Raw genomic sequence first — 72,089 nt, 5'->3', positions numbered from 1 at the left:
ATGAAGTTGAGTCAGGGACATTTAGGAGGCTATCACGGATATCTTGAAGGGTCGATTTCCTGTGACATATGGTTAAAGTATACTGTCATGAATCTTGTTTGAGATTGAAGCTTAACTAGCCTTTCGAAGTTATTTATAACCAGGGGATGCAGTACCTCACATCTTATTAGCAGTCACGATGAAAGTTCCCAAAAACGATCTTTCAATGGAAGAACTCCCGCCAGAGCTTCAAACCTCATTGTATGTGTCGAATGCATGCATCCTAAGCAATTCGCAAACAACGATACTGAATTCGCTCCAGTTTGATATCATAAGAGTTTGCAGCGGAACGAAAGCAAACGCATCCATATTCCATCACTAAAAGTATCGTTGTCTGACACAATTTTATTGGATCTTCCGGATGAGCACCCCACCAAGATCCTTTTATTGTTCGAAGAAAACTTACTCCTTGTTGGCATTTTGTTATCAGATACCTAATGTGTCCTCCCCACGTGCATTTTGAATCAAACCACACCCCGAGGTATTTGAAAGTCAAAACCTGCTGGATCATTATTCCATCATATGAAGCTGAAGCTGCGCGGGATCATGCTTTCTAGAAAAGACGACCAGCTTTGTTTTCTACGCACAGAATTCGAATGATGAACAGCCCAATCGGACAAGTTATCTAAGGTATCTTGCAATGGTTTCTGCAGATCAACAGCTTTGTGTCCAGTAACTGAAACCATGCATTTCTCTGACAAAAGGTTGTGCAAATAATTATTTATAATCGCTTGAAGTCGATGTCCAAAAGACTCCCTAATAATACTACGCGTAGAATCTGTACAAACTTTCCTCGCAAAATCAAATATCCATCGGTTCGAGTATTCCTCACTCTCATTTTTTTTCCAATAGCTACGTTTCTTGGCCCGAAGTATGCTCTTGTACTTGGTTTCTAAAGTCAAGAATTTTTTTAAATTCTTCGTTTTAAAAACGTCTTGAAAGCATTTTGTTGCGCGTGTTTAGCGTGTTTTTGTTGAGCACTCTTTGTCCCACCAAGGGTTTGGAGGCATTCTGTTAGACGATGGACCAAGAAATCGTTTAGTCCAGAATCGAACAAACGAGGAAGTCATATTCTTCAAGTGGGGGGAGCTCTTCCATTGAGTTCAAGATACTTGAGATACTACTTTGGTATTTAATTTAGTCAACATTTTTTGTTAAATCATATGGAATATTAACTGAATTAGCAGTGTCTTTTTTACTGGTAATTAAGATGATTGGTAAATGATCGCTACCGTGTAAATCAGGAAATACTTTCCAGGTGCAATCTAGACTATGCAATAAAACTTTAAATGAATCAAGTTTTGGCATGATGCTTCGACAATTCCACTGCAGGACAGTGATTGAATCGTTTGCGACGGATGATAAATTATCCATCAAATGAAACAAAACCTAAGAGAACAGGTCATTGAGCTGATAACTGTTTCAAAAAAGTTCTAGCTATTGGAAGGAATGCCGTTATGATGGTCTTTAGAAGTTCAGAAATATTGATGTTGCGACACTTATGAAAAAAAGAGCGAATGGTACTTCTAAACCACGCTCTGGAATTTCCCATGAACTTTACCTAATACACTTCAATCGAAGTGATGTAAACAATTTGAAAACTTTAGAAAAAGTACGTTTCATTTCCCACATTAAAATTCATTGGGAACATTATAAACGGCATAATCGTATTGCAAACTTAACGCAATGTCGTCGTTGCCAAGGCTTCGGCCATGGAACCAAAAATTGTCATATGGATATACGGTGTTTGAATTGTGGTAAATCGCATTCGAAAGACGTTTGTCCAATGAATGAAACCACTGATAAATTTTCATGTTCAAATTGCAATGGAAATCATAAATCCAATTATTTGAAATGTCCTGTCAGGGAAAAAATTTTAAACGCTCGTTCGCTTAGACAACAAGTCAAATCAACGACCTTAAATTTACAGAACATACCTGAAAATTCTTCTAAGGCACCTGCCAATTCGTCTTCTAACGAAAACAATTTATTGACAGGTAGATCGACCTCGTCATCATCTTCTTCTAATGTCAGTTATGCTGGTATATTAGGTAGAAATCTATCTCCTATTTCTTCTAATGTAAATAATCAAAACACAGGACCGCCTTGCAGTTCTTCTTCTAACGAAAACAATTTATTAATAGGTAGACCGGCCAAATCATCTTCTTCTAATGGCAGTCTACCTACAAATATTCCTTCAATGCCATTCGCTTCTTTAAATGAAGTCGATTTAGGCGATATAACTGAAAATAAAATGATCTACCTACAAGATCAACTTTTTCAAATGATCATCCAAATGAATTCGACTTCATCACTTTTTGAAGCATTTCAAATCGGATGGAAATTTGCAAATAATATTATAATGAATTTAAAATTTAACAGTGATGTTAAATAATTATTTGAATATTTTAAATTGGAATGCTCGATCTTTGAAATCGAGTGAAGATGAATTTTATAATTTTCTCAAAGTTCACAAAATTCATATTGCCATTGTGACAGAAACTTTTCTTAAACCAAATGTAAAATTGAAAAGTAATCCACATTATGTGGTTCATCGATTTGACAGGTTTACTGGAATTGGTGGTGGAGTTGCCATTTTTGTCCAACGGCAAATTAAACATCGAATTTTACCTTCTTTCAATACTAAAGTTATTGAAAGCTTGGGAATCGAAGTTGAAACCATTCATGGAATTTATTTCATCGCTGGAGCATATTTGCCATTCCAATGCACCGGCGAACAATTAAATTTCTTTAAAGGCGATTTGCAAAAACTTACAAGATATCGATCGAAATTTTTCGTAATAGGGGACTTAAATGCTAAGCATGTCCAGTGGAATTGTAGGCAAAATAACAGTAATGGTAAAATACTTCATAATCAACTCTCAGCTGGTTACTTTACAGTTCTTCATCCCAGTAATCCTACTTGTTTCTCTTCTGTGAAAAACCCGTCTACAATTGATCTGGTTCTAACAGATCAAAGTCACATTTGTAGTGAACCGATTACTCATGCTGATTTTGACTCAGATCATCTTCCTGTAACATTCAGACTTTCCAACGAAGCTATAATTAATCCAATTAGTTCTATTTTCAACTATCATAGAGCTAATTGGTTGGATTACAGATCTCACATTGAAAATCATGTGGATCATGAAACTATTTTAGAAAATTCTGCGGACATCGACACAGCAATTAATAATTTGAATCATTATATTATCGAAGCTAGAAATCTTTCAGTTCCCAAAGCTCAAACTAAATTAAATTCTCCTATCATCGATGACAATCTTCAACTGCTCATTCGGTTGAAGAATGTTCGTCGACGACAATATCAACGTTCTCGTGATCCTGCTATGAAAAACATAGTTAAGGATTTACAAAAAGAAATTAAACATAGATTTACTCTTTTGCGAAATGAAAATTTCGCTAAAGAAGTTGAACAAATTAAACCATATTCTAAACCTTTCTGGAAACTTTCTAAGGTTCTTAAGAAACCTCAGAAACCAATTCCTGCTCTCAAGGAAGGAAATAAAATACTTCTTACAAATGGTGAAAAAGCTCAAAAGCTAGCTCAGCAGTGAGCAGCGAGAGTGTCCACAATTTTAATTTAAACGTTGTGAGTCCTATTGAAAATGAAGTCTCACTGAAGTATGATCATATTTCAACCCAAGTGTTATCACACGATGACATTATTGAGACGAATTTTGATGAAATTAAATCAATTATTAGGAAACTCAAAAACATGAAGGCTCCTGGTAATGATGGAATTTTTAATATTCTTATTAAAAATCTTCCCGATGTTGCCTTGAGACTCCTGGTTAAAATTTTCAACAAGTGTTTTTCATTAGCTTACTTCCCAAAAAGATGGAAAAACGCTAAAGTAATTCCTATCCTAAAACCTGATAAAAACCCAGCAGAAACATCAAGTTATCGCCCAATTAGCTTACTTTCTTCTATCAGTAAACTTTTTGAAAAAATTATCTTGTTAAGAATGATGACTCATATAAATGAGAATTCAATTTTTTTACCAGAGCAGTTTGGATTTCGTCATGAACATTCAACTACTCATCAACTTGTCAGAGTAACGAACATGATAAAATCAAATAAATCTTCTGGGTTATCCACTGGAGTTGCTCTTCTAGACATAGAAAAAGCATTCGACAGTGTTTGGCACAAAGGTTTAATAGCAAAAATGTCTGATTTCCAGTTTCCTATTTATTTGATCAAAATGATTCAAAATTATTTAACTGATCGTACTCTTCAGGTTAGCTATCAGAATTGTAAATCTGAATTGCTACCCGTACGAGCCAGTGTTCCGCAGGGTTCGAGTGTAGCTCCAATCTTGTATAATATTTTCACTTCTGATCTTCCAAATCTATCCGTTGGTTGTCAGAAATCGTTATTCTGTGACGACACAAGTCTGTTAGCCACGGGTAGAAATCTAAGAGTGATCTGCAGTCGCCTACAAAGAAGTTTAAATATTTTCAGTGATTATCTGTCAAAATGGAAAATTAAACCAAATGCAGCAAAAACGCAATTAATTATCTTTCCTCACAAGCCAAGAGCTTCTTTTCTTAAACCAAACAATAATCACATTCTCAAATTGAATGGCTTGGAATTGACATGGTCTGATCAAGCTAAATACTTAGGTTTAACGTATGACAAAAAACTCACTTTCAAGGATCACATTGAAGGAATCCAGGCAAAGTGTAATAAATATATTAAATGTTTATATCCTCTTATAAACAGAAATTCTAAGCTCTGTCTAAAAAACAAATTGTTAATTTATAAACAAATTTTCAGACCAGCCATGCTTTATGCGGTACCAATTTGGTCAAGCTGTTGTTCCACCAGGAAGAAAACGCTTCAAAGGATTCAGAATAAAATTCTGAAAATGATTCTGAAGCGTCCTCCCTGGTTTAGTACAAATGAGTTACACAGACTCACAAATATAGAACCATTAGATGTAATGTCACATAATATTATAAGCAAATTCCGACAAAAATCGATGCAATCTTCAATTGAATCGATTCGCTCTCTGTATTAGTTAGTAAGTTAGTATATAAGTTCCTTTTCCCCATTACACAATACAAGTAGGTTTAGAATTTTCCCTACACAAAAATCTCAGAATTGCGGAAGCAAATAATGTCCTCATGGTAATAACCAAATCATATATATATATATAACAGGGCTGAAAAGTCACCACTTGTGGCTGAACACCCAATTTAAATCTTAATAATTTAATTTTAACTCATATTCCAATATAAAAAAAAAAAAAAAAAAAAAAAAAATTGATGTTGCGACAATCCATTCTACAAGTTCTGAAAACTTCAGTAATCCTGTTGATGAATGTGAAACGGAGCCCACTGGATTATTGTCTTTTCTTGTACTAGTTCCTGGATTGGTTTTTTGAATTTGACAAACCAGGAGGCACAGTTTTTGCTTTTTAATTTGGATCTCGTTGTCACCCTTTTTCTAGGGGGAGAGGAGCTTCCATTTTCCTCCTGCGAAGATTGAGGGGCACTTCGTTCGTGGTTCGTCTCGTCATCCATTGCCGCATCGGTGGTATTGTTGTTGATTTCGTTGCTAGTTGCTGTAGATGCGCTTTGTTGTACATTGTTTGCAGTTGCTGGTTGGTTGGATGGTAAGCTGTTAACTGCAGCTGGTGTACTGTGTTCTATAGGGGATACGTTGGATGGTTTCGTTGAAGAGGATGCTTCACTGTTGTTGGTGACTGTCACAGGTGTACTGGGGTTGCTTGGGGTTGATGTGAAGGAAGCACCGTTGTCCTTTGGTATAGTTGTCTCCTTGTCCGGTTTATCACATGGCTTACCGTAGTGAACAGCTTTTTGGCAATATTGACATGTGGCCATCTGATTGTCACAGGTAACAAGTGATTTGCACGGTATTCTAGTATCCAGACTGAATGTCACATAAGAAGGTATAGGCCTCCTCAAGCGTAACAAACGTACGCCATTTAGAATACCGGGGAAAAAATTCTTCCACTTTTCTTTTTCGATAGAGAGAATCTCTTCGTATTGGGACATGGTTTTGCGAATATTAGGATCGATGACGCTTGAGGGAAGATCATGCACACGCACTTCAATAGCACTATCTTCCATATATACTGGAATGTTGTACTTGATGTTTTCATACTCCACATAGTGCACATTATTATTGTCTTTAGCGAATTGAATTGCATCCAACTCTTTATAGAACTGGATATAAACAACATTATTGGTCTTATTGCATTGAAGTAAATGCACACGTTTAATGTCAAGATGCATTTGCTCCTTAAGCAAACCTTCAAGTTCTCGTATCGAAGGTCGAATTTTGCACTGTCTGAAGTCAACAATAATTGTATTCTTTCGTACCGACGGTAGCTTTTGTTCGTTTGGTTCACTCATTTTCGAGGTCTATTGTTCACTACACAATACTGTATTTGGTTTCTTCTGTTCCCAACGTAAGCGGTTTTGTTTGTCGACTGACTTGGATGAGATGTAAACCCGAACTGACAAAAAATGTTGTCATAGTGAAGCTTGAAAGAGATTTCACGATTCAGAATCACGCCGAGACACATAATAAGATCTGTTCGCATTGAAGAGCGTCCTGAAATTCAAATTCAAACTTAATTGGATTTTTCTTCGGAGAAAATGAAACAGCAATGAAACGACATTTATGAAGATCGAGAACAGCAACGGACCAAGGGTAGTTCCTTGCGGAACAGGTTTTAGTAGCGATTCATGAAAAATAAAAAAATAATAATCAATAAATTATTAAAACTAGAGCTGGTAAGGTATGCAAACTCTTGAACACAAATCCGACCCATTCCGGATGAAAAATTGTGTGTGACGACAAAGCGAAGTCAGTTGTCGTATGTTATATCGTTGAATCACCCAAGGAATGGTACTGTACAGTATGAATCGAATGCGAAGTTAATCGAGTTTTACTAAAGAAATGTAATACCAAGGCTTTGCTTCGGTTGCAAAACCAGAATTCATGCATTCAAGGGTTAATACATTCTATTCTACATATTTCAAAAACTATTAGTTGTGAAATTTGGAATAATAAACTATTATCCTGGAAGACGGCAATTTGCGGTCAAAATGAAAATTCCAAACTGAGATTATTACTTGCTTAGGCCCTAAAATTCAATTCAATATTCAGTGCTTGGTTACCTTTCCCCGATCCCAATTTTGCCTTTGATAGTCACCTTCACGATAGTTTACAGACAAACATTGAAGAAGGTCGCATTTGGTACGCGTTAATGTGATCATCCGCCGTCTGATCAATGTGGGCAATGATGTAGGTTAGCTCCACTTTTTACATAGCGTTATTCATCGAAAGCCATCGGTAGAATTGTGAACGTTGCGTACTTAAGCAAATAGTGCTCGATCAGCGTGTTCATCACCTCGCCCGTCGTTACGAAATTCGCATCATTCAAACCAAAGTAGGCGTGAAATCCATGACCATGGTTAAGGAAAGTGTCCGCATTTCACACTTCTTTGGTCTGTTATTGCTGTTGCTGTAGTAGTAGGCTTCGAAGCCAAAAACAACGAACTACCCCTCCAACAGGGAGGTTGGCTTACTACGATCGATCGAACGATGTAATCTCATTTGACATACAAACTGGAATGCAGCTCATTACGTCATTTGAAATATGGGTTGTGGTGGTGTAAATGCTTCCAGCGTGAAATATTGAGCTTTCTTACCCTCACTCAGCAGCTAGGATAGAAAACTACCAGAAAGTAATGATATTTGTTCCTTAAGTTGTTGTACCACTTTTGACCAAAGGCACGGTTGAAAGGCACAATGGCTGTCGATTTTATTGAATGATTTATAGGCTCTAATCAAGAAGCTCAAGTATTTGAATAATTTTACGCTTCCTCCATGTTGACATGTTGAATATAATAGATAGATTTCATGTCGGAATCGTTAACATAACTTCTAAAACCAGTACTTCAGTGAAATAGGAAAAACATTTGCTATAGTATTCTGACAGAAGACATCGCTTCTAGCACGAAACAAGCTTCTAGCTACAGCGATGAAAAGCCTTCCTTTTACGCTACTTTCCTGCCGTAAGCACTGAAAAGTGCACTTTCATTTTCTCTCCGTATGGTCAACCCTCGATTGCGCTATTATTCTCACTCACTCTCACGTTGCCGCTCTGCCAATGTAATTGAATTTAAAAAAGCAGGAAGAAATTGCGCACGAAATAGAAACCAGGCCGGCTCAATCGAAATGGTGCTCGGAAAAGCAAAAGGAAAATAAGCTTGAGTTGCGTCCGCGTTACCTGCACCACCACTGCTAGGCTGTGTTGCATTATAGCAAAATCTCAACAAACCATGGCCTGTCAGAAACAACTTTCAATTTCATTGAGTGCACAAGGGAAGTAAGTAGACTGTGAACAGACTGACAGGCTGGTAGATGGGTTGGCAAAAGGAGAAAATGAGATAGCAAACGGTAAGAGCAGGAAAAAACAACAACAACCAAGCCAGCGATCAGTTCGTAGAAAACTTGGGCACACGCGATGGAGAAGGAAAAGAAAAACTCGTTTAGCGAATGCTTATTTATCTATGGGCTGGAACGACCCGCTAGGTGTAACCAGGTAGCTACCAGAAATAAGTTCAATTGCATCAACTCTAATCTTTATCTGTTTCTTTTTGCGGTCTAACCATAGCCTAGCCTGTTGACAAATGAAGGAAAATATCGCTTACCGCATTGTGACGCCATTAGGATAGGTTATGTTTGAAAGGGCGTTAAATTGTGTAACTTTGAGTTAGTATTATCGGATCCCTTAATTCTAGCTTTGTATTGAATCCAGGAAGTTTATTTTGATTTTTTGGTATGGTAAATGTAAACCGATTCATTGAGAGTAAGAATCAATTACGGCTATTGCTAAGACAAGTAGAAATAATAAAATTATTTAGGAAAAGCGTAACCTTAATTATTCCTGCTCTTTCACTATCTCACAAATTAAAACCATTAGAGTTAGATACCTACAAACTCTTTCCAATGCATTGGATCTAAAAATAAGATGCAGTGCATTTGATTTCGGTAGTAACAGTTCGGCTGAAAAGTTCGTATCGTTTAATAGAAACACACATTTTTTTGCCATTACCTCTTCATTGCTTCTAAATTTTTTACCAGCGAGCATTCTCTTGAGGTCTGAGGACAGGAAAAAGTCACTGGGGGCCAAATCTGGAGAATACGGTGGATGAGGGAGCAATTCGAAGCCCAATTCGTTCAATTTCAGCATGGTTTTTCGTTGTTGTTTTTGATCGATTGTGAGCTCACGCGGCACTCATTTTGCACAAAGCTTTCTCATATCAAAATATTCGTGAATAATATGTCCAACACGTTCCTTTGATATCTTTAGGGTGTCAACTATCTCGATCAACTTCACTTTACGGTCATTGAAAATCATTTTGTGGATTTTCTTCACGTTTTCATCGGTAACAGCGTCTTTTGGACGTCCACTGCGTTCATCGTCTTCGGTGCTCATATGACCAGTACGAAATTTTGCAAACCACTTACGAATTGTTGCTTCGCCCGGTGCAGAGTCTGGATAACACTCATCAAGCCATTTTTTGGTATCGGCGGCACTTTTTTTCATCAAAAAGTAGTGTTTCATCAACACACGAAATTCCTTTTTTTCCATTTTTTTCACAATAACAAAAGTAGCTTCACTCAAAATGCAATATCTCACAAACTAATAATCAGACAGCTGTCAAATTTATACACGTATCTTTTGAAGGTTGGTACTAACTGAAAATGGTATGGATTTATTTCTAGTGGCGCCCTCTCATAGAAACGATACTAACTTTTCAGCCGATCTGTTATTAGGGGAGTGTGTTCGGTTACCGGCATCCTTTTATTTTAAGCTCATAACTTCTGACTTAGTGCACATTATGCCGACATCTATACATCAATGGAGAGCTAAAATCCCTAGCTATCAACTGATTAAGAAACTAAGTTGATTTATTTGATTGAAAAAAGAATCAATGTAGTAAAGCGATAAATTTTGGACATTTCAAAAAAGGTGTTCGGTTACCCCAAGAAACTTCACTAAAAATGGAAAAATATAAGTAAAGGTTGCAGTTATTCAAAGGAAAAAAAAGAATTATCTGATGATGACTTCGCCTTGGCTCTCTTGGTGGTTGATTTGGATGATGGCGCCTTTGGTGTTGATTTGGCCGGTCTTCCACGTTTTTTCTTACCCGGAGCATGAGCTGTATGCCTGCTGTATGAGCAGCTAGATGGTTGTCCAAAACTTTGGCTTGCAATGTCTCGCCAGCAGCACTGGCAATTTTTCACGATTTGTCTAACAAAAAGGGGTGCCGGTAACCTTGTAGTGCCGACAACCGAAATCGGTAGACATTTTGAAAATGATAAAAAAAATTTTGGTTGCGAAAATTTTGATAGCATCCGGTATTAAATCACGAGAAAGATCGATTTCACCTCACAAATATTCAATCCAATCATCTTTCCAATTGATGCTCTTCGATTTATGGGACTATAAAAAAATCAGTCAGAAAAAACTTTTGTGTTAATTTTTATGCAATTAATATTTGTTTTGAACGTAGCAAAAAGTACAAGCGTCTGTTTGCTTCGGTATTCGGCGCAAAAAGAACGTGTTGCTATTACACACACACGACATTTGTCGGAATGACGCTATCTACTTTCTCTCAAAAGTTACGGTGGGGTGCCGGCATCCGAACATCTTCCCCTACTTCTTAGAATTTCAAAAAAAATAATTAACAAATACCTGAGCTTGTCGTGACCTTTCTTACATGAAACTTCTTTATCATTTCATAAAGACAATCGAAGTTTCAATTTAATAATTGACCCTTTTGAGGGTTGATTCTGACTCCTACTGCGTCCATTAGTTCATCCAATAGCAAAATTTTAATAAAAATGATGTGCTGATAAAAACAAACTCAAAATAGGTAACGAAATCAACAACAAAATGTATAAAAATTTCAGCTTATTTTATAATTTATAGCAGTTTATCGGTTGGTTCAAATAATGTTCTTAAGTAGATTTAATAATAAATGACGATATACCTAATATTATATATACAAAATAAGAGGAATATGTTTTATTAAACTCAAATCGTTGTGACTATATTAGTATTATATTAGGATAAGAATTCTATGTAAAAGTGATGTTACGGTGTAGAAAAACTTGTCTCAAGAAATAAACGTATTTATGGGGGGAAAAAATACCTGAGCTCTTTGAATTCCATCTCTTATTACCTCGTGAACCTACAACTTCTACATTGAACAAAATTTTGAACAGTTACCAGATTCTGAAGTATAACGATTTGAAGAAAGTGCATGGCAAAATTCAATTATGTTCCTCAATTTTTCGATTGTGTTCTTCATAAGTTCACAATAGTAAAATGGAGGCGAAAAGGATTCGCTGACTGGGCGACTACTTAGTGTAGTCTTACCTCACAGATCGCAGGGCCTTTGTTTGTCTAAGGTACATCCTTTCTAGTTCGTTAAACATTGCACCCGGTGTTCCCTAAGTAAGTCATCTTGGACCCCTTCTTTTTGTGCTATTCGTGAATGACCTATGCAGAGAATTATAGTCATTTAAAGTATTGTATGCAGATAGTCTCAAAGTTTGCCCCATCATTACTTATCTTGTGGTTTGCTGTGATTTAGAAATGTACATTGAAGGAATTATAAAAAAACACAGTATAGGAATTTTCCCATGATTACAGTTCTCAATCGTATTTTCATACTCCAAGATGGATGTTCCAGTTAAACGTGTTCATCCAACGCTACTCCAGGGACTTTGATTATGTATATTACATAAAGACATCTCTCGTTGCTTTAGTACGCAGTTGTTTGAAATATAGAATAATAATCTGGGGACCCTACAATATCGTCAACACCGATTGGATCGAACAAATAAAAAAATGTTTCATCCGGTCTGTGCTACGACGATTTCCTTGGCAAAATCGTCTTTAATTACGAAGCTACGAAATTTGCTGAGCTGTGTGTCTTAGTGTCGAAAAGATCGTACTACTAGTCATGCAATGATTCTGTGCGCTATGAATCGGCTGCGAAGTCTATTGAAACATTAAGGCCAAATCCCATAAAAGGAATGTAATGCCAAGACTTTGCTTCTGTTTTAGACTTGCATTCAAAAAACTTCGACAGCCCCATAATTTTGGAATGACGCAGACTTTCATCGAAGGTTCAATGCATGATCGTTACAATGATGTGTAACACATACCTATTTGATTTTACAATAAACAATGACACATCTGAAGTAAAAATATTTATAATTAAAAATATTTAAGTTTTATCGAAGATAAAAAAATGCAAAATCTGCCTTTTCAAAAATTTCATCTACATATTTGGGCATACCTGTGCAAGGTTTCATAAAAATCGGAGTATGTAAGGTCTGATGATTTGTTTGGAGAGACGGTCACGTTTTGTTAAATTAAATTTTTTACGAGAAACACACCGATTTAAAAATCTTCAATTCTCGCAACAGGGCCCAATCATTCGTACATGAGGTTCGTGATAAATTAGAAGCATCAGCTGGCGATGCAGAGACTGTGCAAGATAACTCCCAAATGATGAAAAATGAATTTTAATATCAATTTGTCTTCAAATATCGTCCGTACCCTGTATTAATGTGAGAATTTCAGATAAAAGAGTAAAAAATAACATAACAAATCTGCAGTAGTTATTTTTTTTTTAACTTTTTTCTTTGAGCTTTTTTGCCTCGATTACACTGTTCTGGTTGCTATGATTAAGTTACCAAGGAACCTCCGCATTTAAGGTCTGAGGACAGAGGGTCGCGTGTTGAGTTTTAAATCGACCACGTGGCTTGCTCAATTCCATTTGCGCATCGTATTTCTCTTGCACTCTCTCATATATGACCAATCTGTAGCGGGTTACCAGCATACATTTTATTATTTTGATGAGAAGTTTTATCACATAAATCTATCGTATGGGTTGGACATTACATGGATTCCTAAAAACAATGAAAAAATATTCAACTTTCACAAAGATTGAATGAAACAAAAAATGTGTTTATATACAATGAAACGTCTGTGTGTTTGGCAGCCTTGTCGAGCCAATTTTATTTCTTTCTCCGTTTTTATATCCTATTAGGAAACCAAAGCGAAAAAAATGGCGGATGCATTGAAACTGACTTTGTTTCACAGAAAAATACAAGACTTTATTTATATTGCGATAACATATATGTTTTTATGTACTAATCTCATCTAAACTAAATTATCTAGACTTTGTCACGGTAGATTTATGACACAAGCCATCAAAGCCGAGATATTCGATGAACAAGTAGAGGTATGCATTTCCGAGCGTTTCAATTTTCAGCAGTTCTTCAGTCAAAAAAAAATACAACACGACCGCTAAACTCAATGAATTATTCTGAAAATTTCACAGAATATTCTCAACTAAATTTCGAAGACATTGTCACGTGGGTTTTTATATATTCTGCACCGTTTCCAAGAAAATTTAATTTGAAACGGGAAAATAGCAAAAAAACCTACCACTTTACGGTACTGTCCTCAGCCCTTAAACATAAACAAACAAATTGAAAAAGTTTGAAAATTACTCGAGTAGTTCAGGATAAATAAAAGATGCTCTGGGATTCAATAAGTAATTGAGTCAGAATGCTTTAATATTTGAGTGTTTAATAAGTTTTAATGAATTCCTCATATTATTTCACTCACGAATCGACTGCAAAGTCTGTTTAATCACTGCTTCACTGATTTTGTTTTGCTTTAGGTTGATGAATCATGAGTACATCGGTCGCACAATTTCGGTGCACGTATTTTGACCAAACAACTCGGCTTCATCATCTTGGTCGATTGCTTAGAGATTTGGAATAAGCAATGACCTGTTTATTTGTAAACCATTACCATTTTGCCAAGTAATTTGAAGTTGCGGACTCGTACAAGCATTAAGATGAACTCGAAAGTTCAAGCAAAATTTTGCAAGCCACTATCACATCCGGAAGATGCAACAGTGGTTGGATTCCATCGACAACCTAAATACGAACTATAAATACGAATTACCGGAAAGTATTTGACACCATGAATACATAAAGGAATCAAGTTGACATACGAAACTTTTGCAATGAGCATCATAGTTTTAACACATCGTTACTTCGTGATTTGCATCCTTTCGTAATCCCAACAGAAGCGACCCAAATTCAAGTGATTGCACACGAGAGATCGATCTGAAATTCGAACGGTCAATTCCAACCTATACACACATGCTAACGGTGGCCTTTTGCGGTCATCTTTTCTTTCTAGGTTCTTCTTGATTGATAGTAACTTTGTCCGTCGTCTGATTGTCGTGTTGTGGCGATATATATTTTTAAATTAGCCTCGAATTTAGAGACGTTTATTTATTTGCTGCTTTCATCAATTGAAACTAATTTAACCGTTATAAAATAATGTTCGCCCGCTTGCGAGAGGGCTGCGATGAAAGTACACTATTTGTACAGGGTGGGAGAAAAGATTCAACACTGCCGATGACCAGATGTGCGTTATCTTGCGGGAACATTTCTTTGAAACACAACTTTAGTATTAGACTATTTTAATTTTTCGGTAACATTATTTAGTACCTAATTGTTTTTTTTTTGTTTAAAATCTTTTAACCAATCGTTTAGAGTTTAAAAAAGATTCAAGAGGAGCCTCTTAAAGACATGTACGAGATATGCTTACAAATAATGGCAATTTTTCAACGTTAAAACCACTGCATTGCCGACAGCATGGGGCAAACATGAGAAGTAACTGGATTGGATCACACGAAATATTCCCAAATGTAAAATCATAAAAGCATATTAAAACAGTTGTGTGAAATTAGGCTTCAACACTGGGAAGAAGGGTGCGGTGATTTGTTTTCGCTCTGATATGTTAAGTCGATGGGGAACAATTCGGTAAAAAATATTCATTACGGCCTAAGTGCCAACGACAGATTCTCTATGTTTATTTTTTTTCGATTATTACAGAATAGTCCTGTATTTTTCCAGAGAGAGGAAAATTTGCTAAGCGTACTGTAACAATCGAAACGCAGGAAAACAAAGAGAATCTGTCATTTGGACTTAGGTCGTAATGATAATTCTATACATAAATTATAATAATATAAATTTAAAATAGAATGCGACTCTGGAAAGTAAATGAAAAGATTAACGAGAGTAAAGAGAGTGAAGAGAGATCGAGCAATCAACAACGAGTACGAGTCTAAAGCAACCACATAAAGTTGTCACCAAAATTCGGACCCTTTTTTGAGAACCCCGAACCAATTCACGTTTAAGGTTTATCGCCAAAATACAACAATTTTGAAAATCTACTTTTGAGGTGTGATATAGGGGTAGATGGGGTGAAACGTACCCCCTAAGGAGCTATATCTTAACTATAGAGAATAACACGGAAGAGTTTAATCTTCCGTAATCATTTTTTCTCAAAATTACGTACAAATACTCACTAAATGCATTGAAAAATACATGAAATATCTTATTTTCCAAAACCCTTAAAAATTGTCTATTGAAATATATGCGGGGCATGACACCCGATCGTGGAAAACATGAAAAATATACATTTTAAATTACGCGAAGTGGCGATTAACTGAACGCATATTTTTTTGCATAAATATCTGTTTATTAATCTTATTTTTGTGTATTTTTCAACATTTTACAGTACAAGTGTTTTGACCCTTTGGCCTTTCATCTTTGTTGTTCATACGATTCGTTATTAATAATAGGCATTTTAGTTACTTTTGTTTTACATACTAATGTTTAATCATAATATTTATTTTAATTATTAATAAAATATCTACCTACTTATAACTATCCCTAACCTAATACGTACAAATTTTGAATTATTTGTATTTCAGAGATTGAGCACCTCTCTTCAAATTTCGTGCAGTATTGTTCGAATTTTTGTTCTAGTATATCCAGTGAGGCCATCTCATGTACTTCACTAGTCCTTGTCCAATAGGGTAGATTTAGAATCATCTTTAAGATCTTACTTTGAATGCGCTGAAGCCTAAGTTTGTGTGTTCGTGCACAGCCGCGCCAAACAGGGACTGCGTATTCAATTGCGGGGTAGATGATTTGTTTATAGACAGCCATCTGATTCTTCAGGCACAGTTTAGATGTTCTACAAATCAGCGGATACAGAGACCTAATGAGTATGCTGCATTTTTGAACGATTTTGTCAACATGTGACCTGAATATCAGATGTCTGTCAAAGGTGAGTCCTAGATAGATAACTTCATCGGACTATTGAATGACCTCATCACCGAATCGTATTCGGCATTCGTCTGATGGAACAAGTTTTGGAGATCTTGAATGTGGAAACAAGATGACCTGAGTTTTTGCTGCATTGTTCACAGTTTTCCAGCTTGTAAAATATTCAGTTAAAGCGTCCAGACCTGTCTGTAGTTTATTCTTCAGAGCATTAATGACACGACCTTTGTAAAGAATGGCAGTATCATCAGCAAATTGTGACAGAACACTACCACCCGGAAGAGTTGGGATGTCTGATGTAAAAATTTTGTATAGAATGGGACCTAGGATACTTCCCTGGGGTACACCAGCAGGAATAGTAAATCTTTCTGAAAGTGCATTATTCAGAGAAACCTGGAATGCTCTATCTGCAAGATAATTTTCGATTATTTTAATAAGATACATGGGAAAATTATACCTATGCAGTTTAAACACCAGGCCATCGTGCCACACATTATCGAATGCCTTTTCAATATCCAATATTGCCATGGCAGTCGTTTTGGACACTGATTTGTTTTGCTGGATGACGTTGTTAACCCTTGTGAGTTGGTGGATGGTGGATCTTCCTTTCCGGAACCCAAACTGTTCTTCCAGTAATATATCCTGTTCATCTGCGAAAGCAAGAATTCGCCTTTGTATTGACTTTTCAAACAGCTTGGATAGGGCAGAGAGTAAGCTGATAGGCCGATAGCTCTTGGAAAAGGAAGGATCTTTCCCCGGTTTCAAAACTGGGATAACTTTAGCTAACTTCCACTTTGAAGGGAAGTAACCAAGCTCCCAGCACCTGTTAAAAATTTTAGCTAAGAAGACAAATGAACGAATACTCAAATGTTTCAGCTCAATGTTGAATGTGTTGTCGAAACCGGGGGCCTTCAAATTTTTGGATTTTTTCAAAATAGCCATCAGCTCATTCGCAGTGACTCTACTTTCCTCAGGAACTAGGCTGTTTGATTGGTCAACCTCAGCTACACTATCAGCAACGGCCCTTTCATGTGGACTAACAATGTTGAGTCCTAAATTGTGGGAACACACAAACTGCTGGCCTAGCGCATTTGCCTTCTCTACTGGTGTGATTAAAGGTATTCCTTCAGCTGCGTTCTGGGGTGACATCAGAGGAGGAATAGGCTTCGGTTTTTTCTTAAGCACCTTCGTTAAGGACCAGAAGGGCATTGAATGTGGGAGAATTTCTCGAAGCTTATGCTGGAAGTTCCTGTTGCGAAGCTCAGATATCCTTTCCTGGATTATCCTAGTTAAGTTGATATAAGAAGTCTTCCTATCTAGGATGCCGGTTCGTTGATACTGCCTCCGGTAGATATTTCAAAGTCGGATTAGTTTCTTGGTGACACTGTCGATTTGAAGAGAGGAACTCGGCATATGTTGTACTGAAACCGACCTATCACGAGCGACTGTGATTGAATGCTGGAAGGAAGATAGGGCCGCATCGATTTCCTACGGGGAATCAAGTGGCAGATCGATATTAATATGTTGGTCGGCGATTTGTTGAAATTGGACCCAATCGGTGCGATAATAGTTCCTCCGAGGTTGAATAGGCACTGTTTCTGGTGAAGATCCCAACGTCAATATTACTGGAAAGTGGTCGGAAGATAGCTCGTTGAAGACAACCAGAGAGCTGTCTATGGCGATGTTGCTGATAAATATATCCAAAATGGAATGAACTCCCGATCTGGAAAGTCGCGTTGGTTGATCCAGAGCGAGGATGTTGTACTGTCCAGCTTCGTAATCTTCGGCAAGTACGAATCCGTTTCGATTCTGTCTTTTGTTTCCCCACAGCTCATGCCGTGCGTTCAGGTCCCCAGCAATGATGAATTTGTTCTGTCGTCGAGTGAGCATATCTAAATCTCGCTTCAATGATGCACACGTACCATCTCGAAGATTTGTTTGTTTGGGGCAGTACGCTGTAATGATGATGATGGGTCCCATCGTCGTTGTAATCTCAATTCCGATGGCTTCTATAAGTTGCAATTTAAAGGCTGACAGAAGCCTGTGCTGAATGGATCGTTTAACGGCAATGGCAACTCCCCCTCCTCTGGTAGTTGTCCTGTCGAGCCTGTGAATCCTGTAATTGGAAATATAAATAGAAATTTCAGGTTTAAGATGAGTTTCAGTTAAAATAGCAATATCGGCATTCTTCTCTTGAAGAAAGTCGGACAATTCAGCAGTGTTGCTCCTGAGTGAGCAAGCATTCCAATTTACTATAACCAACTCATTATATTGCATATTCGATGATGAATTTGCCTAAGGCTTTGATTTGATCTAACCGCGTTCTGCAGTTTCGAAATTTTGTTGTCATTGTTTCAAAAATGACGATCAGTTGTTCAGCAGAGAATAAATCACCAGAGTCATCCTTTGCTTGTGGTTGATTATTGCCCCATCCAGGAGGGATTTTTGAAGAAGATTCTTTTTGTGATCCAGCGGTTGAATCTTTTGGGTTGCTGCGAGGAAGTGGCGGCAAATTCGGAATATCCCTCTTCGGTGGGAGCCGTGGGAAATTAATTTCATCCTTCTGTGGAACTTTCTTGCGCGTTGATTGTTTACGGGACGCCTGTTGTCGAATTTTTGTGAACTCAGCACGTTTGGGACACGATTTGCTAGTAGATGGATGGTCGCCATCACAGTTCACACATTTTACAGCGATGTCATCTAGTAAGCAATCGTTGGTATTGTGTGATTCGGCACATTTCCCGAACCGACTTTTCATGTGGCAATTCCTCGCTCCATGGCCGTAGTTCAAACAGTTCGTGCACTGTGTGACATCCCGATGTACCGGTTTATACTTTTGCCATTCGATGATTATGTGAAATAACGATTTAATCGTTTTCAGTTGACTCATGGTGATGGAGCCCTTCTCCAGATGAATCAGGTATAGTTGATCTCTAAACTTTTTGTCCGTATTATGTCGTTTCATTTTAAACACCATCATAGGCTTTAGTCCAGCCTCCGACAGTGCCTGCTTTATTTCGGCTTCCATCATGTCGGGTAGTCCTCGAAGTACAACCTTCATAGGTTTGTTGGCGGCAATATCGTGTGTGAAGTATTCCGCTTTTGTCTGCTTTAGCCTTCAGTACATAAACGGATTGTTGCCTGTAGTCCTTTGCTGATCAGTGTGTTGAAATCCGAGCGTAGAGTTGGTGGGAAGCCCTTCAGGTAGAAAGGCGGCATTTTTTCCTTCTTCTGCAGTTCCTCTTCGACATCAACTGGCAGATCAGCATATTGGTTTTTACTCAGCAAACGGTCGTTTACCTGTACATTACTTGGCTTCAGACACTTAGCATCCTTTGGATCCTTCTCGGATCTATGGCGGTTTTTACCCATAGCTTGGGTAGGTAGACAACTGCGAATAAAAAATAAAACAAAATCGAAATTAGTCGTAGTAGGTTATTCGTCTATCCACAACGAGTGTTAGATGACGAAATTAACTGAACGTAGAGGCAGGATGATCTTAAACAACGGGTAAACAACCATCAAAACAACGGATTAAAGCTCATGATAACCACGGGGCAATATGCACCCTCATAAAGCTTCTTCTTCTTCTTATTTAAAAAAAGCTTTAGACTTTTCGTTGACGAAATATTTGCCAGGTGGAAGATTGTTCACTATTATTCATTAAATTGATAACTTATGGACAATTTTTGTAAGCGAATTTTTGAGCATTTTGCCTCACACTTTTGCCTCGGGTCATTTTGCCCCTAAAAATATGAGACGATAAATTTGACGATTTTCTATAAAATTGCAAATAAATCGTCTGTATTAGAATTAATTTTAAAGCTTTTTTTGTAGTCTATGGGACCATAAGACATTTCTTTAAAATATCGGTTCAGCCATTTCTGAGAAAAATGAGTGACATTATTTGTCACATACATACATACATATACACACACGTACACATACAGACACTTTGTGATTTCCACGAACTGAGTCGAATGGAATATGACACTCGGCTCTCCGTTGTAAAGTCGGTTTTCACAGCGATTGCATAGCCTTTCTATACGAGAAAGAAGAAAAAAACGAAGGTTATATATATATATATATATATATATATATATATATATATATATATATATATATATATATATATATATATATATATATATATATATATATATATATATATATATATATATATATATATATATATATATATATATATATATATATATATATATATATATATATATATATATATATATATATATATATATATATATATATATATATATATATATATATATATATATATATATATATATATATATATATATATATATATATATATATATATATATATATATATATATATATATATATATATATATATATATATATATATATATATATATATATATATTGGCTTTTTGGATTGTTGGAGAAGAACGCAGCGCGGGCGGTAATGCTTCAGTATGGAACTCGGCAAAGCGTGGAACGATACAAACACAGCAGACCCGAAACAAACACGCGATACAAACACAGCAGACCCGCAACGCCACCCGGAAGAAGCAGATTGCGAGAAAATGGAACTGCTGTACAGCTCCCAAGAAACACGGAAATTCTACAAGAAGCTCAACAAATCTCGCAACGGCTCTATAGCCGCGTGCCGAAATGTTTGGGGATAAGGACAGGAGCCTCTTAACGGATGGACGTGAGGTGATTAAAAGGTGGAAGCAGCACTTCGATGAGCACCTGAACTGCGTGGAGAACGTAGGCATGGGGGTTTGAGATAACGGAGGAAACGACTAAGGAGTGTATTGAAAATAAGCTATCCACATACATTTGTGTTGTACGCGTGTATTTGTGATGGTTTTTTATGATCAGATCACAGCATGCTGTGCGTTTGGCTGTCGGCTTTCGTTTGTTTACTTGTTTGTGCGGTTGAAATTCTGCGTTTTCAAAATGTCGCGTATTGAAAAGGAAGTGAAAATTAAGGTTGAGGACATATGCTAAGTGAAAAAGGTATTACTATGCGAAAATTGGCGAAGCGGCTTTGGAATTCATCATGCCAGTGTTAAAACCATCATTAATAAGTTTGGGGAACAGCAGAAAATCTAGGAACAAAGTGTATAACAGAAGAAGCGAGCAGCAACAAGGGCCCTGAAATTATATTCGCATCTTTTGCAGTGTCCGGATGCATGCGTTTTGATGGACGATGAGACTTATGTGAAGGACGACTCAAAAACCCCTCTAGATCCACAATACTTTACTATCGTCGTTGGAGAGGATGTGAGCGATACGGACAGGTCGATTCAAGTGGAGAAATTCGGTCGAATTGTACTGGTATGGCAAGCAATATGGTCCTGTGGTTAGAAGTCGACCATATTTTTTACTCCCGAAATTATAAATGCAGAAATCTATCGATCTGAGTATCTCCAGAAGAGATTGCTGTCTTTATATAACAAGCATAGTTCACCTCCACTGTTTTGGCCGCATTTAGCGTCGGCTCACTATGCAAAAACCACCCCAATTGACTTGCGGAAAAAGGTGTAAATTTCGGAGATAAAAATATCAATCCACCAAATTGCCCTCAGCTTCGACCCATCGAACGTTACTGGGCAATCGTGAAGAGGGTCTTCAAGACTGGTAAGGAAACTGGGAACATGCAGGAGTTCAAAAAAATGTGTTCTCAAACGTCCAAAAAATACGATGCAATACTCGTCCGGAACTTGATGAAGTGCGTTCGATCAAAAGTTCGAAAATTCGTAAAGGAATAACTTAAATTTCATTCGGTTTTCATTTTACTCAAGTCTATCCTGGTACAATGAAGAATCAATTTTTAGTTTGATTATCATATCGTTTTTTATCATAATTTAAAGGAAAATTTTGTGGATAGCTTATTTTGGATACACTCCTTACGTCAGTGCAGCAGAAGACGGAAATGATCCAGCTCCCACACTGAGGGAGTTAAGGATGCCATGCACCAGCTCAAAACCAAAAAAGGAGCTGGTAAGGATGGCATCACAGCTGAACTCATCAAGATGGGCCCAGAAAAGTTGGCCTCGTGTTTGCTCCGATTAATAGTTAGGATCTGGGAAACCAAACAGCTACCGGAGAAGTGGAAGGAAGGGGTAATTTACCCCATTCACAAAAAGGAGACTATTTGCAATGCGAGAACTTCCGAGCGATCACAATTCTGAATGCCGCCCACAAAGTGCTATCCCAGACCATCTTCCGTCGTCTGTCACATAAAACGAATGAGTTCGTGGGAAGTTATCATCTTCAGTTATCAGGGTTCATCCATGACCGATCAGTAACGGACCAGATCTTCACCGTGCGGCAAATCATCCAAAAATGCCGTGAATACCAGGTCCCAACGCATCACCTTTTCATCGACTTCAAGGCGGCATACGATAGTATCGACTGCATAGAGCTATGGAAAATTATGGACGAGAACAGCTTCCCTGGGGATTGCGACAAGGTGACGGACTCTCATGCCTACTGTTCAACATCGCCTTGGAAGGAGTAATGCGACGAGCCGGGCTTAACAGTTGGGGTACGATTTTCACGAAATCCAGTCAATTTGTTTGTTTTGCGGATGACATGGACATTATCGCCAGAAACTTTGGAACGGTGGCAGAGTTGTACACCCACCTGAAACGCGAGGCAGCAAAAGTTGGACTGGTGGAGAATGCGTCGAAAACGAAGTACATGCTAGTAGGCGGATTCGTCTAGGAAGTAATGTCACGATAGACGGGGATACTTTCCAGGTTGTGGAAGAATTTGTTTACCTCGGATCCTTACTAACGGCTGACAAAAATGTGAGTCGAACACTGGAAGTCGTGCCTACTACGGGCTTCAAAAGAATCTGCGGTCAAAAACGATTCACTCCCGCACGAAGTGTACCATGTACAAAACGCTTATAAGACCGGTGATCCTCTACGGACACGAAGCATGGATCATGCTCAAGGGGGACCTGGAAGCACTTGAAGTTTTCGAGCGGCGCGTGCTAAGGACGATCTTCGGCGGTGTGCAGAAGAACGGCGTGTGGCGGCGAAGAATGTACCAAGAGCTCGCTGCACTCTACGGCGAACCCAGTATTCAGAAGGTGGCTAAAGCCGAAGAATACGGTGGGCAGGGCATGTTGCAAGAATGCCGGACAGCAACCCTGCTAAACTGGTTTTCCCACAAATCCTTTTGGAACAAGAAGGCGGGGAGCGCCTAGGTAGAACGTGATCTTGCATATAGCGAGACTGTTCATTCTTTGTTATAGACCAAAATCTTTGTCATGATGAAAACTCTTCACATAACTGATTCCAACTATGCATAATTTTATATGAAGACTTTAGTCTTTATTCAAACATGATCTTTTTTAAATTTTAAGCTGGCTAGTAAGATGTTTACTAACAATATCTAGTTTGTGGAGTGCATATATGCTATTGCTATTACGACGCATCGTTCCACGGGCACACTGAGAGAAAGTGCAATGAAAGTGAAAAATTGATTGAATCCTTTGAGAGTATGGCCTTTATGTGCGAGTTTTGTTGATGGTATTTGCTCATTTCACTCTCTTTCAGTACATCTGTGGGATTTGTTTGTTTATTTGTTTGTTTGTTTCTTATGATTCATCTGACATAGTTTGTCTTAATGAATAAAAATTAATGAACTAAGTACACTAAATTTAATTTTCACGATACACAATATGAAAAAGGTCAAGTAGAGGTTGATGAAACACACGGGACGACACATTAAAATCGAAATACTGGAAAAACTCGTTGAATCTCGTACAGACAGAGCGAAAAGGTTCGTGCTGTCCATAAACCGTATTCCTTGATTCCAGGAGCAGAAAGTTGCGTTGACGAAGTGATCTTTCCGGTGCGTAGAGATTTAACCGCATTAGCAAAGGTGGGCAGTCAATATCCCCCAAAAGCAGTTTAGCAGCAAATGTAGCTTGAGCAATGATTCGTCGTGTTTCCAATGGCTCAAGATTCAATAGACGACATCGATCGGTATAGGGCGGTAAATTCATGGGGTCACGCCACAGTAGCAGTCGCAGAGCGTATCGCACAAATTTTCGTTGAACAGCTTCAATCCTAGTTTTCCAGAGAGCATGGTAAGGACACCACACCACAGCGTTTGACTCGAGTATAGAGCGTACAAGTGAGCAATACAAAGATCTCAAACACAACGGATCCCGAAACTCTGAGGCAATCTTCATGATGAAACCGAGTTGACGATTGGATGAAGCAAGATTGTCAAGAACAAATTTCAACGACGGCTAGTCCACGTCATACCAATCCATGCACAAGACCGGCGCTTCGTCGAATCCAAAGAAAAAAACATGTTCCATTGGGGACGGATATAGCGAGATGGATTAGTCGATGCCTTCCACGCAGCCCACCTGGGTTCGATTCCCAACCCCGCACATAGTCTTAGAAAGTTTTTCTGGCCCGAAGAGGCGAAAGACCTTAAGCCTCTATAATTGAAACAAAAAAAAATTCTGTCGTAATGGGAGTTGACTTTATTCCTTGACTTTGCGATACTGTAATTATCGAGACCAAAAGTATCGATACTAAAAGTATCGATACTAAAAGTATCTCCCTGATGCGATATCGATACCAAAAATACCCGGTTCTTGAAAGAAAGTTTCGATACCTCAAAGTATCGACTCCAACATCCCTATCTTGTCCCCTACACGACCCCTTAAGTTTTTTTCTCTCGTGTGTTCCGTGTTATAATTGTATCGTTACAATTATGCTAGTAAAGTATTGATCGTTTGCAAAATTCACCCAATCAATTAAATAGTACGTGCTATTCGTACTCACGTCATCCAGTTATGTTTCTGACATTAGCCTTCCGTCTCTTTCTTGTCGAGGACTGACACTTTTTGCATTTTTTGGGTAACATTAGAAGCATTTTGTGAAATTTCCTCACGACTGTTAGATTTTTGGTCGATTGAGACTTTCAGTTTAGTTTAGTTATCGATAGAAAAACTGGAAGAAAATTAGCTTAGACAAGAGAAAGTTTTGGTCAGAAACCCATCTTGCAATGTAAGGGCGGTTGATAAAAAACATCATAATTAATAATGGTGTTTGCAAATAAAGTCAATAAAAATTTTTTAGTGTGGGACCCAATTTGAATTCTTTTCAATATACAGTACATTTCTATAGGATTTGCCATTTTTTGACAATAACATGAAGAAAAACTGCTACAAGTTTTGCCCTTTTCAATAGACTGTCTAGGTGAATTTTGGATTCTTTCGTAACAAAGTCTGCATGTTGAGTAAAATATAACAAAATCTGAGAGGGTCCAACGAACATTTGTTCAATGTGGAGCGAGATGCGTCCTTTCTAAATATTGCTACTGTTTTGCGTCGACCCTTGTATGACAGTTAGTTATTTTAATATATGGAACCTGAAGTTGAATCTGGATAGAATTTGACAGGAGCCATTTTTCGTCTCGACCAACTGAGTAGAATGACCGTTCGATCTTCTTAACAACTCTGACACATATAATCTCGAAATAATAGCATAAATTTTCAATGTTTCGTTCGGTACGTCAATATAGAGAAAGCACTTCGATGAAAAACAAAAAAAGTGTTCTGCAAGTATCAAATTGAACTGCCGAGTTTTGCATTAAGCAGTTAATTTTGAACTGCTCTACACAGATAAGCCAAAGACGAAACGTAAACATATTAACTTTCAAAGTACTTTTTTGTGAAATATATTCTGTAATCAAGCTCACAAATCCTGGTTTGCACTCCTGTGATATTTAATACATATAGGGAATATACTTTCGATTTCATCATTTAATTTGAAAACTTATTCAAACTATTTGTTGAATCAATTAGAGAGTGATTATTGGCTCGTGATTTAAATTAAATAACCAAAAATCATTAGCAAGTCGAGGACCTAAAATTCTCGAAAAGAAATACGATCCCCGATCGCTCAGACCGCCGCAAAAAAGAAATGAAGAAGGAACCATTCTCTAACGAACCTGATGATAACCAAAACTCGTCCCTCCGTAAGACACAGCAACAAACCGGAGAAGGGCAAAAGATTTCTCGCTCAGTTGAAAACGACCCCTATTTAGTTTCAATCTTTCTTTACATACTTTAACGACCTTTTTTTTCCATTGGTTCGTATTCTTGCTTAATTTATTCACATTCAAAAACTAAGCTTCTTTACACTTGTGCAATGTGTTCCATCGAGGGTGGATGCGACATCATAGTTCCAGTGAGCCAAGACCCTGACGAAGAGCAACCCTCCACAATCCTAATACGTCAAGTGCCTTCATGTTTCGTTTTTCGTTTCCTCTTTCTTAAACGAAGCTAGACCGCATCTGGCCGGAGAATAAAAACGGTCAAAAATTGTTAGTCTCTTGAACAGAAGATTTCCTAATTTATTTACTTGCTGTTTTATCCAGTTCCTCGAAATCCCTTCTTTGTTCAGATTGTTTATTCTCGCCTAGTCGCTGCATGGTTAGTGCATATGGTGCGCATTATGACGAGACATGAAAACATGCTAACTTAAGCTGGAGCTTAGATAACGATGGAAATAGTTTCTCCGTTCGAGCTGATACCGAAATGATAATTGTTGTTTGTATCCAGGATCGTCAGCTTCTTATCGTTCTAGATGATTTAATTGTAAAAATAACATAACGATATACAAAATAATATCCAAAAATGTATTTAGGGGGCTCAATCGGTTACAGGGCATGGACGGAACTTTTTATTGCGCAACTCGCCGAAAGACACTTGTCAACTAGTAACTGTCTTGAGATGAGTATGTGGGGAATAGGAAGAGAAGAGGTCGTTCCTGGAATATTTTCAAAGAGGAGGTTGGATATAATAATAATAATAATAATAATAATAATAATAATAATAATAATAATAATAATAATAATAATAATAATAATAATAATAATAATAATAATAATAATAATAATAATAATAATAAAAATAATAATAATAATAATAATAATAATAATAATAATAATATCGGGAGTGCAAACTAATTCGGCCCGGTTTCTGGGGTCAAAAACATTTATTTCAAAATAAAAAGAAATTAAAGATAATCAAAGTATCGTTCATCGCTAGTTCCAACTTTTTCCCACCTTTCAGGCAATTTTCGAATTCCATCTCGAAAAAATGTCTCGTCTTTTGAGGTTATCCAAGTTTGAGCCCAATTTTCGATTTCTGTAAAAAATGTAAACCAATGACCTGCCAGATCGTGTTACATCCGTCGGGATCACCAGTAATCAGAAGGAGCCATGTCAGGAGAATACGGAGGGTGCAGCAAAATGCCCCACTTGTGAGTTTTCAAATATTATTTCACGACTTTTGCGACATGAGGCCGAGCGTTGTCATGCAGGAGAATAACTTTTTCATATCTTGGCTTGTATTCCGGCCATTCTTCTCGTAACACATGAATTGCAGCCTAGGTTTTTTACCGTCACTGCCAACCTCAATCGGATGAAAACATTTTGACAGTTCAGCAGTACTGTTTGTAAACAGAGATTTTAATGTTTGTCTGTTGACAAATTGGATGAGAGCATTTACGGTCCATATCGCCTAAAAAAAGTATTAAAACATTTGCTCACGATTTGACACGGTTTGTTTTTGAGATTTGTTAAATAAAAGTGACTAGTTGCAAAGTGTAAAGATGATTGTTTGAAATGTGTTCTTCGATTTTTGTTTAAGCTTGTTTGTCAAGGATGAATTTTTGTTCATTCGTGACGTCACGATAAAAAGTTCAATTGATGTTGATGCCGACGACAATAATTGACCGGGCATAGCGTAGTCTTTTTTACTTAGGGTTATCATAGAATATCCATTTTTTATCCCCAGTACCAATTCAATCGAAAAAACACTTTCTTTGTTGCCTTTGATTCAGCTGCTAGCAACAGTGAATTCGCCTTTCAATGTCTTTCGGTTTCAGTCATCCAACAACCTTACTTTTGAAGCATTCTCATGGATTTTATTCGCACAGAAACTGCTTGTTGAGTCGCTTGCAATGATTCTGCAAGCTCCTCTTGAGTTTGCTCGGATCTTCATCGAGTAATGCCGCCAACTGTTTGTCTTCGATTTTTTTTTGTTTAAGCAACTTGGTATAAACGTCTTCGAGAAATCGAAATAAGTTTCATTTTTGAGTTTCTGATCACGGTTTCGGTAATATCGGAACCGAATACCAGGAGCCGGTATCGCCGGAATGAGTTCGTTTAGCCATCAATGAATCGGATCTGCAAATTAGAAGAATGTGCTACTCAGTTCTGAGAATCCGTCTGTTTTTATATGGTCACTTATGAAAAATCGCTGTTAGAACTTTTGTTTTTTTTTACGAAATTCAGGAACCTTCTAACTTTTTTATTCGATTCAGCCATTTTCGAGAGAAGTGAGTGCACATATTTTCATTTTTATCCCGATCACCCCGAAATTCTGGAACCAAAAGTCGGATCCCGATTAAATTCAGGAATTTTTTATCGGTGCAGTCATTAGTAAGAAAAGTGAGCACAAGCACAAAAATCAATTTAGTATGGAAATTATTAATTTATGAATGTTTGATAGAAAAACCTTTTCAATCTCAATCTCATCGCATTTCAAATTTATTTGGAAACGATCAAAACCATAGAATATTGGTATAAAAATCACATGCTGAATGATAAAAAAATAGATTCTTTACCAAAACGACTCATTCCTACGATTTTGTCTAGTTCTGCGAAGAATACACGAGGTACCGTGTTATCAGCAAACGTTACCAGAAAACCAAACATTGATCCTGCAAAGAAGAACTTAGCACCAAGCCAACAAATTTGATCTACAGTCGCTTATAGTGCCGTAAAGAAATCTTCCTCCGACCGAGCGTTCGAAATAGTGTACCAAATGTGCAAACAAACGAACCCGACAAGAAAAATTACTACCTGGCTTACTGTTGCTAGAGAAACGGAAAAAAACTTGAACTTCTCCGCCAGAACGGTTCTCTTTCCGTCGTTTCAAGGGGCTCAGGGTCTGCGGCTAGAATGTAAATGAGCAAGCAATATTTACTATTTCAATGGCGCGCTTCTCCAGACGAATAAACAAACCACGCCATTCTGCTTGGACCCTCTTCTGGACGAGAACGGAACAAAAACACTTTATTCTTTTCATCATTACACTCCTGGCCGTCAGCGATTGATGATATGGAGTGTTAAAGCAGGCAATTGGCGACGTTGACTCGACGGCAAGCAAGTTGGGAAAAGAACACCTAAACAAATATTGATTCCAGATATCGACCGACGAGAATTCTTAGCAATATTCGTTTCGTAAAAAGTTAAGCGTCGCCGGTTGATGAAGAGATACAACTTCTCTTCGAATTTGGAGAGGCTTGAATTCTATTAGTTTGAAAGTTCTGTAACGAAATGGTCTTTGATTTGAACTTTAAGCAACCATCTAATCCAAAACTGCAATGCATCAAGGATCTATCACATTGGGCAAATGATAGAATGACGACATCCAATCTTCCTGTTATAATGTATAGGTTAGTTCGAAGAACCGCCAATCAGCCTGATAGTAAACGGTTCGCATTCGTGTTGTTAAACTGGGCGCTATTTAAAGAAGTTCAAGGTGATCGGTACTCATTCTACGCGGTTTTAGTTTTGTTTTCCTTCTAAATTCAAAAAACGAAACAACGCAAATAAAAAACCATTCAAAATAAATTTTCATACACGCACAACACCATTACTAAGTGGTGGCCTTCAACCCTCCGATTTCACCCGACCGAACGGAGAATTCAAACGCAGCATAAGTTCTTCTCTTCGAAACGGATGGAACATAGCTACTGTGGAGAAACCGGACTCTTATGGCAATTTGTATATACAAATGTGGTTCCGTCTAGCATTCAGGAAAATCGATGTATTTAAAAGTCAGCTAAAGTTGAATGAATCGTTTCTGTTGTTGATTATATTCAATATTCATTCATGCTGGTAACTCTGCCAGTTAAGGTGGTGAACTTATCTTCACTTAGATAACAATGGTCTAAATTTTAACCCCAACACACAATTCTGAACCTTGCTGTTATCTGTTTTATGTTCATCACGTAAACGTAATCAATGATGATGGACCAATGAAAGTTGAATCCTATTGCACAATATTTCAGCAAATGTCGTCACGACTGGTGTTGGCTCCAGTCACGAGTGGATAGCAATGGTCAATATCGTTCGGAGATCCACGTCGAGTTTCGACAAAATATACATATGTTTCGTCTCGGATTTTCAATAAACATCACATTAATTATGCATGCGGTACTCACTTCATATATATGTAAACACAAACACGTTGTGGTAACGAAACTTCAAAACGGTCCTCAAACGAGACGTACGTCATTTTTTCAGCGCTTTAGAAGGTATTGAAAAATTCTTGATTGAAATCAACGATAATTGATGAAAACAAGCGCCTACAAATATATTTGAAATTTTGTTTTAATGAAAAAAATAAATTCTTCATTATTAAAATGGAATGAATGATTTCCATAATAATTCAAATAAAACATACTTCAGTGTAAGTTAAATGCGAAACAGTGTCGACTGAAAGTTTCTTGAATGGTAAAAATTTCAAAGTACCATTCGATCAGGGTAACTTAATGACTATTGAATTTAAAAAGTGAACTGAAACATGCGCAGAAACATAATAATGAAATTAACATGAGGCGTCATGTACAACTTACGTCACGTCAGATTTCAAATATTTAAGCCGACCACACCCCCGCCCCCTCCCCCACTTTGTCACAATTTATCACAAATTTTGAATATCCCCCTGAAAAATTATGTAATGACTTTCAAAACCCCCTCCACCTTTCCCAAAGTAACAATGTTTTTAATTCTCGTATTGGCACAATGATGTCGTTCTCATAAATGTATACAGGGCTTTTAAGCACACAACCTTTTGGAAAGTTTCACAGCTATCCATTCGAATTGATCTTTTTAAAATCGGTTTATATATTTATGTCTGAATCATTTCTAGATGGAGAAGTATTTAGTTTTTTTCTGTCGTGACATAAAGTTTATTAATTTATGTCTTCATCAAAAAGATGTATGTAATGAGAGCGGGTTATTTCGCCGAAACTCGCTTCGTCGATTGCCATTTCACCGAACGTACCGTTTCGTTTAGCTGAGAGTCGCTTCTCCGAATGCCATTTCGCCGAAAGAGTAATTTGGTCGAAAGGGACAGTAGTCATTTGTTTATTCATGAGCAAATGTAACTTATTGAAATTTCAAGATGTTCTACAATTGCGCTAGAATTTTTATTTATGTTAGATATGTTCAGAAGGATTTTTAAACATATTAAAATCGGTTGTGCAACTTATCACTGTTGAGTTTCACAATACTACCGAAAAAATCACTGTAGAATAACTTTACATCAAAAACAATTGTGCAGTAACATAGATCACCAACTTGTCCATGTTTCACTAGCAGTTAAAGAAATTATGCACAAATTTTCATATCGTCATGTAAAAAGGAAGTAACTATAACAATTGTGCAACTTGTCCAATTTTTTTCAAATGGCTGTCAACATTGTATCAGACACAATATATGCTAAAATGATGAAACATCTCTCAAAGAAAAATAATTCTTCAAGAAATGAATATGACTTCAATCCTAAAGTTTTTAATCATAACTAATCACCTACCCGTCGAACGATCAAAATTAGATAAAGCCGGGTATAAATAAACGATATAAAAAAACTAATCACCTTGAAATAAGTGCAGGTGTTTCAAAAATGAAACACAAAAGTCTTTCAAACTTCCTTCTTTTTCCGTTTTGAAATTTATTTGATTTCAATAAATGCTACCGTAGAACATCCAAATTGCGAACAAAAATTTTTTCTTAATGCAAATTACACTTTACCAAGGAAGTAATAAATCATAATTCCCATAGCCAACAATAAAATTTGCTACATGTGAAACCATCTACCAATGAAAACACAAAACTAGTTTTGTGAAATAATTGAATTGAGAACTATAATTCAAAGAGGATGTTTGAAACTCGATTTAAAAGAAATATTGACAGTGTAGGCATTGTTCAATTTTAACACAAATTATTTTCGTTATTTTTTTTGCATAACAGTTTATGTTGAACTGTTATGCTACCTAGCAGTCCAACCAAACCGAAATCAATGTTTTCGTTCGGCACGTTAGTAAAGACATTTGAACTTCGGTGCAAAGTAGTAAAGTGTTTTACAAATAGCATTAGTTTTACGTCTGCTTAGCGGTTTATATTGGACTGCTAGGTAGCATAACAGTTCAACATAAACTGTAATGCACTGACGAGTCTAGAACGAAACGTAAAGAAAAGGTAGTTATGGCTGAATCAGTTGCAAAACCTTTATGACTTATAGTTAAAACCTAAAGGAATTGAAAGCAATTTGAATCGTTGCTTGGGAAGGATGGTAATTACTATGAGAGTGTTTTTTTATTCCGACAACAGTCGGCCACCTGTTGTAACTCTGATTAAATACTATTTGGGATGAAGGGATGAGACATTTGGCCTCAAACGCGTTCTAGTTTAGGCTTGGCACCATTCAAGCAGTTATTTCGATCAATATAGAAGATATTATGATAATATTTATTATCACAGAAAACGATTCAATTTAGTCAAACATTGACTTGAAAAAAAAATGAAGTTTATAGCTCGGGATTCATGAATTACTAAGAAAACCCATAACCATATGCTAACAATAAAAAATAAATTTTTTCGGAACGTTAGTAAAGACGTGGCACTTCGGTGGAAGATAGAAAGTGTTACGAAAACTCAATTAGTTTGTAAAGAAAACCAGTCTTCACCCAAATTTCAATTAAATAAAATAAGTGGTTCCCGAGAAACAAATATATTGAAGGAAAAACGGTGAAAAAAATATATCCGTTCGTATCTGTTTATATCTGTAATTAATAAGATTTGAAATTGTCATTGGATTAGTAAAAATAGACACCTCACCTCAAAATCACTGAAAATAATTACACACAGTTTACCAACCGAAAGACGAAAGCTTCGTTGTCCAACTAGATTGTTCAGATAACGTACCGTAAGCAAAACCTGGGTACTACATTCCTGTAGTGGAATTTGACCTTCTGTTTCAACAGACTTCGCAGCCGATTCAATGTGTACAGAACCATTGCATGGCTGGTGCTACGGTTCTACTGACACTACGAATCCTTCCAAGTCGGGGCTCGAACATACGACAACTGGTTTATAAGAGCAGTGCCCTATGCATTGAACCGCCAACCCGAGACAACGTACCGTAAACGAGCCGATTTCAAGAAACTGATATCCCATGTTCAAGCACCACTTCATAATGATGTATAACTTAGGTTCCAGTAAAATAAGACAGAACTAGCCGATGGACCCAAAAGATGAACATGTAGACTGATACCCTACGTTTTTCTTAACTAAGCTAACAGTTTCATCCTTCTAACTTCGTCAGTAAAAATGATATGTCTTGTGGGTTGACCAAACAAGTGAATCATTCGTTACTCGTATTCTCTATTACAGAATAATATTCTTCGACTTCCCCTCGTAACCATCGACATGAATTACCCATTAGGCAAACATTACTATCCATCTTTTATCATATCTGTTAATTGGTTCCGTGATAAGAGCAGTCCGCCTCCGCAGACGGCAGTGGATGGTCGAAATGAACTATTTTTGCTTCAGTTTTTACAACTCTCTGGAACCACGAAGCAAATAAATTATAAACAGCTCACCGTCATGCTGATGATTAAGAAGAACATCCGGCAAATTTATGCCATATCATCAGGTAACATATTCGGATAACTGGTTAAAATGCTGATTTCGCCTTTAAATTATTCTATCTGCAGGTCTATTCATCTTGATTCCATCGGGAATTTTTCTCGCCGTTGGTTTGTTCAACCCTGAGCTGCTCCAACATTCGTGGACCTATGACCATGAGGAATATACAATTTTGGTAACTATACTGATGTTTCACATAGGAGCGATTGCCGGGGCTGCAATCACCGTACTGATGCTTCCCAGTTACTATAAACAACACATCGCGGTACGAATTTTTCGTAATCCTACTGTGTTTCGACCAAGCTAATAAATCTGTATTTCTACAGCGCTTCTACTACTATGCCTACATTGGTGCTGGAGTTCTTTTGGCTGCCCGATTCTACGATCTCTGGTCTATCCTGATCGCGAGAATTGTTGGAGGAATGGCGTTCGGATCCGTCTATTTGACTATCGTCATTCACGCAGGTGAAATTGCGGCCAATGATTTCCGCACGACGGTTGTTGCTTTCGTCAATATTTTTCTTATGATTGGATTCCTAATGCACGCAACAATAAACTCGCTAATTATGTATGACGACGCAATGGAACCGACTCAGATTTACGGAATCGTAGCGATCTTGGCAGCCGTAGGCAGTGGATTATCCGCAACATTCCTTACACGAGAGTCGCCGTTTTTCCTGTTGAAACAAGAAGGAGAAGCAGCTGTTGCCGATACCATTGCCAAGTTGCGAAAGGAATCGATCGATTCCTCGACGGTGTTTGCTGAACTAGTCGAAGTTAAGTTAACTATTCGGAGTGAGCCAGAAGTGTATGCTAACATTTACAAGGAAGGAAATCTAAGACCGCTAACCCTGCTGATAATATGTGCTGTTATAAAAGCATTGTGTTTTAATCTTATTCTGAATCTCCTTCAATTGTACGTCGTCGATGAGGTGAATTTATGGTGGAGTATAAAAGAGTACAACATGGCACCTGTGTTACTGATACTGATTCGATTAGCGGCTGGAATTGTTTGGATCAGAACAGAAGACAAATTACCTCGAAAGTCCATGTTCACATTTACAACATTCTTCGGTGGAGGAATCCTGATAGCTGTCGGAATTTGCTACCAAACCGATAGTGACATGTCTTCTCGGACTATTGTTCCTTTGTTTTGTGTCTACCAGCTGATTTCAGCGAGTGGCAGTTCGTTCATTGGAGATGTTTTTTGTTCGGAAGCATTCCCACCAAAGAAGAAAGTACTCTCGGTTGCTATCGTACAGTCGATGGAGCAACTGGTTCATGTTATCGTTCTGTCAGTTGCATTTTCACCGAATTTCACCATCCACCGGACCATATTTGGAGAGATTCTGCTAGCAAGCGGAATACTAACTTTGGTAGGCAGTACTATGTTGCACATACTGCTGCCGGAAACGAAGAACATGTCCCTTCGAATGGCTCGGGTCGAGTTTAAACAGAATAAGCGGGAGGACACATGAACAATCTCTTACAGAAGCAAACAAAACAAGAGGATTAAAATTTTGCGAGCACAGACAATATGAGGGATCTTCAAATTAGAAAAATATATTTTTTGCATGTTCAATCCTTAAACCCTCTAGTTTTAAGTGGTTTCAAATTATTCTAATATTTCAGATTTAGGAAAATTTTTTAATTAAGATATTAGAATCTAAAGTCCAGCGAAACGTTAAAAATAAAACACTTATCCGACTCAATTCAATAATTATAATTCGATAATGGTTCAGTTAAAAACTACTTACTCTATTTTACATTGTTTTATTTTGCTTACATCACTCTAGTGTACTATATGTAACATCCTTGTAGGTCATTTTACATTATTATATTTTTCTATATTTTATTTTTGTCTGCTTTACATAACTTGAACTTGGACTTGAACTTGGACTTGGACTTGGACTTGGACTTGGACTTGGACTTGGACTTGGACTTGGACCTGGACTTGGACTTGGACTTGGACTTGGACTTGGACTTGGACTTGGACTTGGACTTGGACTTGGACTTGGACTTGGACTTGGACTTGGACTTGGACTTGGACTTGGACTTGGACTTGGACTTGGACTTGGACTTGGACTTGGACTTGGACTTGGACTTGGACTTGGACTTGGACTTGGACTTGGACTTGGACTTGGACTTGGACTTGGACTTGGACTTGGACTTGGACTTGGACTTGGACTTGGACTTGGACTTGGACTTGGACTTGGACTTGGACTTGGACTTGGACTTGGACTTGGACTTGGACTTGGACTTGGACTTGGACTTGGACTTGGACTTGGACTTGGACTTGGACTTGGACTTGGACTTGGACTTGGACTTGGACTTGGACTTGGACTTGGACTTGGACTTGGACTTGGACTTGGACTTGGACTTGGACTTGGACTTGGACTTGGACTTGGACTTGGACTTGGACTTGGACTTGGACTTGGACTTGGACTTGGACTTGGACTTGGACTTGGACTTGGACTTGGACTTGGACTTGGACTTGGACTTGGACTTGGACTTGGACTTGGACTTGGACTTGGACTTGGACTTGGACTTGGACTTGGACTTGGACTTGGACTTGGACTTGGACTTGGACTTGGACTCGGACTTGGACTTGGACTTGGACTTGGACTTGGACTTGGACTTGGACTTGGACTTGGACTTGGACTTGGACTTGGACTTGGACTTGGACTTGGACTTGGACTTGGACTTGGACTTGGACTTGGACTTGGACTTGGACTTGGACTTGGACTTGGACTTGGACTTGGACTTGGACTTGGACTTGGACTTGGACTTGGACTTGGACTTGGACTTGGACTTGGACTTGGACTTGGACTTGGACTTGGACTTTACGAACTCCTTGCAACAATTAGTATAGCATTCCACTAAAAACATAATCTTAGGCGGTCAATTCTAGAAACATTTCATAAGAATGAGATTTAGAATGGAATAAATGATCCAAATATTCGAAACATTGATTTTGATTTTTCACATTATGTATGTAATCTGCTCCGACTTTTTCGTGGTACATGATAAAGACTGTCCCAGAAAGTGTGGACGCAATCAAAAACCGCTGCCATTTCGCAATGGTTCAGAATCTGTCAATTTCTATGGCTGCGTCCTGTTGTTTACATTCTTCTCTAACCACTTGTGTAGTTGTTTATTCGTTTTCATTAGTTTGTTTCGAAATGCGTGGACTTTCAGTAGAACAACGTCGAAAAATTGTGTACAAATGGTGCACAAAACGCGGACTGTCACTGAGAAAGATAGCAAAAATGGAAGGAGTAAGTGAAAAAGCCGTGCGAAATGCAATCAGGAAGTTCGGTGAGGATAACACCTTTGAGGATAAACCGAAAACGGGTCGAAAAAAGGTCCTGCTAACCCTAAGTTGGATAAACGTATACTGAAGGCGTTCGAGTAAAAGAAGGAGGTTTCAGTTCGGCATGTGGCCAAAAAAGTGGGCACTTCGAAGTCAAATGTTCTTCGTGCTAAAGAACGTTTGAATCTTCGAACCTATAAGAAGCAGAAACAACCAAAACGTAATCCGAAACAAAAAGCATCGATCAGGCCGATGGTTTGAAAGCTGTACAATACGATTTTTGCTGGAAATTTGAACTGCATAATCATGGACGACGAAACCTACGTGAAACACGAATGAAAATCCTTGCCGGGACCACAATATTATACTGTACGAGAAGGGCAAGTGTTACACCAGTCCGAGACATCGATTGAAGTAGAAAAATTTGGTAAGAAAGCTATGGTCTGGCAAGCAATTTGTAGCTGCGGTAAGATTTCGATACTCTTCATCACCACTGCTTCAATGAACAGCGAAATATACATCAAGGAATGTTTACAAAAACGACTTCTACCCATGATTCGAAGCCACAAGGATCCTGTTGTTTTCTGGCCAGATCTTGCTTCATGCCACTACTCGAAATCAACGGTAGAATGGTATACTACCAAAAATGTCACTTTCGTCCCAAATTGCCTACAACTTCGACCAATTGAGGAATTTTAGGCATTAACAATGGCACATCTTAGGAAACATGTCTCGACAGCCGAAACCATTCAACAGTTCGAAAAAGATTGGAAAAAAAGCGTCAAAACATGTCGCCAAGAAGTCTGTACGGAATTTAATGAAGAACATTCGCAAGAAGTTTTGTTCGAGCCCCGGCCTGGAAGGATTCGTAGTGTCAGTAGATTCGTAGCACCAGCCATGCAATGGTTCTGTACACTCTGAATCGGCTGCAAAATCTGTTGAAACAGAAGGTCAAATTCCACTACAGGAATGTAATACCAAGGCTTTGCTTTGTAGTAGTCTAATATTATCAGTATATCGAATAAAATTTGAATATCTAACACTTGTGAATTATTTACAGTGAAATCAAAGTGCGTCCATACTTTCTGGGATAGTCTTTAGAACGTCGGAAATCTACAAGTTGAATCCCGAGCTTTCTGACATTTTTCAGCGCTCAAGAGGCTGATTGTATGTAGTTTTACTGCCAACGGAAAACGATATATTCAAACTTTCATTTAACCGCTATAATGCTCATCGACTGAAAATAGCCTTCTTGTGATTAATGCAAACATACGCGAGACGAAATTCAAATGTAAAATCTCAATGTTTACCAATAAGTTAACGAAACAGAAGGGTTTTCACGGTTTGAAATTTTCATTGTACATATGGTGATGTGAACTCAGCAGTGTAACCTGTTCATTATCATCGTTGCCAGTTTCACAGAGGACTGTGGAAGTGCGACAAAAAAAGATCGTCACTGTCATGTCTGTGGGGAAACTACAGATTAGTTTTAAACATGATATTTATTCACCACGAGCCTATTAGTTACTTCCCCTTGTGAAACCGCAAGAGAATTTTCTATCCTCTCAGCTAACTCCGATTATTCTGAAAATTCAGTACGCTAAGGTCTCTTTTCACACGTTTTTTTGTTCGTTTTTTTTTATACACGGCTTTTTTGCACGGTTTCCCCAATTAGAACAGTTTTGTTTTACATTTTTTTTAACACGGTACGTAAACCCCGTATAAAAAGAAACCTTAGTGTAGTTGACATTCTAAACTTCATTTTGATCTCGGCAAAACAAGACATCTTATCAGGTGTACAACTTTGCTTCCGCCGTTTTTTTCCAAAATAAATGCTTTTTTGCGAAAAAGTGCTTACAGATGTAATATTCAAAGTATTGTTCGTCGCTAGCGACAACTTTCTCCCATCTTTCTGGCAATTTTCGGATCCCGGCTCGAAAAAAGAGTCATCTTTTGACGCTATTCATGAAACAATCCATTTTTCCAACTCTTCGAAGGATTGAAAATGTTGATCTACCAGGCCGTGTGCCATCGAACGGAATAGGTAGAAGTCAGAAGAGGCGACATCTGGGGAATACGGCGGGTGGGGCAAGACTTCCCATTTCAGAGTTTCCAGGTACTTTTTGACCACTTTTGCGACGTGAGGCCGAGCATTGTCGTATTGGAGGATTACTTTGTCATGTCGCTCTTGATATTGTGGCCGCTTTTCTTTTAGCGCGCGACTAAGGCGCATCAGTTGCGTTTAAAAACTCGTAGTAAATCACACCGACCTGATCCCACCAAATACAAATCATAACCTTGGCACCGTGAATATTCGGTTTTGCCTTCGACGAAGTAGCAAGCTTTCCCCATGATTTTCTGCGTTTAGGATTATCGTATCGAACTCATTTTTCATCACCGGTTACGATTCGATGTAAAAACCCCTTACGATTTTGTCTTTGAAGCAATTTCTCACATACAAATAGACGGCGCTCAATGTCCCTCGGTTTCAACTCGTACGGCACCCAGTTTCCTACTTTCTGAATCATGCTCAGGGCCTGGAACCGTTTTGAAATGGCTTGATGACTCACTCCCAACGATTCGACAAGCTCTTCTTGGGATTGGCACGAATCTTCATCAAGCAATGCTTCTAGTTGTTCAGTTGTTCAGGTTTTTTCTCTTCCACCACCATGTTTGACTTCGACATCGAAATCACCATTTTTAAAACGTTAAAACTACTAAACGTTCTTTTACTCAAAGCAGCATCACCATAAGTTTCTGAGAGCATTCGATGCACTTCAGATGCATTTTTTTCGAATTGTAACAGAAAAGTAAAACTTCCCGCAAATGGCGAGAATTATGCACATAAACAGACATTTTCGAGCGTGAATAATACGAAATCAAGAACAACTGTCACTGAAACGGCGATGACAATTTGTTAGGCACTATACACACTCACTTTAAAGGTATTATCATCTATGTATTTTGACCAACCTCAGCCGGTACTGCCACCTTTCGGAAAACGGCGGAAGCAAAGTCGTACACCTGATAGAATATTTTCATCAATACAAATCCCTGTGTACGTAGTGGCCATAGAACTACACTAAAGTCTCTTTTCACAAGGTTTCTTTTCGCAACCGATTACACATGCTGACTTTGATTTAGATCATCTTCCAGTAACATTCAGACTTTCCAACGAAGCTTTAATTAATCCAATTAGTTCTATATTCAACTATCATAGAGCTAATTGGTTGGATTACAGATCTCACATTGAAAATCATGTGGATCATGAAACTATTTTAGAAAATTCTGCGGACATCGACACAGCAATTGATAATTTGAATCATTACATTATCGAAGCTAGAAATCTTTCAGTTCCCAAAGCTCAAACTAAATTAAATTCTCCTATCATCGATGACAATCTTCAACTGCTCATTCGGTTGAAGAATGTTCGTCGACGACAATAACAAACGTTCTCGTGATCCTGAAATGAAAAGCATAGTTAAGGATTTACAAAAAGAAATTCAACATGGATTTACTCTTTTGCGAAATGAAAATTTCGCTAAAGAAGTTGAACAAATTAAACCATATTCTAAACCTTTCTGGAAACTTTCTAAGGTTCTTAAGAAACCTCAGAAACCAATTCCTGCTCTCAAGGAAGGAAATCAAATACTTCTTACGAATGACGAAAAAGCTAAAAAAACTTGCTCAGCAGTTCGAGAGTGTCCACAATTTTAATTTTAACGTTGTGAGTCAGATAGAAAATGAAGTCTCACTGAAATGTGATCATATTTCAACTCAAGTGTTATCATAAGATGACATTATTGAGACGAATTTTGTTGAAATTAAATCAATTATTAGGAAACTTAAAAACATGAAGGCCCCTGGTAATGAAGGAATTTTTAATACTCTTATTAAAAATCTTCCCGATGTTGCCTTGAGACTCCTGGTTAAAATTTTCAACAAGTGTTTCTCATTAGCTTACTTCACAAAAAGATGGAAAAATGCTAAAGTAATTCCTATCCTCAAACCTGATAAAAACCCAGCAGAAACATCAAGTTATCGACCAATTAGTATACTTTCTTCTATCAGTAAACTTTTTGAAAAAATTATCTTGTCTCATATAAATGACAATTCATTTTTTTTACCAGAGCAGTTTGGATTTCGTCATGAACATTCAACTACTCATCAACTTGTAAGAGTTACGAACATGATAAAAGCAAATAAATCTTCAGTGTTTGGCACAAAGGTTTAATAGCAAAAATGTCTGATTTCCAGTTTCCTATTTATTTGATCAAAATGATTCAAAATTATTTAATTGATCGAACTCTTCAGGTTAGCTATCAGAATTGTAAATCTGAATTGCTACCCGTAAATGAATTGCTGAATTGCTAAACCAAACAATAATCACATTCTCAAATTGAATGGCTTGGAATTGACATGGTCTGATCAAGCTAAATACTTAGGTTTAACGTATGACAAAAAACTCACTTTCAAGGATCACATTGAAGGAATCCAGGCAAAGTGTAATAAATATATTAAATGTTTATATCCTCCTATAAACAGAAATTCTAAGCTCTGTCTAAAAAACAAATTGTTAATTTATAAACAAATTTTCAGACCAGCCATGCTTTATGCAGTACCAATTTGGTCAAGTTGTTGTCCCACCAGGAAGAAAACGCTTCAAAGGATTCAGAATTAAATTCTGAAAATGATTTTGAAGTGTCCTCTCTGGTTTAGTACAAATGAGTTACACAGACTCACAAATATAGAACCATTAGATGTGATGTCACATAATATTATAAGCAAATTCCGACAAAAATCGATGCAATCTTCAATTGAATCGATTCGCTCTCTGTATTAGTTAGTAAATTAGTATATAAGTTCCTTTTCCCCATTACACAATACAAGTAGGTTTAGAATTTTCCCTACACAAAAATCTCAGAATTGCCGAAGCAAATGATGTCCTCATGGCAATAACCAAATCATATATATATATATATATATATATATATATATATATATATATATATATATATATATATATATATATATATATATATATATATATATATATATATATATATATATATATATATATATATATATATATATATATATATATATATATATATATATATATATATATATATATATATATATATATAATAAGGCTGAAAAGTCACACCTTGTGGTTGAACACCCAATTTAAATCCTAATAATTTAATTTTAACTCATATTCTAATAAATAGTTATTTCAAAAAAAAATTAAAAAAGGTTTCTTTTCGCACGTTTTTCCGGAATTAACACGGTTTTTATTTCCGCGGTTTTCGCAATTACACACGGTTTCTGAAAAGAGTTCAAAAAGCACTGTCATTTGTTTTTTGAGAAAAATTTAAAAAAGGGAACAAGTTGTCTGTAAGAAAACGATTATGAGAACTAATTTCAAGTTTGAAAGTTAACTAAAATCATTCACTCAACAATTCATTGACTGTCGTTCCATAAAATGATTAATCGGTCTTCAGATCTTCAATCCATGTCGTAATTTACACGACAACTTCTCTTCCACTCAGTTGTGGTGTATGATGTCAGCATCGTCATTGATATCATCGAGAATTTCGTAGTGTTGAAGAAATAGTCGGATTTACTAATCTCTTCAACTCTTCATCATATCGAGCAGTACATTATTTTATACCCATTTGAATGATATAACTCTAGTAGTAGTATTATGATTTACGCCGATGAAATGAGTTGCTTGCTGAAGCAACACATGACACATAGTAATACCTTTTATTTTAATTTGATCCATATTCATCTCTATGAATTCTTCTCCTTTAATTCTGTCGCTGCGTGCATAGATCTCCATCCAATACCCATGTCTTCCCACTCAGTTTAGTTGAAAATGGTTATTAAGATCATTAGTGTTTACTACACATCGCACCTTCGGAATTGAAAACTTATTCTCAAGCTTTACTTGCAGTGAAAGTGTTTATGGGTTATTTAGTCGAACGTCCTAAATTATACGTATTATCGTTCTTTTGAAAACCGAATTCATTAAACAGAAAGCATGATCCATTTAGATTAATTTGCTTATCGTACAACGTGTTTCCTGAGTGTTCTAACTTTAATTTGTCATCCAATGTGTTTTGTCAAGTATGACTCCTTCTCGTAATATCGGGCTGGTTATTAGATTTCCGTTTTTGTTGTGAAAAAACAGTTACATTTTATCAAAAACAAAACAAACAAATGATCAAATCTAGGGTTTTTGGAATTATTACGTCAAAATTTCCACGCGACTTGTTTTCACGGTTTCCGCTATTAACAAGGTTTTATTTTACACGGATTTTTTCAACACGGTACGTAACCCCCGTGTAAATAAAGACCTTAGTGTACGTGCTCATGACCTTTGCCCGAACATCAGTGATCATTACATTCGAGAAAGTATGTGGCAATACAGATAAATCGTTTCCATCGAAAGAGAAGTGTAGCGGATTTTCCCCGGTATCTGGAATGGGGTAAGAGTGCAACTGCACAGGGCAATTCCATCTTACATAATTTCTGGTCAGGGTGGGAGACATCCTTACACTCCTGTTCCAAAAACAATTGCTGTCTGTATATGCAATCACTCTTTCTGGTCTTCTGGAAATACTTAGGTTTTATGTTATATAGTTAAACTTGAATACAATCTAGTACAAAAAGTACTTGGGGTAAAATGAACCTGATAGCGTATCCTGCGGTCCTTCTAAATACGTCGAATCGATTTTATAGACCATTTGATATCAAAAAAGACTTTGTGTTGAGCTGTATTTTACCTCTAAAAAATCGTTGAGATTTTGATTCATTTTCCCCACTGTGCTATGGGGCTTCAGTACTAAAAGCTAAAATTAGATAGACAATAACCTAAATTAAGTAATGTTATGGCATTACATTATCTAGATTCTGAGTGCTGAGCACTTTTGCAAAATATTTCACTTCAATTCGAACTTGAACACCTCTCGTGGACTTGTTCACTGGGATACTATTTTGTCATAATTTTTGACCCGGATTTTCCCTATTACCCGTTTTGGAAAACGATTGGTTGGATTGAAACTCAACAACATACAGCACCCAACTGCATCATGCAGCTAGTCTAATTAAAATCCCACTCTAGATTCAATTATCGGAAAGTTTAATTACGTCGATTCTCTGGTTGGATTGCATGGTGGCAAACCGGTTGGCTGTTGTTACTGCTGCAACCGGTTGTATGGGGAACTATGGACTAACTCTATGGCGCCTTGCAAGTTTTTCTGATAGCTTGAACCGTTAAATTGTTTCATAAAATCACTATTGCTACTGATAAGAAGAATGAAACTACTTCTAATTCGATTCTACACATCCGAAATTTGTATCCACATGATTTTGTTATTGGCCTTGAAGGGTTACTCAGCTCACTGCACGTACAAATCTTTCCCCCCAGGTGCCAAGTGGCGCCAAATGTTTCACTTCTCACTTTCCGTTTTACAACCCTTTTACGACGATTTCGAAATTTCTTTCTCAATCCTGTTGAATCTAGTGACAAGTAGTGTTTAGGGAGAATTGTGGAGGCATATAAATCAATCTGTTTAATGATATAACACCGGCAAATTTAATCAGACCCCTTTATCTCCATCCCGGCATGTGGACTTCCGTCATCTCTTTACGTCACTAGCACCTACCACCGACCGATCGATGGCGTTGACGATGATTAGGACTGGTTTTTCATTAATTTCTGTATATCATCCGTTGCGGTCGAACTGGGTATAATCACCAGCCAAACCATATTCACATGCGGAGCCGGGACGCGTATGTTATCGGTTGGGCGGGGCAGCTTGTTATGGAATGAAAAAGGACGTAATTGCGGAAAAGGTTTGTTATTCCGATAAGTAATCTGGCTACCAGAAAAATCAATGCACAAGAGAAAAATTAGTGCACAAGAAAACGATCTATCAGTATTGCTAGGCTACGGATTGAAAAATTTGTCAAGTTTGTTTTCAATTCATTGTCATATGAAACGCGGTTTTTCATGTGCACAAAGTCCAAAGCCATTACATCCCTTTTGTGGAATTTGGCCTTTCTGTTTCAACAGACTTCGCAGCCGATTCTTAACGTACAGAATCATTGCATGGCTAGAACAACGATCCTTAAAAAAATTTACAGTTCTCAAAACGTGCACTCTCGACCGACGTCGAGGTGATATTGTCTGTATCCACATTAGAGTAGGTGCAACAATGTATAGTTAGTAGATTAACCTGACGAAACTCTCTCTTTAGACTAAAGGATGATCGTAAGGATAAAGATTTTGTAGTGGGTACCTGCAACTTCTTCTTGGATACCATTTGTGTACAACAAAGATCACACTTTCCTGATTATAACGGAATGAGAGCAGTACGCAAAAATTACACTTATTTAAAAATAAATTAATTAATTAATAGAACTAACATAACCTTTTCAATTTGTAAACAGTTATTTCAAGTTAATAAGAATTTTTCTTTATTTTGCACCGTCGCACTAAATGAATAAACACACTTTGCCCTATAGATCTGGAACCGGAAGTCAGACCCGGATGAAATTATACGGCAACCTATGAGACTAAAGGAACTTTAATTTGAGCCTAAGTTTGTGGAAATCGACCAAATCATCTCTGAAAAAATTGAGTGTGTCTCGTTTTAAAGTTTTTGACCACTATTTCCGCTACTTCTGGAACCGGGAACATGGAACCAGTATACTCGAAGTCGGTTCGTTTAGTAAGTAACTAATATAGCCTACAAATTGAATCAGTTTTGAGTCAAATTAAGAAGAACTCTATCCTCTTTTGCATCGTCGCTCTAAGTGACGGTGTGCATTTTTAAACACGCTTTACCCTATGGAAGCATGATGAAATTCAATAGTAACCTAAGGGACTATGATATTTTTTATTTTATGAGTGACATTATTTGACACATACTCACACACATACATACACACTTAGTCTTCCGGGCCAATTTTCGCTAGTCAATTTTTCAAGTGGTTGCATAAACTTTCTATATGAGAAAGGAAATAAGTGTACTTTTATAGAAAATCATCGTTATCATGATTTTGTAATAACTCTAACAAGTAGGTACAAATTGAATAGAAGATTTACAAATTTACATCTTTTCCACCTGAAAAATATAAATTTAAATGTGGCAACCCTGCATGTTATACGAAATTGAACAAAGCACCGACACGTACCAGTTTTGCATAATTTTGAATGACGATTTGAATGTTTTGACACTCATCGTTCTATAATTTTGGAACCGGAAGTCGGATGGATGAAATAACTCAGTATCTTTTAAGACAATGAGAGATTTAATTTGAATCCTGATTTGTGTAAATCGGTTTAACCTTTGCTGAGAAGTCCAAGTGAGTTCTGTTTTTGAAGCTTTTTTTTTTGTTTCAATTATAGAGGTTTTAACATCTTAAGGTCATTCGCCTCTTCGGACCAGAAAATCTTTCTGGCCCTATGTGCGGGGTTGGGAATCGAACCCAGGCGGGTTTTGAAGCTTTTCTTCACTATTATCGGTGCTTCCGGAAGCGGAAACCGGGGACTAGTAGTCCCGTAGTAGTTTTATATATTCACTAACTAACAATATCAACCAACTAGATGAATTTAGTAGCAAGTTTTATGAAAATGTACACCTCGTTTCGCCATCGCTTGTGAAAAAATACTCACTTTTATTTGCTCCTTAGTTTGAGAAAATCGGTTAATTTCCGAGAAAATTGAGTGAGCAAATTTTCATAAATTTTCACATATTTCCTTATAATTCCGGAACCAGTAGTTGGATTCAAATGAACTCAGGAAAATTATGTGAGGCCATAAGACCTTTCATTTGAATCTAAGTTTGTGAAAATCGGTTCTGCCATCTCTGAGAAACGTGTGTGACTATTCTTTTCCATTTTTTGGTGCATCACCTTGTAATTCCAGAACCGGAAGTCGGATCGCGATAAAATTTAGTAGCAGTCTATGGAACCATAAGACCTTTAATTTGAATCTGAGTTTGTGAAAATCGGTTCAGCCATCTCTGAGAAAATTGAGTGACATTATTTGTCACATACATACATACATACATACACACACAGACATTTTGTGATTTCGACGAACTGAGTCGAATGGTATATGACACTTGGCCCTCCCTTTGAAAGTCGGGTTTCTCAGTGATTGCATAACCTTTCTATATGGGAAAGGCAAAAATTGGTCGAAAATCGGAAAATGACCGCCATTTTGTTTTTGTTGAGTGGAGGTTTTGCTTCATTCTAGTCCCGATCATAGTCAATTTGATACAGAATATGTTACAGTTTTGCTTTTTGCTTTCCGATGATTGGTTTCCATGAAATGATGACCCTCAGCAACAATGTGAAAAAGTAGTAGACCCAGTTATATGTGAAAGATTGTAGATAAATTGTCATTTTAATCACAGAATATGATTCAACAAACAAAATGCAAGAAATTTATACTAAGTGACCTTACTGCTGGAAGTAGCCGTTTTCGAGATATTCATAAATGACGATTTCCTATAACTAATTTGTCCCCATTTTTGTACAACTAACAGTTTTCGAGCTACAACGATGATTGAATAGAAGAAGGTTACATAAAATTATTGCTTTTGATCTGTGAAATCTATTTCTAGTGTTTAGCTGTTTTTTTAATAAGAATATTTTGGAAAAGTGCTCACAGTGTAGATTGTTCAGAGTGCCTAATCGCATTCCTGCCACTCTGTTTTTGATACCATTTTGTCGTGAATACAACTTACTGAGAAACTGATAAATTTTTGATCGTGAATATCTCTTACTGTATCTAACGTATAAATCAAAATATTTCTACATGCTATCGGAAATGATGATCATCAATTTATGATAACATTTTCAGTTGTATGACATAATCACAAATGATTCGTAATTAAAGTTTTCTGAAATGTTTGGTGAAAATCAACGAATATCTAAATAGAAAATTCATGATGTCTTTCTCGTACCTGGGTAGGTATAAAAGATTAACGTTTGATATATTAGCGGTTGCAGCTTGCAGTTGACTGAGCAGGAAGTAAAGCAAGTGCATTCCGGTTGGTTCAGGTCCAGAGCTCAGTTCCAGTATCGAGAATTCAGTTCAGTATTGAATCAATTGCGGGATGTTTGCTTAGCCCCTTCTCTACAAAGAAGATCGATTACGTCATCCTGCTGCTGGTCGTTTGCATTGGAGCAAAATACAACGAAAACTTGGTCACGGGGGAGCATTATACAAAATCAGCCGTACTTATGGGTTTGTGGGTATGGGTATGTTTTCTAAAGAATTATTAAGATTACTTCTGCTCAAATCGGAGGTAAAAATCATCAGTTTAGTGCAAATCTAGAATAGTTTGATTAGCTTTCTGAAATTTTTGCAGTGCGGAACTAGCACCAAATGAGTGCAAATAAAGCTATTAGTATTTAATATCGTAGAGAATTCCACAATTTGGATGGATTTTATCAGCAAAATGTTAAAATGACATCAAGGAGCTTTTAGTCCATCTACGGAATATCTCGCTAGAGTAGCTCTTTTATGAAAAGAAAAATTTAATCCTCTTAAACTGTTCGTGAATTTTACCATTTTTTTATATATATAAAAAATAGGTATAGAATTCGCTCAAACTTTCGAAAAAATTTCCGAGGCCCGGAGGGCCGAATGTCATATACCAATCGATTCAGCCCGACGAACTGAGCAAATGTCTGTCTGTGTGTGTGTATGTGTGTGTTTCTGTATGTGTGTTGTCAACTAAGAGGTCGAGATCTCAGAGATGGCTGGCCGAGTTTGTTTATTTTTCTTTTTTTCATGAGTTGTTGTTTAGGGCGCGTACCACGTGTTCGTTTTACTCGGAGTCAGAGTAACCCGCGTCTAGGTTCAAAAACGAAAACGGTATTAATTTGCTATCGTTTCGATCGTTTTAACGGTTAAAAGATCAAAATTTAAAGCAAATATATGCTGTGTGACATCAAACTGGAAACTAGTTTTGCTCTCAGTGAAAGCACATTGAAAACTTAATATGATGTAGATTTTCTCGAAATGACAAGTCACGAGCATAATCTTAAAATAGAACAGCCAAAATAGGTCCGGGATAGTATACATTTAGGCGATATTACTCGCAAGCAAGAAAAAAGGTTTTTTGCAATCTCCATATTAGTCGCAAGCAAGAAAAAAGATTTCATGCAATCTCAACACTACCGCCGCGGAGAGAATCCGGTTTCGAACTTAGATGTTTTGGAATGCGAACTTTTTGCGATTGCTATGGACTGTAAATGCTAATTATCAGGAGATGGCAAATGTTCGGTTATATGACAAGCAGTGTTGTTTCACAAAGTTGTATGCAGGTAGTTTCTGTCAGTGCACACTCGTTGCGTCGCTTCCATCCCGCATCCACCGTGAATAGCAGTGTGGCTATTTGAGCACAGTATAAAAATATTCTCATTGTCCTTCTCATATCCAAAGATGTAGCATTCAAACATTATAACATTATATTGAGTTATCTACTTGATCTCAAACAACTCGCACATGTTATCACTTTGAAATACGAATTTAGAGACTCTAAAGACCGAACGTTTTACAGTGAAGTCTTCTACAACACAGGGAACGTGAAATAGGAATCCGGCAATAAGATATCTCAGATCATTTGTTTTTTCGACTAATTGGGACAAGGAACGATTATTTCGCTTCTGACCACAGATAGAACCAGAATCTCTTCAGTAAATTTTTAGTTTTTGTGTAAACTTATAATTTACGATCATTTGATGCAGAATTAATCCTGTGACTCAAAATTATGAAGATTTAGTTAGACGGTTTCTTTAGCAAAGTGTATTAAAGTTCCAAGATCTATTAGATAATTGATAAAATACTTCTCATAGTATCTAGCGTTAGTGAGTATTTGAAGTTCTAAGCATTTATAACTAGGAATGAGAATTGTTTTGAAGAATGTCTTCGACATAGTTTGTGAACTACTTAGGAATATACAAATTAAACATATATTTTCTTGGTGGCTCCTCTAAGCCACTAAAGTATTATAAAGAATTAGCTCTAGGTTCTGAAATCTGAGACATTTAATGTTCGATGTTCGAACTTCGTAAACAATGAATTTTTCCATACTGTTGGATATAAAGTTAGGGATATTTTCAGAACGGGTTTGGCGAGTAGATTATTTTTGCCATCCAGGTCCCCGATTTCTGGATGCACTGAAAATAATGGTCTAAAAACATTGGAATGAACTTCGCGATGTCGTATGATTACAAATATCGAAACATTTTTTTAACAAAATGCAAAAATTGTTACAGGATCGGATACTTAAGGTGAATTGTAGCGTCATAAAATGCGCGCAAAATTTTATCCGCTTCAGTTGAACGAACCGTCACACAAAGCATACCAAGAAAAACGGACACATAGAAACAAGAACTTTTTTCAATGATTGAGCGCAGTGGGTTTACCTCTCGTTATATTGGCTTGTAAAAAGTCTGGACGTAATGGATTTTTGAATCCTTCACACTTTGAATATATGCTAATTAAATCGTTATTGTTAGTAATTACTCTTACACAAGAGCTATAAATCATGAGTAATTATGAATGACTAACATGAGGTTATATGTATATGTATTGACCAACTTGCTAACCATGTATATGCCTGTTGTTTTTCAATGTTTATCACATTGTTTGTATCACGATAATACTTGGTTTGTATTTCATTCAGTAGTTTGTCAATGATGAAGTTATAGTTTACCTGTTATACGATATCACACAGCCAGGCTTTATTGCTTCAGCAACATCAATGCACTGAACTCAACAAAATTGGACATTATTAGCATTATAAATGACAGTTACTTAGAAAATAAACAATTTCTTACAATACCCATTTTACTGTATTCAACTCGTTTTTATTGCAACACAAAACGCAATGCTGCATAAATTCGCGTCATAATTTCATATGTAATTTTTGCTCACGATATAATGCCACCGTGCCCACCATGCATTTCTCACACCACCTCAATACGAAACAGCAGCGCGCAAGCAATAAAAAAAATGCGGAAAAGTTTATGTAAACTTTTTCAAATTTCGGTTGTTTTAGATAATATTTTAAAATTTTGAGTTGCATTTTTAGATTCTTTGTGAAATTCTGCTACAAACACTACTTTTCAGTTCTAAAATTATCTCCGTGGAACAGAACAGTAACCGTTTATACATTTCAAAAACCAATTACGGCTCGGCAAAGCAAAATTTCAAAATTCTAAGAATACTAAGTTATGATAAATTTGATTTCGAAAACTTAAGTGTTTTTGGTTTTTCGAAAATCGGTCTAGTTTTTGAATAATTGACCAAAAACGGGATTTTCGCATTCCGCTACATTTCACCTTAACGTATCCAGAAGGAAATCGATGACGTCAAATATATTTCTCATACCAAATTCTGAAATAAGGTTCTACGGCAGACGATCAGCGAAATGGGAATGCCAAAGCCACTTTTCAGATTGACCTGCTTCAGACAAACGTGGTACCGATGATCGCCAATTTATCTAATGCCTCCCAGACGTGTGGTTTGACACTAATATTCTCGTGGTTAAAAATAAGGAGCATTATTTGCGTCGAAGTTGGAAAAAATGATAAAAAAACGTGTCTTCGCGGTTATGTTTGCGGTCAACTGCAGGATCTAGGCAGGATGTCAAAGTATTTTTGTAAAAGGCAACAAAGGATTGAAGGAATATTTCTTCCATTGAAACTTAACTTTGTATTTTTGTGCTGCCATTTGAAATTTGCTCAATTTCAATGGATTCACTAAGTTGTTGATTTTAATATTTTCTTTTTTGATTAGTTTTACGTTTCGTCTTTGACTCATCAGTGCAGAGCAGTTCAAATTAAACTGCTTAGTGCTAAACTCGGCAGTTCAATTTGAACCGCTAAGCAGACGTAAAGTTTCTGCTACGTACAGAACACTTTTTGTTTTGCAACGGAGTGCAATGTCTTTTCTGACGTGCCGAACGAAAACGTGTTTTCGACTATTTCTGGCCGATGCAGGTATGGTCATTTAGGGGTTAGCCAAATTTTGTGCTAGGGCACATTCTTTTTTGAGTTTCACAAAACTTTTGCCTTTAAACAGCAAAATGATAACACAATGTGATATTAATTGAAAATTTGATGAGTCGATATCATATTAGGATTTCAATCTGATGTTGCTATCATAATCAAATATCAATTTGTTCTAATTTTGATGTTAGACTTTACTCGGGTATTTTATTGTATTTTTTCAGTAGTGGTGTGTCATCTCGCGTTGCTTACAGTAATACGAATTTCTCTTACTAAAAATCCGTGCTTAACAAGGACGGATGTGAATATAGTTTAGACTGTGAGGCGAATCCATTAGGTATTTTTTTTTTTGTTTTGGTTAGATAGTAGATATTGACATTACTTCGTATCGCGTAAGGCTATGAATTGACAGCGAACCTCCCGACAGCTGGCTATCCCGAGTTTTACGAGTTTCGGAAGAAATTACGTATTCTAGTAAGGATTTCCTCGCCCACTAATACCACTTCTTTCCTGTGACACTGGTGATGATGCAGCAATTCCTCGGTCATTAGAAGCAAAAAGTGACTTGCCAATCACGGGAAACTCACGGACGGTCCACTAATCTAAGCTATAATTTTAATCATTCTGACAGCGAGTTCTGTAAATCCATGATAGAGTATTAGAAACATGAGTTCGTGGGGACTTAGGATTGTCATCAATTGTTAAAACTTCTAATTCGTAGTTTCTTAGTAAGCACCTTTTGATCTTTTTTCCCTTTTCGTGTCGAGACTTATATAACCATTTACAGTCGACCTCACTCAATAATCCGTTACTGCTATGGTTGAAGGTCAGATCCTATTGGAAGTAACAAACTAACGGCCCTGATAGGATGCACGAGGACATCGAATCAGCAGTTTTTCTAAGAGAAATGTATCAATAATTTCTGCTACAAGACGTAATAGCATTAATGAAACAACTGTTAAAAAAGTAAATGAATTATATTAATAAAAAAGTAAAGTGAAATTGAAATAATAGTATAAGGTCTAGTGAAAGTCGGGCTAATAATAATGTGTTTACCCACAATATGTTTTATTGCTTTGTTCCAAGCGTGAATTAAATCGCCAATTAAAATAGTATCTACAACATTGAGACTCCACTCCTGAACTCCACTAAAATTGAGACTCCACTCCAACAACATTCCATGAACCCTAGGAATGTACTTTAATATTTTAACACTCTGTTTATAACAACAAATATGATAGATTAATTTACAGTCCAAAACTAACATTTTATGTCCAAATGGCTAAAACAGTCATGTTTGATTTTAATTATAGCAATTAAGCTAGATTCATTAATTTCAGAGCACATCAAAAGGCTTTCGAATCTAACACCACGAGATAGAAACTTCAGTTTTCAAAATTATAGCAAAAAATGAATAAATCTCCGAAAAGGTATCCTTCCAATCAACTTCAAACTAAATCACATAATCGAATTCTACGCATCAACCTGATTTCAGTTCCTCCTTTCAACCCTCTGTTTCAGTTTTCGTCCGTTCTTCCATTGGTTCTATTTCTCCCCTACTAAACACACCTGAATAAAAGAATCGAATCTCAGGTTATTTTCATTCTTGCAGCAAATGATCTGCAGGTGTACGATCATCCCCTCGTCAGTAATTCCTGCATTATGGATGAAGAAAAGGATGAAAAAGAATAGTAAGATTGATTCATCGTACAATTTAAAACCTTACCAAAAGAGAAAGAACCTCGTCATTAAAAGAAACCTATTATCCTCCCATCTCGCAGCTCCTGCCGATCCGGAGCCCACAAGTGAATACACAACCTTTCTGTCGGAGTCCCGGAGGGCTTCCTTTTAATTCTGAAACATGCACTGCAGCAAGCAGTGGATGTGATGATCACATCGAACGGATCCTTTCGGGGGTAGCAGAAAAAAAAAAAAACTTGCTTTTCACATGCCCTTTCAACTTGTACTCCGATTTTTTGTTCTGATTCAGGGTGATTCAGGGCAATGATGTTTTATGACGAAGGAAAAATCGATCGGATCCCCCTCGGAGCAAAAAAAATAAATTTTCGAAAACCATTCCGATTGTTGGATTGTATTTAATTTATTTTTATTTTGAATTCTGGAAATTATCTTTAGAAAAGTTTAGTTAGATTCGAGCATCAGTTGATCACATCTTATTATTATGTTTTTCAGTTAGTTATACAGAATTCCATGTTTAGAGGTACGAACAAACAATCATCCCAGCGGACGAAACCAATATCTAATCCATTCATTCGACAAAACAAAGACAATGAATGGACAAACTCGTTACCAACATTCAACGTCGAGAACGATAAAAGTCAATTAATAATGTTTAACATATTGTTGTGCGGTTTTTCAACCGCCGGTCAATTCCCGGCCAAACCACGAATCAGCGTATGGAATTCTCAATTCAACTCAGTCGAACACGAACTGTGGGCTGGAATATGAATTGCTAACAAACATCAGTGCCGCTTCAGAGACGAATTGATTATTTCTCAACCACGAACTAATAAGCATTACAGCTACATACAAGTGGACAGCAATCCGAGACCAGAGTTACAGAGTTCTTCACGAGCGAGCTGATTTGACTTTTAATTTGGTAATTTGAAAAGGTTCTTTTTCTGCTTGCAGCTGGGAGTGGTTCATCCGATAGCTCAGGACAATGGTCTTGTCGGGTTGTCTACAGGGTATGAATGAAGCGTTGAATTGCCAATGTATGTTATGAATAAACAGCAGTTGAATTTCTGAATATTTTCCTGTTTGCGTATATTGTCTAGTAGGAACGAATAAATTAATAAACAAAAAAGTAAGGAATGAATATCGACGTAGTGACTAAGCGGATTGAGGCAAACATGCGTTCCGATGTTGTTTCAAAACTTACACACTTCACCACGACTATGTTGTTCGACAGTGATATATAAAATATACATTATCAAATTTGAGGTTGGTGATTGACTCAGAGACAGGACTCAAGCCTTCTTCAATCTTAGGAAATCGTTTTTAAACTACTCGGAGAGATATGAACACAACTCAGAAATTATTCAGGGGCTTTCTCAGTGCGATTGTTAGTTAGATCCTTAGGATCTTATCAGAAGTCGCATTCAGGGATTTATGCGAAAACAATAAAAACCACTGAGCTTACTACTTGTAAGCTTCGTCAATGTTTGAGTCAGAATCATGTTCTGAAGAACGAAACACGAATATGAAGATAAATATAGCATTGTTTCCATGAATGCATCGAAAACGACCGGTAGCAATTTTAATTAGTGAAACAGAGAGTCAACATTTGATTTTTTTCTGAAACTTCCGAAAAGCTTTTTGTTTGTAGGACTTTCTATATAGGGGTGCAAATTCAAAATACGGAAAATAAACCCGTACAAACAGTGGTCAGGTTTTGAGCACCTACAGCTCGAAAAATTTCAAACAGATTTACAATATCATTACATCTATTGCTGGGAAATGTTTCTACGCATCGATTGGAATAGATAAATTTTTTTATAATAATTGGTGATCTACACGTCAATTATTAACAGACAATGCCTAAATTTCCCTACATTCTTGGCCATTATCATTATGGTTCCCTTTAACAGAGATGATATTTCTTATATCTAATTTCACTTTCTATTTAACATAGCATAGACGTACTGGGTATTTAAATAGATCCCCCACACACAGAATTAGTATTTAGCCGTTAATGCCGTAGAGAAGGTTACTGTGTGCATAAGCAAGTGGATCATCTGTGGATTTATTCAATCGGTTTATCGTTTATCGTTTATCGTTTATCGTTTATCGTTTATCGTTTATCGTTTATCGTTTATCGTTTATCGTTTATCGTTTATCGTTTATCGTTTATCGTTTATCGTTTATCGTTTATCGTTTATCGTTTATCGTTTATCGTTTATCGTTTATCGTTTATCGTTTATCGTTTATCGTTTATCGTTTATCGTTTATCGTTTATCGTTTATCGTTTATCGTTTATCGTTTATCGTTTATCGTTTATCGTTTATCGTTTATCGTTTATCGTTTATCGTTTATCGTTTATCGTTTATCGTTTATCGTTTATCGTTTATCGTTTATCGTTTATCGTTTATCGTTTATCGTTTATCGTTTATCGTTTATCGTTTATCGTTTATCGTTTATCGTTTATCGTTTATCGTTTATCGTTTATCGTTTATCGTTTATCGTTTATCGTTTATCGTTTATCGTTTATCGTTTATCGTTTATCGTTTATCGTTTATCGTTTATCGTTTATCGTTTATCGTTTATCGTTTATCGTTTATCGTTTATCGTTTATCGTTTATCGTTTATCGTTTATCGTTTATCGTTTATCGTTTATCGTTTATCGTTTATCGTTTATCGTTTATCGTTTATCGTTTATCGTTTATCGTTTATCGTTTATCGTTTATCGTTTATCGTTTATCGTTTATCGTTTATCGTTTATCGTTTATCGTTTATCGTTTATCGTTTATCGTTTATCGTTTATCGTTTATCGTTTATCGTTTATCGTTTATCGTTTATCGTTTATCGTTTATCGTTTATCGTTTATCGTTTATCGTTTATCGTTTATCGTTTATCGTTTATCGTTTATCGTTTATCGTTTATCGTTTATCGTTTATCGTTTATCGTTTATCGTTTATCGTTTATCGTTTATCGTTTATCGTTTATCGTTTATCGTTTATCGTTTATCGTTTATCGTTTATCGTTTATCGTTTATCGTTTATCGTTTATCGTTTATCGTTTATCGTTTATCGTTTATCGTTTATCGTTTATCGTTTATCGTTTATCGTTTATCGTTTATCGTTTATCGTTTATCGTTTATCGTTTATCGTTTATCGTTTATCGTTTATCGTTTATCGTTTATCGTTTATCGTTTATCGTTTATCGTTTATCGTTTATCGTTTATCGTTTATCGTTTATCGTTTATCGTTTATCGTTTATCGTTTATCGTTTATCGTTTATCGTTTATCGTTTATCGTTTATCGTTTATCGTTTATCGTTTATCGTTTATCGTTTATCGTTTATCGTTTATCGTTTATCGTTTATCGTTTATCGTTTATCGTTTATCGTTTATCGTTTATCGTTTATCGTTTATCGTTTATCGTTTATCGTTTATCGTTTATCGTTTATCGTTTATCGTTTATCGTTTATCGTTTATCGTTTATCGTTTATCGTTTATCGTTTATCGTTTATCGTTTATCGTTTATCGTTTATCGTTTATCGTTTATCGTTTATCGTTTATCGTTTATCGTTTATCGTTTATCGTTTATCGTTTATCGTTTATCGTTTATCGTTTATCGTTTATCGTTTATCGTTTATCGTTTATCGTTTATCGTTTATCGTTTATCGTTTATCGTTTATCGTTTATCGTTTATCGTTTATCGTTTATCGTTTATCGTTTATCGTTTATCGTTTATCGTTTGTCGTTTATTAGGCTCTTCAATTTTTTGCATACATACAAATAGGTATATGTGGAACACAAAAAAACTACTGCTAAAATATTCTAAAACATTAACAGTGATTGTGACAATAGTTGAGTAATCCTTTACCAACAGTTTGTACTACCGCATAGACTTTCTCTTGTAGTCGTTATTTGTTCGCTTGAAAATTTCAATGATTATTATCAAGAAACTTTGATATTCGCTGAATAAAAAAAATTATATAAAATTGTAAAATTTCACAAAAATATTACAGCAATAGAATTAAGTATCTACCTCCCGCATAGCGCACATCTATCCGTTAGATACTTCAACTGCGACTCAGCATGACAAGGCGCAGATCAGATCGCATATTTGACGGCATGAGCAACGGCAACAACCGTCAGCTCATGAAATGGGAAAACAAATCCCGAGTTCTGTTTAAACAACCAATTAGATTTGTTACGCCCGGAAGCTTTCCGATGGCTCTGAACTGAATCACTGCTCAAATTCTAAAGTTATTTAGTTCAACAAATCGTGATCTGCTAATTTTACGTTCATCACATCTACAGCATTCTTACATAGGATTGTAGCCTTTATAACTTCGACATCAACAGCTGAAGTGTCCATTAATTGGAACGTTCAATGTTTGCCCCGGCGATTAGCGAAGATGAGCTGATTGATTTAAGTACCCGCTTCGAAAGTAGCAACGAGAAGTTTTGAAGTATATGCAGCACGAGGGAAGGAGATTGTGGAATTCGTTTCCTATCCTCACCACTTTTTTCTAGAATGCTTAAAATATTTCACATATGTGCACGGGATAACTGTATTCTGGTTGCGCCTACCGACATTGTAACAATGGAGGTCGTTGCCTTTAATACTGTTCGCAGTATATCACGCTAATCGATGTCACTGGCAAAGTGCTTTTAGAAATCTGGGTAGTCAAGCTTATTTTGACGAATATACATGTTTTCTGAGAAGAACAAGGCAGCTCAAATGTGCCGATATCTTTCTAACTATCTCTATTTACCAATTTTAGTACAAACTTACTGAACTATCATATAAATGTATTGTTTAGCCTTTTGCCAGTACCACCAGGACCAAGGACCGAAGACCAGGACCTCCTGAAAGGCCTCTACTTAAATACCAGCACCCCAACGGCCATCCGCCGAGGGCGCTGCCCCGGGGATGCTCCCCGCGGCCGAAGCGAAAACCGACCAGGACCGAACTACAAGAATACTTCTCATGAAATGTATATTAAAAATTGTAAATTGTAACGTACCACTGTAAACACCCTACTCCCCCCAACATAACCTAGCCTCCCCCCCCCCCTTTTTTTCTTTCTCCCCTCTCTCCCTCCCTAAACCGACCCCCCCCCCCCCCCCCACACTTGATACAAACCCGGTGAACGACCGAAACTAGGTTAAAACCGGGTATAAATAAACGATACAATAATAATAATAATATTGTTTAGCCTCGATACGTTCGAGACGAGACAGATCGTTATCGTTAGTGCAACCGTATTCGACCATCGATCATATAAGTAAAAGTTTTGTTTGTAAAGCAATTTAAGTTCTAATGTAAGTATAAATGATTCCACTGAACAGAACGAACCGTGCTCATTCAATTATTTTCTGAGTGTGAGAAATAAAATTCGCAATCGATAGTGATTTTGGAACAAGATTCGATAAAATTCGAATTTTTAATTTTTTGTCTTTCTCATATAGAAAAGTTATGCAATCACTGTGAAAACCGTCGAGTACGCAAATTGTATGTATGTGTGCCTATAAGTTTTTTTTTTACAATGTGAAATGCAATTGACGTACGGAGTGTGGGACTCTCCACAGGACTACCCAACTGTTAATTGGAACTACCCACTAAAACACCTTGGATCTCCAACCCTACCTCCCCGGCACCACCGCTATGTATTACTTCGGGGTGGAAGGCTATTGGTGCTCACAGCACCCTCCCCAGATTTAGGCAGAATGGGGATCAGCATCCTTCTCTCGAGGGATCGACCAGTTGGATGACGAGGTCGGTCCAGTGATACCGGTTGGAGAGTAACTTCCGGTTCACTGGCACCTCGACGACCCAAAACTGATGCTACGTCGCGGAACTACTCGCCAAAAGATCTAGTCTACACCGACGGAGGGTTTCCCGATGAGGAAAGTCCTCCCGAACCGACGCTTACGGTACACGTCTACGACCCGACCGAAAGGACGCCTAAGTCGATCCAATGATTCCGGTTGGAGCGTGACTTCCGGTTCACTGGCACCCTGACGATCCTAGCGGTATTACGCCACGATCTACTCGTCTAGTCCCCGACGAAGGATCTAGACTACTCCGACGGAGAGTTCCCCTGCGAAGGAAGTTCTCCCGACACCGAGTCCTCTGTTACACCACACGGGACACCCGAAGGAGTGCCGAGGTCGGTCCGGCGATTCCGGTTGGAGCATGGCTTCCGGTTCGCTGGAGCCTCGACGACTCGAATCGGTGTTGTGGCGACTACTCGACTAGCCCCCGCCGAAGGATTCAGTCTTCACCGACGGAGAGTTCCCCGACAAAGGAGGCTCTACCGAAAACGACGCTTTCGATACCCGTCAACGCCCGACCGAGAGGATGCCTGGGACGATCCAGTGATTCCGGTTGGAGGATAGCTTCCGGTTCACTGGCGCCCCGACGATCCTAACAGTTCTACGTACTACTCGTCTAGTCCCCGACGAACAATCTAGACTACTCCGACGAAGAGCTTCCCGGCGAAGGAGGTTCTCCCGGACCGACGTTTATTTGCTGATCCCTCTTGAGCCTACTACGGTTGCACGCGACCAGCGGTCGCGGCTGACTGTTGTTGCTCCGCACTCCATTTCCGCTGCAATATGCCCGCAATTTGGGATGCCGCGGTGGGCACTGCGTTACAGTTCTCTACGCAGTGGCACGTTCTCTAGATCAGGTTCTCCGGTGTGGTGTCAATTCCACATGCCTCCAGTAGCTCACACCTGAGAGGCGCAACGGGAACATGCGAACAAGACGTGTTCTGCCGTCTCGATCTCGTCTGGGCAGCCAGGACATACAGGGAATGTCGCGTGGCCGAACCTGTGGAGGTACCACCTGCAGCACCCGTGGCCTGTGAGGAATTGCGTCAGGCCGATGTTCACTTCTCCATGAGGTCTATCTAACCAACTCGAGACTCTAGGTATGAGCCGATGTGTCCACGCCGTGGTTACCACCGACGTTATGGCGTCCGCCGTCGACCTGCCTTTTCGAAACCCGTGCTGCTGACTGGACAGTCCCCCTGCCTCCTCTATGAAGGGGGATAGCCAGTTGAGGTAGATTTTCTCAAGGAGCTTTCACACAGTGTTGATCAGATGGATTGGTATATACGCCGAGGGGTCCCCTGGGGGTTTCCCAGGTTTCGGTAATAGTACCAACCTCTGCCTTTTCCCAATGTCTGGGAACATACGCTCATCCAGACATCTCTGTATAGCCTCCCTGAACATGTCCGGTTTTGTCATTATAGCCGCCTTCGGGATATCGTCTGGCCTCGGGGCTTTCTTTGTATCGAGCGATCTCGACGCAGTGAGCAACTCCTCGTTCGTCACATTTTCAACTTCGTTCGCTGGCAGCGGGGCTGGCTGCCAGGGGAACGTGTCGTGATGGGGAAAGAGAACCGTTATGATTTCCTTCAACCTCGTCGGACTACGTTCAGGGGGTGCTAGCGCCCCTCTCGTTTTGGCCATTACCATCCTGTAGGCATCGACCCCGGGTTGAAGTTGGCTCCCTCACATAGCTGGTCGAAACAGGCTCTTTTGCTTGCGCTGATGGCCTTCTTCTAGCCCTGAGGCAGGATGCGCGGAGGCGTGCAATTTTGTCGTTCCACCAGTAGACCGGTGGTCTGTTGGTCCTCGGTTGAGCCTTTCTAGGCATGGTCGCGTCACACGCCCGTGACAAGATAGCGACCAAATCGTCCCCTTTCAGGTTCGCGTTGTGCTCCTCCAATTCAAGGGCAGCGCAAAACGTTTCGCGGTCGAAGTTAGCAACCTTCCACGCTAGAGTTTTGGGAGTATTACTCCTCCTTGTGCTTCTCGCCAAGTGACCGATCGTGTAGCGAATGGCTAGATGGTCGCTATGGGTGTAGCAATCATCAACTCTCCAATTAAGATCTCCGGCTAGGCCGGGACTACAGAGAGTCAGGTCGATAAACGACTCGACTCCGTTTCGCTGGAAGGTACTTTACCGTCCATCATTCGCTAACACGACGTCTAACTTTGTTTTGAACACAGCAAAAAGTACAAGCGTCTTTTTGCTTCGGTATTCGGCACAAAAAGAATGTGCTGCTATTACACACACACATGACATTTGTCGGAATGACGCTATCTGCTTTCTGTCAAAAGTTATGGTTGGGTACCGGCAACCGAACACCTTCCCCTAATAATAACAATCAAATAAAATTAACTGTTAACATTTAGTTTAAATTTTAAGTGATGTTTATCCAAACTTGGTAACTTTTTGTAGAAAAAGACGTTTTTCAACGGACGGTAAATCATTTTTATTTTCGTTTGAGACAACAGATTCCGCACTTTTCTCTGCTCTGCTAGTAGAGTTGATTTTTACGTCTGCCTAATGGCTCATACCGTATTTTTAAGTTGAACTGGCAGCTCAGTATGAACTGCTCACTTACTGATGAGTCGAAAACGGTACGCAAGACTATATCAAAAATGCATTAAGTGATTTGCCCCCACATTGAAAAGTGTCTTATCTTCATACCGATTACATGATTAGTGAGCTCAAGTACTCTTCCACGTTTCGGAGCAAATGCGCACGGAAAGACCGAAATCAGCATTTTGGCGAAAAAATTAGTTGATTTTCTGATTTTGGTTAGTTATTTTTTGAGACAACTAAAAAAATCTTACTTTTGCTAATTTAGATGTTTTAATTCTAATTCCCTTAATAATAATAAAATATTTGTTGAAATGACTATTTTTTTAGTTGAATTCACCAATCAAACGTGCTGTCATTTCTTAGCTAAGGCACGCTTCATATCCATTAAACTAATTTTTTAGTTCAATTAGAGAAATAAAACGTTGTTTTCAACCAACATAAATGGTTGAATTGGTTTCTGCCATTTGCAGCTATATGGCGCTCTGTCACCTGTTAACACCGTAATGACCGTTAACCGTGTTACCGTTAACACCGTAATGACTACTAGCCACTAGATGGCACACGACTACCGAAAAAAATTTCTGTCACGATTATCTTTTCTATATTGGCAGGTATAAATACGATGTTGTATTGGAGAAAAAGACATAAGCGAAACATAAACTTATTTTTGAAAATTTTTCTTCTCAATCGCTGTTTTCTGCATTCGACTTCATCTCACTGAAAACTTTGAGCACTCGGAAAACAAAAACCGAATACAAGTAGTACACCGGACAGCGTAGCCCAGAAGGTTGGAAGGTACAAAAACATCATTTGACATATACAATTAGAGTGCAATATACGAAACTCACTTCACTGTTCCCCGTAAAAACATTATTACGCACAATCGCTATAAATGCGCACAAATTCTGAATAAATACACTTTCCACTAACAGTTTACGTCATTTTTACATATCAGTTTAGAAATTTATATATGGATATATCGTAACACATGCGAAAAACATCTAAATATTTTGCAAGCAGTTTCAACAAGACTGTCCCTTTTAGCTTTTCAATGGATTGTTTTGCTTTGACACTTCTCATGAGTTTTTAGCTAATAAACTTGTTAATAAAACCAATTTCATTTTTGTTTTCTTTGTCCTGTCCTTCAGTAATGATGGTGATAGATAAATAGAAACAAATTTTCTGATTTTAATAACAAAATTTGTTGTCAATGAGAATTTCGTACTGGATTGAAATATTGCTGGTTTGTGTCCAGAATATTCGCCAACTAATTACATTCTCTAAAAATAAGAGTTTTTTTCAGCAAAGTAAATTCTCAATTTTAATTAATTTTATGGTTATTTTGGCAATTTTGTTGTTTAAATCATTTAATTCAAAAACAGTAATACGAATTAGGCGCGGAGCTAATTTCGGTCGTTCCGTGCGAAAAAGCAGTCTTCTTACCCACAATTTTATTCGTATCTAGCTTACTACTCGAAACACCCTGTTTTTGCACAAACCGATTCCATTTCTTAGAAGGAAAGCAACGTTGTTTGAACGTTCTGATTTCAGTGTTGCTCAATTTTAGTGTTGATATGTTCATAATTATTGAAGCATTCAACGTGTAATTATTTTTGATTAAAACTCCGGTTCTTCATGAGTGGCAAAACAATTACGTCATAAGCGGAAAAACAAAAACATTAATCAATTTCTTAATATTTTCATATAAAAAATAACTCACATCCAATTAAAAAAAGACCAACGTCTCTGAAAATCAATTATTGAATCAACTACTAAGAACTATGATTCATCACCAGAGTCACACAGGGTCAGAATATTTTTCTGACCCGATAAACGAATTGCTACAATATTGAAATCTCTATCATCGTAATACAATATCATGATTCACCAGTTCAACGTTATCTTAGCAGAAATATATTGTTTATTATCATATCAGTTAACTACCACCGTTTAGGTCGTGTGGTTTGGCAATGATAACGAAAGATTGAATATTGAAGCAATCGAGGTGTCAAAAAAGCTTATATTTCTAGAACCATTCTTCAGTTTGTGACGGGAATTCACAAAGCAGACAATATAGTAAGTGAGTTTTTGTTCTTCGTCTCGTTATCGTTTATCTGGAGAATAAACACCACCATCACCACCATGGGCAGCTGCACCAAATGGATAGAGATGAGCCAGAAAAATAAACCACAGTCGAACACTTTGACAGCAGGTTAGTTTAAAACAAAGACATCTTATTATAAAAATACTCAGCTCTCAGATAATTTTTAAAGAGCATGGCGCACTAGGGAGGAAATAAATTTTGATTTTATCTCCACCAAACTTTTCGTGTTTTTTTTAGGTCCCATAGAAGCTATGTAAAATTTATAGCTCGATCGGTGAAACTATATTTTTGCGCCCGAGGTTTGAATTTTATATGAGATTTGGTATGAGGAAACTAACTTTTACAAAAAAGTCGTTTCGCCCTATAAACACTAAACATCAGTGTATGTGTCATTTTCGTAGAAAAATTACCGAGGAAGTAACCCTTCGGTTGATCTGAGTTATTTGATGTATTCACGACAGTTACTTTGCTTAGTATGAGTATTCTTTTTAAGTGACTAACCATGTTCCAAAACTTACTGTGTAGTACATAAAAGAAAGTCAAATCATATATCAACCACTAGCAGCAGTGATGCTAGATATATTAAGGTGAAATGTAGTCCCAAAAATGCGCGAATTTTTATCGCTTGAGTTGAACGAATCGTCACACAAAGCATAACAATATTTCAAGAATATTTCACAATTTGAACATATACAATATTTATTGTTATTGATTACTATTACACTAGAACTATGAATTATTAGTATTTATATTAGACTAATATGAGTTTATATGTATATGTATTGACCAACTTGCTAACAATGTGTATGTCTGAGTTTATTACCAAATATAGATTCTCCTTCTAAAGAACGATTGAGAACAAGAAAACATTCTAACATTCGGTAGTAATTCAACGCATGAGAGAGCGCAGTTGAATTCCATTATCGATTAAAAAACTGTTTTGTGGACATGTACCAAATGAATACATTTTCCATAAAAGTATATATTTTTGAATTGTGATTCTGTCACTAGGTTATATGAATGTTATATGTTTCCATTTTCTAAATGAATGATAATACTTGTATTGATTTAATTCTGCAACCTTTTTAGGTTAAAACTTTTAGTTTTGCTACAGCCGGAAGATCTATTATGATATACACAACAAAGCAACATCAATTCAATGAGCTAAACAGAGTAGGACATTACTAGTATTATAAACGTCAGTTAGCTTAGAAAATGAACGGTTTTTTTAATAATACCCAGTTTATTGTGTTCAACCCGATGTTATTACAACACAAAACCCAATGCATAAATTCGTGTCATTTTTTATATGTAATTTTTGCTCACGATATAACGCCACCGAACCCACTATGCATTTCTCACACCACCACCCTACGAAACAGCAGCGGGTAAGTAATATAGAAAATGATGAAACGTTTATGAAATTCACTTGAAACTTTTTCAAATTTCGATTATTTCAGTAAAAGTTTTATAATTTTGAGTTACCTTAACAGAATCCTTGTAAAATTTTGCTTCCAACACTATTTGTCAGTTCTAAAATCATCCCCGTGGAACGAGACCGTAATCGTTTATACATTTCAACAATCAAGTACGGCTGAACAGTGCAAAATTTATAAACGCTAAGAATACTCAATTGCGAAATGTTGAGTGTTTTAGGTTTTTCGAAATTCTGTCTATTTTTTGAATAATTGATTAATAATGCGACGCGAGCACTTCGCTACATTAAGGAAGGACATTAAGTACATTAAGGAATGAGCCATTGCTCGGACCTTGTGTCGGGATTCCTTTGATAACTTTTTCTATAAATGTCGGATTGTTTTGTGAGCTTTGAAGGTTTTCTTCCACATCAAATTTTCTATGAAAATAATATATGCGCCTTATTAGTTCTTATGGGACCCAAAAAGGAACACGAAAAGTTTGGTGGGACGAGAAAATAAACCTTTTCATCGTTTTCCCATACTTCGAATTTCCCACACGCCTACAATTAGGGTAAAGTGTTAAAATATGAAATTGTGGAGGTATTTCTAAGTTTATCGATATATTTTCTTCGAGAATATGGGTATTTTATTGCAGTACGACAGAAAAACATAGTTTTCAATGATTCTGGTAGAATTGATTGATAAAACCTGATTTTGCAAAACGATCACATTCTCAGTTTTTTTCTATTTTTATTTTTTAAAAAGCATAAAAGGAATATTATTAGCATCAGAAATTATTTGCGTAATTACCTAACTGCATTTGCGAACCAACATTTTCCATCCTCCTAATGCTACATTTCGTTTTGATACTCGTTAAAAATCTATAAAATATTGATTTAAAACGAAGCATACTGCTGAATCGAGAGTGGGGTATAATTTCTTTGCATGTTCAATTAATGAGTAGAGACATTAGCACTGCTAAAGCTGATTATTAGAAGTTTTATACGCAAAAAATGCTTATTTAGCCGACGCGAATTCTTACATAAAAAATTGTCTAAGGAGCTGTCCATAAAAAACGTCACGCTTCTTTTGAAGATTTTTGACTCCCCATCCCCCCTTTGTCACAAATTGTCACAGAAGTAAAGACCCCCCACCCCCGCCTATGTCACATGTCACGAGCTCAAAATAAATAAAATTCATCTCAATACACACTCAATATGTATGACAAACCATACAAATATGAGGGAAAAATCGATTTATTACATACTGTCATTAGATTAAAAAATATCCCCAAAACTACAAAATCATCGGAATTATTTTATTAATATCAGTTATATAAATTAACAAAGGTATTTGGTTGGAATTGATGAAACATTTAAATCATCTGTTTTATTCCTCCTAGAGGTACACAGATATATTATTGTTTTAGGTAAAGAATAATATTTCCTTAGTGTAGCATACAGGGCTGAGAAAATAAAGACCAAAACTTCATCAAAACAAGATCACTGCCGGTGAATCATTCCATGATCAGTTGATCAGTGAATTTTAAATCACATCGATCAATATCGGTACTGATCTTCCGTCACACAATGGGTAGTGATTTTGAGCTAAAATGATTCTTGATTTATGTAAGTTCAATCATTGGATGATTCGATAAGCTTTGACGTTGGTGGAGGAAAATCACATATGATCTACGTCTGAAATCGTTGATCTCCCGCCCTTTTTCAAATGGAGTACAATTGAATAAACTGCATCAGAATCAGATAAGAGAAATTCTTATGATATACTATTGTCAATGCTAAAAAATCAAATTACTGAAAAAATGGTCAGTGCCTATCTTAAGTTAAACCGTTTGAAGGCATATTTTTCTTTTTTACTCATATTAGGCAAAATTTATTAATTTCACTAATTTACTCGCTCCTCCGTGCACTTTTGCTGATCACAACAGAAATGATTTCCTGCATCATTCATTTCCGAATTTACAAGAAGAAGCTTTTACATGAACAAAGTCACGTTTTCCTATAGAATGTAAACGTTTATTGTGGAGATTTTTTCAGGAAATAGGGCAAAGCAGTAATATAATTAAGTATTTCAAAAATGCGCTCATTGAAAAAATTGGACGTCACATTCCAAGAACCTCCCCCCCTTCCCCCTGTCACAAAAGGTCACGTTTTATGAAACATCCCCCTACCCCTTGTGGCGTGACGTCTTTTATGGACAGCCCCTAATGACATTTTCCAGTTTATTCATATTTTGCAGCAGACGTCAACTGTCAAACTAGCACAGCAGATAGAACCTACGAAAAGATAGTGATAAAACTTTTGTTAGTTGGCGATAAAACTTATGTTTAGACAATTCTTGAATGCTTAAAAATCTGTTTTAATACACCTAGTGGCTTAATAATGTCTTTCTCGTATCAATCATACTCTTATATATAATACTGTGGTATTTTTCAAAATAATTTTCTTCGATTCTTGAATTCAGACATTCCGTATGGGACCGTAGGGCCTTTCACCCTAAAATTGATCCTAAGTTTGTGATAATCGGTCAAAACATCACTGAGAAAAAGAAGTGAGATCCATTTGGTAAAATATGATCACTATTTCTGGTGCCTCCGGAATTGGAAACCGGGAACCAGGATAACCGGAATCGGTTTGTTTGGCCATGTACTTATAATAACTACCGATAGAAGTAGTCTTGAGGCCAGTTTAGAATTTGTCTCGCCGTCTATGTGACGGTTTGCACGAGATAGTGGTCAACCGATCTTATGACGTTCGTACAGAAGAGTTGAGGTAAAATCATGTTCAGAAATTAATTATTTCGAGTTTATCTTTCAAAAAAAAAAATCTGTCAAATAAAATTATGATCACTAGCTCAATTCCGATTCCTATGCTTTAAGTCAATAAAATTAGATAATAATAATTAACCCTTCACTTTACTTCCTAGGAATAATGACCCTTCTGACCACCGGCATGCTCGTCGGATCAACAATATTCAACATGGACATACAGAGACAAACCTGGGCTCTGAACCATTCTGACACTACAATACTCTTCACGTTAATTTGCTTTTACATGGCCGCAATCGTCGGTTCTATTGCTGCATGCTTTTTCGTAGAACGTTTCGAAAAAAAGCCACTCTCGGTGAGTAGATTCTCTGATCCATAATTAAAAAGCTTTACCATATTCTCTACATGTTTCAGAAAGTGTACTTAGTGCTGGTGATCGTCGCCAGTATTTTACTGATAGTCCTTCCCAACAACATCGTAGCGATGGCTTTTGCACGAGTCCTTTTTGGATTGGCCCACGGTATGGCCTATGTGATTATCTTGATTCATGGTGGTGAAGTTTCGATTAAGGAGCTTCGTGGATTGAACATATCAGCAGTTAACTATTGTTTAATACTCGGAGCTGTGACGCATGGTGTTTTTACCCCCATTCATAGCTATAATGAATTGAATCCGAATCGGCTCGTCGGAATACTCGGCCTTACGTACGCCGTTATCGGAGCTGGCATAGCTCAATTTCTAACGTACGAATCTCCAGTTTATTTAATACAACGGGGACGAGAGGGTGAAGCCATTCAGGCAATGATGAAACTGCGTAACGACTCGACCGAAACATGGGAAATAAGAAACGATTACACTGAATTTAAAACTATGCTTCAAGAAGATGATGAAACTTCTCAGTCAATTTTTCAGGATGGTAACATACGCCCGTTGGTATTGCTATCGCTTTGTAAGCTAGCGTCAGTTTTATCGTTCAACATGGCATTGAACTTGGTCCGGTTGAACATCCTTGACGAGCTATTCGGTTATGATGACTACAGTATATCTGCTGTGATGATTATGATGGTTCGTTTAATCATGGGATCCCTGTTTCTGTTCGTGATTGATCGATTTGGGCGGAAGGCACCCATACTATTGTCAACGATAGCCAGCGGTTCGATCCTTGCCATCACAGGATTGATCTACCTGGTGGCGGACTACATCAATCGCGATGTGGGAATTGCTTTAATACTCACTTACGAGGTAGTGTCTTCTACCGGTTTAACTATAGTTCCCGATGTTTACAGCTCGGAAGCATTCAATACAAAAAAGAAGGCAGCATCAATTGCTGCTCTTCACACGGTGGAAAACATTCTTCAGATTCTAATCACAGTGGTGGTGTTTTCGTGGGACTTCACCGATGGTTATAAGCAGGGAGCTGTGATGATAACTTGTGGATTTCCACTACTAGCCTTGTCAGGAATCTTCTATAGATGGCTGCCGGAAACTAACAAGATGACTATTAGACAGACTCGAACGGAATTCTCCAAGCACGGAGAGATTGTTTTCAGCGGTACAAAAACACAACCGCACAACTTTTTGAACGATTGAGATAGACGTAAAGCGAAACATATTTGGAAATAATTAATTGTGATATAAGTAAAATACAGACAATCTACAAAACTGACTGACACAATGTGACTGCGAAAATTAATTTCTTATTGACTCGGTTGTGTAACTGTGGTGAAAATTCACTTAGTCGGTTGTCTTATTTTCAAGCTTCAAATTTCGTTTTTACTTTTTAGTAGCGTTCTATTTAAGCAAATTAACACAGTTTTTTAGGATACAAAGAAAACTCTCGGAAAAAATAATCAACTAGGTTGACTAATTCGATGCTATAATGTGTTAAGTGCGCATAGATCCTAATATCATTTGCAGCTTTTCACATTCAGGAAACAATTGTCGAACATACCACTGTCATCGTGTTAATAAAGTTGAGTACTGTCATTTCATATATATATATATATATATATATATATATATATATATATATATATATATATATATATATATATATATATATATATATATATATATATATATATATATATATATATATATATATATATATATATATATATATATATATATATTTCCGACAATTACATAACAAAAAGGACCGGCATCGAAGATGCCACTGCTAAGATCAATCCCTATTGCTATTGAAATTTGGTTTCACCTTGACTGTGCTTTAACTCTTCCTGAATTTTGTTCGGATCTGACTTCCGGTCCCGGAATCATGGGGAAAATGTGTAAAAAAATGAAAATATAAGTATTAACTTTTGTCGGAGCTACTAAACCGATTTTCACATGCAGTAATTTTCGGTAGGACCATAAGACCTTTCATTTGACCCTAAGGTTGGGAATAACGGTTTTGAGTCCTGTTTACAACATTTTTTACGGTTTTTGTTCCGCCAGTTTAAGTGAAGGTGTACAATATTGAACACACTGTACCCTATAACTCCGGAACCGGAAGTCGGATCCAGATGAAATTCAGGAATTCCGTATGGGACCTTTCATTTGAATCTAAGTTTGTCAAAATCGGTTCAGCCATCTCTGAGAAAACCTGGTGAAATTATTTGACACACACACACATACATACACATACACACACAACACACAAACACACACACACACACACACACACACACACACAGCATTTGCTCAGTTAGTTGAACTGAATCGAATGGTATATGCCTCGGTTGTAAAGTCGGATGTCGGTTTTAGCACTTTTAGTATAGCCTTTCTATATGAGAAAGTCAAAACTGAAAATTTTAATATAAAACTTCGTATAACTCAAAAAGTAAACATACTATCTCAAAACCATTCAATAGCGTTCAGGGTGGCGGGGATAACTTTAAAAATTTCTTGCGAAAAAAGTACAGGAGCAGACAGGTCAAATTTCAGTATTAATTTTATCGTCACATGTAGCCCTTTTTCGCATATATAATCACTGATCATTTTTGAGAGAAACATGATAATAAACTATTTCTAGACAAATTTAGGTTTTTTTATTTGTTGGATGACTAAAATATTGTAATTCCTCGTTTCTTATTATTCTTATCACCTTCTCGATAGCATCGAAGGGATTAACGAAAAAATCAAGACTTGTGAAAACAAATATTAGTGTACCAATTTACCACACAAAATATTTACTAGTTTGCCCAAGATGACTTTTCTATTATTGATAATTCTATTATACTCGTGTTTATTATTATCTAATGAGCTTAGAAACTTACTGTTA

The 72,089-nt window shown here is 37.1% G+C and overlaps 2 protein-coding genes across 2 annotated transcripts; both read left to right on the top strand.

Annotated features, from left to right (window-relative positions):
• The first annotated feature begins 33,912 nt into the window (after positions 1 to 33,912).
• LOC131437473 (uncharacterized) lies at positions 33,913 to 35,831 on the top strand. Its single transcript, XM_058606845.1, has 3 exons — positions 33,913 to 34,051; positions 34,113 to 34,309; positions 34,371 to 35,831. The coding sequence occupies exons 1-3, from the start codon at positions 34,003 to 34,005 to the stop codon at positions 35,520 to 35,522; spliced, it is 1,398 nt and encodes a 465-aa protein (XP_058462828.1). The 5' UTR covers positions 33,913 to 34,002; the 3' UTR covers positions 35,523 to 35,831.
• Positions 35,832 to 64,358: 28,527 nt separating this feature from the next.
• Positions 64,359 to 70,472, top strand: LOC131436459 (uncharacterized). The gene is made up of 3 exons (XM_058605187.1): positions 64,359 to 64,708; positions 68,965 to 69,161; positions 69,221 to 70,472. Exons 1-3 carry the CDS (start codon positions 64,639 to 64,641, stop codon positions 70,394 to 70,396), a joined length of 1,443 nt encoding a protein of 480 aa, XP_058461170.1. The 5' UTR covers positions 64,359 to 64,638; the 3' UTR covers positions 70,397 to 70,472.
• Positions 70,473 to 72,089: the final 1,617 nt, after the last annotated feature.

This window comes from Malaya genurostris, chromosome 3 (assembly GCF_030247185.1).
Source record: "Malaya genurostris strain Urasoe2022 chromosome 3, Malgen_1.1, whole genome shotgun sequence".
Lineage (NCBI taxonomy): Eukaryota > Metazoa > Arthropoda > Insecta > Diptera > Culicidae > Malaya > Malaya genurostris.
Note: the sequence above shows the minus strand (reverse complement) of the source record. Positions and strands in the feature narration are given on the sequence as shown.

What these genes read in the sequence shown, in the direction of transcription:
- LOC131437473 (XM_058606845.1), top strand. Translation starts at nt 34,003, where the DNA reads ATGCTGATGATTAAGAAGAACATCCGGCAAATTTATGCCATATCATCA. An exon ending in AATTTATGCCATATCATCAG is followed by an intron (nt 34,052 to 34,112) that starts GTAACATATTCG and finishes TTCTATCTGCAG; the next exon opens with GTCTATTCATCTTGATTCCA. An exon ending in ACTATAAACAACACATCGCG is followed by an intron (nt 34,310 to 34,370) that starts GTACGAATTTTT and finishes GTATTTCTACAG; the next exon opens with CGCTTCTACTACTATGCCTA.
- LOC131436459 (XM_058605187.1), top strand. Translation starts at nt 64,639, where the DNA reads ATGGGCAGCTGCACCAAATGGATAGAGATGAGCCAGAAAAATAAACCA. An exon ending in GTCGAACACTTTGACAGCAG is followed by an intron (nt 64,709 to 68,964) that starts GTTAGTTTAAAA and finishes TTTACTTCCTAG; the next exon opens with GAATAATGACCCTTCTGACC. An exon ending in TCGAAAAAAAGCCACTCTCG is followed by an intron (nt 69,162 to 69,220) that starts GTGAGTAGATTC and finishes TACATGTTTCAG; the next exon opens with AAAGTGTACTTAGTGCTGGT.